This window comes from Oreochromis niloticus, linkage group LG15 (genome assembly GCF_001858045.2).
Source record: "Oreochromis niloticus isolate F11D_XX linkage group LG15, O_niloticus_UMD_NMBU, whole genome shotgun sequence".
NCBI lineage: Eukaryota > Metazoa > Chordata > Actinopteri > Cichliformes > Cichlidae > Oreochromis > Oreochromis niloticus.
Window position 1 is genome coordinate 8,120,276 of NC_031980.2, and position 72,089 is coordinate 8,192,364.

Genomic DNA, 72,089 nt, shown 5'->3' on the forward strand with positions numbered 1-72,089 from the left:
GGTTGTTTTTGTTGTAATTATGTATTTTCCCATGCAAGAACTTGTCGTTTCCAAAATCTCCGTTTTTGATAAAGGCATACTGCTGTAGTAAATCAAAGAAATCTGCTAGTATGAATCTTTAGGTTTGAATTATAAGAATAAAATATGTAAATGTGTAATTGCCTTTACTGTCTTGCAGTCTTAAAACAGAAAGTATCTGTTAATTCACTGAAAAAACATACAATTCTATAGTCAATAGTGAAAAAACAGGAACCTCTCTGTCATTTAATTGTTTATCTGTTAGTAAATTACTTTAATGTAATGGTACGGTGGCCCTGAGAGGTCAAAAGGACTGCACCAGCAACTAGAAAAAAATGTGGAAAAGCAGGGAGGCCCAAAATGCCACCAAAGCTAAAGAAAAATAATAATGACAAAATAAAACAGAAGAGAGACATTAAACATGAAGTAACAGCTGCGGAAATGGCAGCCTAACATTAAACAGCTACTAGCAAACATGTATTTGCAGTATTATATGAATCCTGTGATTAAAAAACACATTCCTTGTTTTTTCTTTTGTCCCTGATAACATCCTAGTTCTTACAAGCATGCCACAGTCCTTTTGACCTCACAGGGCCACCCTAGAATGGCAGTCTTTAGGTGTGAATAAGTCACGAGCCAGAAATTCCAAGTTTTTATGTGGAATGTCTCTCGACTCTTTCGAAGCAGACAGACATACCTCAAGTTACCAATACAAGAGGACAGTACAGAACACAAACAACAGCAAACCTGTAAACTTTTACTCTGTAATGCCACTGTTGTGCATTCTTGACTCCCTAAAATAAGGCATACACAGAAACACTGATCAGGCTCTATCCTTGAATCTGTCTAAAGTGCAAAAAAAAGGGGGGGGGACGTATTATGCGTATTATACCTTTCCAAGAACCAAAACAGATCCTGTTTTTTCTTGTTCATTTCTGGAAAGCACTAAGTGGGGAGTGACAATTCTGAGGTATCTGGAATGTAGCATGTAAAAGTACAAAAACATATGCTGTCCATCATATTTTCCAAAGCCACCCCTTGGGCCGGATTGCAGTCTTCGCAAGGCTGCTTCTGGTTCCCGGGCCATATATTTGACATTCCGGGGTTACATGATCAGATAACTGGTTAAATTACGCACCTCGGGAAATGAGACGGTACATTCTTTTCTATCTATTTATAAGAAATATTCCCCTTTTCAATAGACGTTATGACAAGTCCAGTATTTGCTGACTCAAATATTGTCATGGGTTATGAGCGCAGGCATGTGTGCACACCTTTGGCAAACTTCTAAGAGGATCAGATGACGGTGTTTTAAACAAGGTCAAACTGGATCATATAGGTCGGAACATCTAAATACATATCAGTGAAAGTAGGCCAAGCACAAACAGAGCTCCCCAGGCATGTTAGGCCACATTCTGTCATCTGTGAAGTAAGAGCGGCAGGTGTGACTGAAGCAGTCGAAGAAAAAGGGCATGGGAAACTCAGTAAACAGCAGGTGGCCGGGCTGCTTGTTGTCACATGCGTCCAGTGCCTTTATGAGTGACTGAGCATTATTGATACAGGTGCATTTTTTTTATAGCCTGCTTTATAGTAGAAATCACAGCTGAAATCACTACATCATATTTATCTGTGATTACAGCTGGAAGTCATATCAAAGAAAGATCAGAAACTCGGGTGTGCATTATTCATTAGGAGGGGCACATGGAGATACACTTTGGCCCAATAAGAGGTCACGATAGGAGGTCCAAGGCTAAGGAGACTTTTCTATTGGTAGTGCCGGGAATATGTGGGCGGGGTTAAGCAAATACTTGAACAAAAACATGCCGAGTGTGTGCAGTAACACGAGCGAAAGAGGAGTCGGGGCACACTGGAAGTGTGAGCGGCGAAGCTGTGGACACGAGAACGAATGGACTGACAGACTCGGGCATAGGCCAACAGCAGAAACAAAGCCTGTGGCGCCAGGTAGGAAGAATGTCACTGCACTCGGCTGTCATTACAACCTAAATGTGTGCTCAAAGAAACTTTTAGGTAGCAAAAACGGTTTGTTTGCACGTAAACACGCCCGTATTTGAGCGCCGTGGGCTTTTGCACTAAAGACGTCTGTGATTCCTGGTGCTCAGTGCTGTCTAGCCTCTACAGAAGTGCACTGCAAGGGTTTAGCTCAACTCTTATATATGAAAGAAGCAGAAAAACACGCGGTCGTGGACTTTGTCTGTAGTGTCACTAATTATAACAGTGATCTGTTGCAACGTTGAAGTAGCATTGATCACATTGCAGTATCTGGTCACAGGTAAAGGAGAGAGCACAGTTTCTATAGCCATTTCCAGAGCTTTTGAAAAAACACGTGCAACACTTGCAGCTTTAAACAAATATATGCCACACAGTCGTCAGCCCTTTTCTTACAGATCCAGCTGCAGCTGTCCGTGGTGAGCTTCACACAGCTGGTATGTATGACAGGGCTTTCATATGGAAACCTGCGTGTGCCCAGCCAGAGCCACAAAGAGGCATCAGCTGATTCGGGACTCGGGATGCTGTTTGATGATTAGTTATGTTTCGTTTTCTGTCTGGATCAGTTCATGTTACTATATAATAGATATTTTATAATGATGCCTGGGATGTTGATGTCAATTAGAGTATCATGTATCTGTCCTTGTGCAACGTGAGTAATATCTGCTGTATTTTTTCTTGCCTTTGCACAATGATTTGTTTGTTTAAATACGCTGGTTTGTACTTGTTTTTAGGTCTATTGTTAGTGGCGGTTAATGATGGAGTCCAGCAGCGAAACCAAGAGGATGACCTCTTACCTCCCAAGCAACCCCTCAGCTGAGAACCAAAAACTGACCTCACCCAGAGAACCAGGTATGAACAGCCACCGATGTTGTCTTTTGTGAGGTTTAAAAGTGTGCATGTGCGTGTTCCGTTTAGAGCTGATATGTTGCGTCATTTAAAAGTCTAAATAGGGTTTTAAAAAAAGGGATTCTCTGCTGAACATTGCTAAACATTTAAATCCCTAAGAATGCATATAGTGAAAGTGTTGGCTGTCCCTTAGATAAAGAAGATGTAGATGATTGCTCAAGGAATCATGTCTAGTTGTGGAACTGAGATGTAATAATTTGGCTCAATATCTGGAAAACTCTGCAAACCTGCTTCTTAGAATGGATACATGAATCTTATGATTATTAAGCTGAAGCAAAACAAAGGCATTTGCTGCATGAGCAACTTCTTCACATTAGCTGTTTCTCAAACACTCATTTATGATTAAGCCAAAACATGTTTATGACAGCTTTTTATGCTTGAGTCCTCGTCATGCTGACCTTGGTTGCACAATAGCAAAAACGTTGCACAGACTCTTCAAAAGTATCCATCCATGATGTTAAAAACATAACCCAGTCAGCTTCATATGTGACTAAACTACATGTTAGAAATATTAGTGACTAAACTGAGATATATTGATTCTACAAGTAATAATTAGCATCGATCAGGAGCTAGGTTTAGCTCAGCATCCAGATAACTCAACAAACCCGCTTCTTAGAATAGTTTAATGAATTGCAGGAATGAGGAGCTGAGCTTTTCGAACAGTGATTTGTGGTTAAGCCAAAAGGTGCTGATGTCTGATTTCTTGTGTCTCAGTCACGATGTACTTATGTGCCAAAAATGTGACACAGATTCTTCACATAATGCCCACCCACTGTTTGGAAAAACATCAGTCACCTTGCTATTTGCCTTAACTACATGTTGGAAAGAGTACATTTTATGATAATCAGATACTTATCGTGCTGAATACAGAAGTCAGGCTAACTGGCTGTGTAAATAGTGGGGTTGTTTTCTCTGAGGTAAATAGTGTACATTACATCCATGTGTGTCTTAAAATCTGCTTGTGTGTACTATTTTAATCCTCCAGTTTTTAATCAGCAAAACTGTGCAAAATAGTACCGCAGATACTGAAGTGTGGTACTGCCAGGCTTGCACTTGACCTGGATGCAGAAACAAACACTTTGCTTTCACTGCACTGGCTCTGCTGTACATGGACTTCATTGGTAGTCAGATAAGGACAGCTAACAGGTCACGGTAGGCCAAAAAACATTTCCCAGTGGTGGACCCTCCAGCCACAGTAAACGTCTGTTTGTGTGTCTAAGGTAGGCCAGCACATGGTTGGAAATAAATGTTTCAAACAGTGTGTGAGAATGTCACAGCTTACAAATTAAAAAAAAGTGGGGCTGTTTTCCAGAACAGTACAGCAAGTGCGCCACTGTGAATTTTGAGTTAAGGTATCACAGGCTGTGACATGCTAACAAATGACATAAAATCCTATTATTAGACAGCCATTTAATGGAAATGACTGATATGGGGCTGAGTGCTGGGGTTATGGGGGGTTGCAGCTGAACTGTCAAAGCAAACTTAAGCATTAAATAGTTTGCAGCTGTGTCAGATTTCCTTGAATCGTGTGTAATAAAATCATATGTAATCATAATAAAAGCTCTCACTAACGTGGTTCTTAGATACACATTTATGTTTATAGCTTTAGAAGGTACAGTTAATAACAGGTGCAGGGATATTATCACCTAATGTGTTATAACTAATGATGCATTATGTAAGATAATGCTAAGGTCATCTTCTTCCCCTTTCATCTGTAACAATAATCTATTAGTCAACGTGAAGCACTCCTAGCACATGTTCACAAACACACAGGCTTACCAGATTGCTTCATTCTTCTTCTGATCCTTGACCACTAATTCCACACAGTCAGCACTAATAAAGTGACTTCATGGTCGGGTGAACCTTCTGAGGACTCTTCGTAAACCCTGACTTGATTGAATATTTGTTACTTAAGAGTTTTTTTTGTTGTGGAAGGTGAACGGACACAGTACCGCATTAGCTTACGCAATATCATCTACTGCCCCTCCACACTCTGTTTACCAAGTGCTTAATCCTGCATATGAGCTTGACAAGTCATAAACAAGAACATATTACAACACTCTGATTCTGATCCATACAAGTTTTTTGTATTGCTGTTTAAACGTGAGGCACAACAAAGCAGTATTAAGAACATGGTATCCATTCTCGAATAAAGTTATTTTTTACATTTAAAATGTTTAACTATTTATTAGTTTGCAAGTAAACCTTTTTCAAATCAAACATGTCTAGGACATACTAGTTCAAGATGTTAATATTTCCTAGTAGTCTTTGTAATTGGACATAACCACCAAATAAAAAGGACAAGCGGTAGCTGCTTAAGGAATAGTACCAAGTATACATAAAATTCTCATGAGGTTTTGTTAAAGATAGTCTTTTTTTAATCTGTTTAATAGAAAAAAAGAATATTGTACTCACTAACATACATAGGTAAGTGTATAATCATGTCTCCTAATTATGTATAAATTATAAATTGATACATTCGCAAAAACTTAGAATTAATACATTAAAAATACAAAGAAACAGATGTCGGTTTGTGGAAGCAGCCATGTCATTCCACCACACTAAATACAGTGGTCGTCCCTTCTAATTGTGCTTAGGCAGGACAGCCTAACACGATTACACCTCCGTCTCTAACAACAACTGATGGATATAAGCTAGCATTAGTATCTCACATTCCCTCTGACAAACAGTTTGATTACATTCACACATTGTATGAGAGTTTATTTGCTAAGTGTCCGAATCCAACAATGTTACATTCACACTCACTACAACTGAAGTCAGTCAGAGACATTTTTCCTGTTGTGGCCACCATAGCAAGGATCGTGGACTTGAATTGGGAGGGATAGGAAAACATTTCAGTTGATTGCAGTCTACAGTCTACAGACATCTAGTGATAAAATTTTACACACTGTAACTTTAATAAATTAAGCCACAGCACTGTGTGCTTACATAAGAAAACAGTAGATGTTATCAGATCACCTTAAGTGAGTTTTTAATCCTTTGAGTTACTTAATTGTAGTCAATAGCTATTTAAAAACTTTTAATCTTATCCGGTCTACAGGCAGATACGCGTTTTCTGGAAGCTGTTTTAGGAATTGGGTAACATGTTGTAAAAGCATTTTACCTGGGGCAGAGTCCGTTTTGTGGCCAATCAAATAAGGTTCAACCTGTTCCTCCATTCTAAACTAAATGGCTGTTTCTGGCGATGACATGGGGGTGCAGTGATTAGCACCTGTACAGGAAACATCTGGCTTTGTATGTTGAAACTCCAAAGTGATGTGTGTCTGACTGTAGGTGTGAGTGTAAATGACTGTTTGTTAGCCTTGTGATGGATCCCACCTACCCTGAACAGGGATGATGTTGGGACACGTTACCAAGGCCAAAAAAGGCATTGTGACTTCATTCTTACATGCCATTTTCCCTGTTGAGCAGCATTGACTTGAGCCAGTCCAAATGTGGAACTTTCTCACAGAATGTGGGACAGGGGGACCTGGATACTCTAGACGCACCTCTTTCCTTATTAGCCCACAACCCTTTCTCTGTATTTGTCTGTATTACTGATAATGTTCGAAAAACACAATGCAGTAAAACTAGGCCCACTTGCTGGGTTAACCTACAATCTTGGTCTTGTTTTTTTGGGACAAAAAGTGAAGCTAGGAGATTGGAAACTTGCACTTGGAGTTTAATTCAGTATAGCTGTCATCTTAAGATACATTCTCTCACTGTGTTCTCTGTATTTCTGTCCTTTTCTGCAGGCTGCAGCTGGCTGGTGGTGGTTGCAGCCATAGCGGCCTCTCTGAGCGGCCTGATGTTGGGCTACGAAATGGGCCTGACCTCTGGTGTCCTGCTGCAGCTGCGGGGCCTCCTCTCTCTCTCCTGCAGGGAACAGGAACTGCTGGTCAGCTCCCACCTGCTCGGTGCACTCCTCGTCTGCCTGGCCGGAGGAACATTTTTAGATCGCTACGGCCGACGCTGCTCTTTGCTCCTGAGTGCTGTTCTAGTAGTTGGCGGCACCGTTGTGCTCATCGCTGTGGCTTCTTTTGTTGCACTGACACTTGGCCGTGTAATTGTGGGCATGGGAACATCTCTTTCAGGGACAGCAGCTTGTTTGTACATTGCAGAGATCTCACCGAGGGAGAGGAGGGGTCTGCTGGTGACGCTGTACGAGTTGATGTTGGTTGTCGGTGTAATGCTGGGATTCGGTTGTAGTTACGCCTTTGCTACCGTACCTCATGGCTGGGTCTATACATTTGGACTAGTAATTCCTCCAGCACTCCTGCAAATAGGTGCGCTCATATTCCTCCCACCCAGTCCACGCTTCCTCGTTGCTCAGGGCAAAGTGGAGCGGGCGAAAAAAGTGCTGGCCAGAATGAGAGGCGCAAGTAAGGAGCGTGTGGAAGTGGAGCTCAGGGATATCCAGGTTGGACTGAAAGAAGAATCAGAGCATAGCTTCTTGGAGCTCTTCAGTGCCAAAGCTAACCTGCGTTCACGGCTCCTAATAGGTGTGGCCTTAGTCTTCCTCCAGCAGGCTACTGGACAGCCCAACATTCTTTCCTATGCTTCACCACTTCTCCGCAGCGTTGGCTTCAACAGTGATGCTGCAGCAACCCTGGCCTCCACGGGGTTCGGAGTCGTAAAAGTAGTCGGTACCATCCCTGCCGTGTTGCTGGTCGACCGTTTGGGACCCAAGAGCTTTTTGTGTGTGGGTGCTGTCGCTATGGGATTGTCGCTGGCTGCCCTCGGTACATTGACTCTACAAAGTCACACTCACCTCACAAGCCTGTGCAATAGCCAAAGCCCTCTAAACAATACTTATATGCCATGGGATTTAAACGAAACCTTCACAGACTTTGAGAATAGTGGCACTTTGTCTACCCACCTCGAAAACCAGTGGAACAGTGAACAGGTGGAGGGGCTCAAAACAGAGAATGATGCAGTGTGGGAATCAGTAGGAGGAAGGACTCATGTTGAAGTTTCTTCCTCACTGAAGTGGGCGTCATTGATCAGCCTGCTGATGTATGTGGCAGCCTTCTCAATTAGTCTTGGACCAAGTAAGTACCCGTACATTATGGTTCACATACACATGCAGTGTCTCTGTATTTATCTAGAGACTGGACATATAAGATGGACATTGCGTCTGAGTCTGAAAAGTGAAGCTAACTCATTTGCCTCAAGCATGCATTTTTTCTAACGGCCAGCAGGGGAGGACTTCTGTGGTTGCAAAAACCACTTCCTGTTATGTAGAAGTGTATGGAAAGTTAATCCAATGTTTTCGGCATTAGTAAAAACACATTCCTGGGCTCAAGTCAAGTTTTTACTCTTATTACAGTTTGAATTAATGAATGATCATGACATCTGGTTTCAAAAATCTGAGATGGAAAGCAAATATAGTCAGTTTATGGTAAGACAGTGAGAGTTCATTAACTCTCATTAACCTTAAATGGTTAAGGGAATGGTTATATACAGTCTTCCATGTGTGAGCATTTTGCTACACTTATATTTTTTGGCATCCAGCAGCAGGTCATTCCTTCTCAGTGTTAATCCTTGTAGTGCTATATAAATAAAACGAGTTAGACTGAATTTCTTATACCCCTCTTTTTTTTGTCTTTTATCTCTTTTTAGTGGTGTACGTCGTTCTCAGTGAGATCTTTCCGATGGGAGTCAGAGGTAGAGCTGTATCGGTGGTGTCAGCTGTAAACTGGGCCACAAATCTGCTGATCTCCATGACCTTCCTCACCATCACGGGTGAGTACTCTATTACTTATAATTTACAAGTCTCTGCCACCTACAATGCCGCATTGAGATCCTTTCCCTGGTGCCTCAACCCCCACTCACATCTTACATCAGGTGATCTCATTGGGTCTCACAATGGTTTCACCTAAAACCTCTGGTGATAATGAGCCACACCTTTTTTCATACCTTGCCTCATGTGGTGAGACACATGATCAATCAACAAACCCAACAGAAATTTCTAGCTGGGTTTAAATACCTGGGACTCTCAACCATTTGGTTTTAGAACTGAACAGGTTTCTTGGATGAGAAGTGAAACATCTTTAAGAAACTTAAAGACTTGAACTTAAAGTCTAATGGCTTTCCTTTCCAAGCTCCTTAGACTACCATGGCCTGAACGACTGAGAGCCTACACTAACATGTATTTGCATCAGACATGTTTAAACTAGTGCAAGAATTCACAGAAACTCTGTGTAGATTAACGCAGAGTTTCTGTTTGACAAGTGATAATCATATTAATTTTAATAATTAATTAATTTTACTATCCTCCAACAGAACTGCCAAGGTCAAGCCCAAGACCACACCTAATCCAATTAGTCAGTGTTCACATTTTGGCATCTCTTTATTTTAGCACCTGGTTGGCATTGTTTGCCAAACATTTGCCTATATAGTGGACCTAAACTAGGTTATGTAGCTATATTTTAAATATTCCTGTATTAGTAACATGTAAAAATAAAAATACATAGTCATCATACAGAAAGAGGCAGGGTAAACTCTAGACAAATTCTCATTATATCAGAAAACAGACAAACCCACACTTTTATATTCATACTTGTGACTTTAAATCGTTAATCTTGTGGAAAGAGACAGAAGCATCCAGAAGTTTTTAAATGAGAAAACTTACTATGAGCGTAACCAGTGCATTGCTGTGTTGCCCAAATGTAAAAAATGAGAAAAGTTCAAAGCAATTGCAGACTTGTTGCTCTAGTTTCCTAATATGCCAAATGTTTGTGTGGTTTTTTTTTTTATGATTGACAAGTCTGCACTGCAGGAAGCTAGTTTAGCTCCTGTTTTTTTTTTTTACTTTTTAGTCATACTGTTGTAACAATGCGGTATGTGTATTGGTTGACCTTATCTTTTCGAAATAAGCATAGCATAATTGAAATACTGCTCCCTGTCATGTCATGTAGGGTAGCTACACAAACAAAGCTCAAACCAGTCCTACCATTCATGCTAAAGGGCAAGTTCCAAACTCTAATTACTGCTGCAACTTGCAAATTATGACCCTTTTGTCTCCTTAAGTAAGTCAGTCTGTAAGTCTGGCAGGTAAATATTTAATTAAAAAAAGGGAAAACTCAGAGGTGTAGTAGCACTATTTAGTGTGTGAGAAGTAGTGTTGGTATGGTAACACAAACAGTCAAACATTTGTGTTTTATCAGCTTACTTACTGCGCTATACTGTTTGAGGATTTTTGTTTACATGTGGTTTGGCAATGGCAATATATTGTAATGCACTCGTATGACCTTACAGATTCCTGAACTCAAGGAGCAAATTTCAGTTTTTGCTTTTAATATGCTGCTGCCTGAACGTCATGGGCAATCATGCAACTTAATTGCTATCCCAGCTTTCATAGCAAGATGGTGGTGTATAGCTTGATGTGTTGTTGGTCTATTGAAGGAAAATGAACATACGTATAAAATTCATCAGTATCAACATTTGGCCTTTTTAAATTAAATTTGGAAGATTTGCAAATCATTTCTTATTTATTTTATATTTTTTTTACATAATGTCTCAATTTTTTGGGAAACAGGGTTGCTTATGCAGCAAGTATTGGATTATATTAACTGTTTCTTTTTTTTTTTTTTAAAGAAAACATTGGTGTGCCCAATGTTATGTTCCTGTACTCCACCATGAGCTTTGTTCTGCTGGTATTCGTCATCCTCTTTGTCCCTGACACCAAAGGTCGCACACTGGAGGAGATATCAAAAGAGCTGGCTAAGAAGTGAGTGGTAACATTCGACGTCTACGCCATCAACATCTAGTAAACTGGTTCGTGAAGCTGATTTTTACCTTCTGTTTCTCCACTCCCTGTTTAACAGGAAGACTTTTAAGGTGAGACTTTCCAGGCCGGTTCAACCTCAAGAGAGTCTGATCAGGGACAGCAAACCTACAGAGTCCAGCAAACATCTGACTACTTAAACACACCTCAACACAACAGCTGACCTGAGAGTCAAGAGCAACGATCAAGACAATATACAATCAAAAATATCCATATATCTCATCTACGTTGCTATATTGGCTGTAGTTACAGCTGGTTCTTGACGATGATGATGATGATGATGATGCACACATGTGACTCCATCATGGAGCCTTTGATTTTTTTAAATGAGCATAGCTAGTATTAGGTTCTAGTATTGTTATATTCAAGAAAAAGAAAATCTTTTTCTCAGATTTCCATCAGTTTTTACATTTTTTTTCTCAGTTTTGAGTAAAAAAAAATTAATCTAGTAAATCGGGCATTATACTCACTAAAATCAAACACTAATAGCCCAAACTGGTACTTGTTCTTTGTAGGAGGGCAAGCTCATTCCTAAGCACAGTTTCATTTTATTGGTGCCCTCTGTCATATTTAACGTGGTACACAAGGGTCAAACCAGTCATACCAGTTATGTTAGTGGATGTGTTCCAACCCACATGAAATATGGAAGGAACCCTTTGTCTCTTCATTTGCATTTTATGGGAACACACAGCTAGCTGCTGGCTGGCTACTGAATGTCTAAAAAGAATCAGAGAAGAAAAGCAACTCATGAGGTTCAGGAGCCATGTTTGGTATGAATTGTGATAAAGACTGTGATTTCTTCTTTTATTTTCTATTAGTATGATGCTGTAATGAGTTTAAGAATACAAATTCTATAGCGGATGCCCTATGCACGAGTAAAACATTTACATTTTATAACCTGTACTTTGACTTGCATCACCTTTTAAATGTTGCAACGTGTGTTTGCAAAGCCTGACATGGAAATCTCAGTCGTCAATGACAGTATAGAAGACATTCTAGGGGAAAAAAACAAATCAACTGGGAAGTGCCTTCTCCACATGTACTCGGGATATGGTCACACGCACAAAAACAATGTCGTGCAAAGGGGAGCAAACACACCACACAGTAGGCCAGTGGTAGCCTGTTCACTTTTATTTTTTTTTATACAAAATACAAAAATTCAAGTGCCACAAATTTTCAGTTGACACTAGTTCAAAAAGTACTCCATCATACACACATTTAAACAGCATGTCTAAGCTTTTAATCAACGTTTTTCCTATCAGATGCATTTATATACATACATACATACATGTTGCATTTATGCCTGTCCGAACACTCATGGTTGCCGCAAGAATTCACATGAATGTATTACGAAACCTTTTCGACAAGTGTTAGTGCTGCCATACAACTTTGTACGACTCCACAGAGTGGCTGCTTTTGTAATTATGAGTCAGTTACTTTTTCATGTTATGTTTTTGCTACTTTGTTTGTGTGTATACTGGCAATTGTGGACAGTGTTTTAACGATTGCTTAATCCTCTGCTAATAAAAATCTCCTCAATATTGTCTAACAAGTAGCTGTGTTCAATGAACAGCTTAACTCGTCACTTGAAGACTGAAAATATTCTTAACCTTTGAGAATTGTTCAACATGTCAAAACATTAAAATACATCAAGCATATTTGCAAAATGTTCTTAAAACTATTAAGAAACAACAAGAAATGAAATGTGCCTTATTGTGAACAAAAGGAAGTAAATCTGAGGTGTGTTTAAGTTGTAAGTGGATGTGTTTCTGCATATCGGCCTGCTCTTACATTGTGTACACTCATAATATTCCACTTCTCTGTCTGCTGTTTTTCTCCTTTAGCAATAACACGGGTAATACAGAGTACCTGTGCAAGACTTTTACAAACCTTGGACGGCGGTTTTTCCAAAGGAAGTGGAAAATGGGACGACTTCATATATATATATTTATAGATATATGTATAGTTTTAGAGTTGAGGCGTGTTGGTCTTAACATACATATTAGCAGTGGTTACCGCTAAATCTTAAATAGTTTTAAAATGGTCTTTAAGTGTCCATGCAGAGACATCCAAAAGCAAATAAGCTAGAGCAAATAATTTCCTGCCTCTTCACTGTCAGGTGAGGAGGATGAGTGTCTGCTGAAGGATATTAAGTTTGGAAGACATTTGCAGGTTTAGGCTGTTAAAATCACAAGATCCCAACAACTCCACAACAACGTTAAAATTTTGTAAAAAATAACGAGGACATTTTAGGACGTTACAAGTGTGATATCCCAAGCCCAGCCTATGAATGAGTTCAGACGCTTGTAGCTGTTGCCACATAGTGATGAAACCAAAGCAAGCAATTCCAAGGATAAGGTGCTTCTTCATCCGTTTTGAGTACTCAATTGCTCGAGTCCTTCATCTTGTATCGTTTCATTTGCAGAGGGGTTTCTGACACTCAAACAGTAGCGGGTAGACTTGCTCCACTGCTGTGGCCACGTTCTGGACATTTGGTCCTAAGCCATGCAGTGATGGTGTGAAAGCAGAAAAAGATCAGCAAAAATATATCAGGACAAAGAAAAACAACAGAACTGGAGTAGAAGCTTTACAAAAAAAAAAAAAAAAAAAAAAAAAAAAAAAAAAAAAAAAAAGAGCCCGCCTTGGGTTTCAACTTTAGCCTGATAAACAGCGCACCACACGAAAGGAAGCACAAAAAACAATTTCGCTCGAGTAAAATTCTTGAAGGAATTGGGTTATTTACAAACCGCTTTCCTCATTGAAACAAGCTATAAAATGCTTTCATTTTACATGACCTCAATCCCTTAAGCCAATGTGCCTTCTTAGCTGTACATAAAAATGGGTAAGATACTTAATGTGTCTGTGTGTGTTAAGCCTCGTAAGGAGTGAGATACCTGTAACTGTAAGGCTGCCAGTTGAGAACACTTGTATAGTCGCCTTTAGATTTTTGATCCTGTACGTAGCAGCTGGGTGGAGCTCAGGTTCATAACTGTAAATGGTAAAAGGTTTTTAGTACATGTGTACACATCGGAAAAAGTTATACCTACAGCTTTGTGAGTAACGGACACGATGCATGTTTAGATGCCAGCCTATATTCTGTCAGATAGCATGTACAACAATAATCCAAATCCAACAACTACAGTACACACACACACAGACTTCTTCAGCCTGCTTGCTCCACTGTAGTGTCAGATACTGCACTCAATGCGGTGAGGCTTGCTCTAACCACTAGAGGTCATCCTCCACTAGCAAACATTAAACTTTTATTCCCCGTTCACCTTGCACATTATCGCTGCTCATGTCAGGACTTAAAATCACAGTTGTCACTATTTTCTTTCAATATGGTATCACACCATGAAGCTAATGAACCAAAGAAAACAGCATAAAGCATAAGACTGTGGATAAACGTATGCTACAGCTTGATCAGGATAGTTATAATGATGATGACAATGATAGCTTTGATTTTAATTAATGTTGCAACAGTTGTGACTTAGCAGCATTGCACTGCATTACCTGGCAATGGGTCGGTTATTCTTCGTGAAGTCTATAAGATGGACTGCAAATGGCATGGAGCACACTGCCAGCACATTCACAACTTTGAAGGCTGAAAACCTCACCTGAACAGACAGCATAAACATACGAGACACAAAATACACATATTTATGAGTTTACACTTCTTTTTTTTTAGGTCCAATAATTAATGGAGAAATCCAGTTTAGGTTTTATGGCCTTAATGTAGATAACTGCAGTTTCAGGTAGTTAGAGCTTTGTGACATGATGCGTTATCCTGCTAGTAACAACCATCAGAAGATGGGGACACTGTGGTCTTAATAGCTGGGACAATACTCAGGTAGGTTATGGTGTTTAAACAAATAACAGATTGACTGTGTATTTCCATGCAAAACCAGCTGCTGTGATTATTCTTACCTTGAAGCCTAGTTTCTGCAGACAGCGTGCTAACCTGCGAGCACCGAGCTTCGCCTCATCCTCACTTAAAAAAAAAAGAGAAAAAGAATGGATAAATGGCAGCATAACTCAGTGAAATGAATGGCTTGGTATGCAAACCACAATCAGAAACTAGCATCTTTTTGATTAATTGAGTAATACTTACAATCAAAACCTCTCAACTGGGCAAATACAGATGAGGACAGAATTATTATTCCTGCACATTCTAGTTTTACTTGGGCTGCTTATATTATTTGACTTTGCACAGAGAAATAAAATTCTATCACGTGACGCACACTGCTCCGACGTGCTACGGTTATGAGCCGAGTTACGCCATGTCGCAAGTTTTTTGAGGTGCTTTTTTGATATTTAATGAATCGGATTACATTTTTTATTTCCCTCCGATATCCAATCCAGTAATTTATGTCGGATCGGTCCATCTCTAGTTTTAAGTATGTATAATCCTTCTCCAGGTTGTCCTTAGCATGCTTCAGTTTGCCCTAAGATGTCTCTCCTGCAGAAGTAGAGCTTTTCTTGGTCTGCATCCTAGCGAGCGTCTTCTTTGTTACCACAATTCTTGACTTGGCTAAGTCAGTCACTAGTGTCTTTGGAGTTGGTCTTTAGACACATCTCTCACGACTTTTCTTTCCAGAGTGTTTGCAATCTTTTGCTTCCTACCTTTGCCACACTTGTATAAGTACTCTGTGGCTCTCTTTGAATTTCTTGATGATGTCCCATGTGATAACTTTGTATATTCATTTCCTGCTTTGTGAGCATAAACAATTCTTTTGCTCAAGTCCAAACCGATTTCTTTTGAGTTTGGCGTGATGCTTTCTCAAGTGACAGCTCAAACCTTGTTGAAATTTCTAGACTGCTGATACATTGAAACATAGTTACACCAATTTAGTATTTAGTTTTCTCAGTACTTTTAAATTAAATCAAAACTTTTAAATTTCATTCGGGGGACTAGTAATTCAGTTCTCATATCTGTGAGAGAAATGCTAAGTGCATTAGTTGCACATGATGGGGGACGTAGCAGTACAGCCCCACAAATAAAGTAGCAAGACTTCTGAGGCCAAAAGAAGGAAATAATTTGACATTTCGTTAGGTATAGGTGTGTGTATGCATGTTGCATTATGAGTGTCAGTCTACCTTGTTGCTCCAGTGCAGATGATTTTCCCTGAAGACCAGATTGAAGCAGTTATCATAGGCTTACGAAGTTTCATCAGGACTTTCTGAGGACAAAAAAGAGAAGTCACAATTTCATGTCCTGGTTCTAACTGTTAACATGAACGCAGCATTCTCTAGTTTCACTAATAACAATACACTTACCCCTACTTCTGGCTTATAGATGACATTTGTTCCTTCTAAGGCGATGGTGCGGAGGTTGAGGTGACACCGGGTCCGAAAGGTTGCCACCACATTGGTGATAATAATATCAAGTGCCTCATCATTGCTTGAATCCATGGGGAAGTGTGTGGTGCAGCAAGAGGACCACAGAGGTTTTTCTTCTCACTTATTCATCAAAAATGTCACCCCTCACCATTATTGCACCGATGGGAAAGGAGACAAGATGAGCTAAAAACAAAACAAAACAAAAGAAAAACAAATGAAACCATTTTTCAAATATTTCTGATTTGATATTTTTACAAATTTCAAATCAGAAATATTTCAAGGGGCATTGCTCTACATCATGAATAAAAACATGTATTGCGGTGCCCGCTCTATATCAGAATTTTGCATATTTATTTTGTGTTTGCTGCATTCATGAGTCCACTTAGTATGTTAGTGTGAGTAAAAATGCTGTTAAAAAGCTAGGAAGATGGGTTATCACCTCAGTTGCACACCACCATCTGATTATCTCCTCTCCCGCAAGGTGTTCTCTTCCACTTGAAAGACTTTACTGTGTCTCAAAGCACGAATCACTCAGATATCTGCAAGAAAATATGAATTTGTCAAATATTATTCTTTTAGCTGAGCGTCCAGCTAATTTCCCGATGCACTGATACAGCCTAACACGTTAGCTACTTTCTACTGCTACTAATAACCAACAAAGTAACAGGAAAATATGACCCTCGACGTCAATAATTCGTTACTTATAGACACGTTTAATGTATAGACCGTTGCTTTGTATTATAAATTGCGTTATAGCTCATGCAACTGATAAGCTTGTTTGAGGAAATGTTGCTAGCTAATCGGCAACTAATTCAACATAACTACATGCACTGAGTCGGTGTTTGCGCTAATAACTGCACTAATATGGGATTGTAAGCAAAACAAAGAGGTAACGACATTTCGCGACTGCTCAGCTAGCTAATGTTGTGAAGAGGTCTGTCCGTTAGCTAGCAACAAAGAAGAGTACACAGGCAGCAATGAATGAAAAGTTGTCAGCTATGCTAACTAGCAGACTAGCTGTCTAAAGCAAGTTAATGGCTGGTGTTTGTATCGTAAGAATCCAGCTACCGCTTTCGCTTTTTCTGTGATGTTATTCCAAAACACAAATAAGGCGGACAATAGTAAAATTTGTGGACAAACCCTTTCCTCCGCACACAAACGAGCAGTAACAAACACGACACCTTCCGCTTCTGTCTTACAAAATAAAGCCGCTCCTAGTGGGCGCTAAATTAACGTCAACTTCCGGATAGAAATTTCAAAATAAGATAAGATAAGATAACCTTTATTAGTCCCACACGTGGGAAATTTGTTTTGTCACAGCAGGAAGTGGACAGTGCAAAAGTTATGAAGCAAAAATTAGAATAAAATAAAATAAGAATAAATACAGTACACACCTAATACAAAGCTTTGTGTGTTTGTGTGTGTGTGGGGGGGGCGGGGGGATAAGTCACACATCAATAAACTCTTTGTTCCTTAGAACTGAACAGAGACAAGGCAAAAATATTTGCTGTTGATCCAAACAGTCAGAGACAGAAACTTTTTCATGTTTATCATGAGCAAGTCAGGAACCTTGGCATGATTTTGGATGGCGATCTCAGCTTTGATGGTCATAATAATAAGGTCACCAGAACTGCATTCTGCCACTTAAAAATATATGAAAAATTAGAAAATTCTTACCTCAAACTGACTCTGAGAAAGTAGCCGATGCATTTATATCAAGCAGCTTAGACTACTGTAATGCTCTATGTGCAGTATTATCCAAATTATCAGTAGGATGACGTAAACTCATCTAGAATGTAGCAGCCAGTCCTGACATGCACATGGAAAGATTACACCAGTACTGGAGTCATTTTATTGGCTTCCAGTTTAATCCAGATTTACCACCAAAATCCTGCTATTAGTTCTTTAACCACTCAGTGACTTTAGCCCCCAGTACAAGTCTGACTTTCTCAGTGTCTATAACTCGATTAGACATCTCAGGTCACCATGGATGGAGGTCTTTTAAATTCCCAGAATTAGATCCAAGTGTGTTGAGGAGGCTTTTAGTTAGCGTGTTTGTTCTTTGATTTTGTGTCAGTTTGTTTGTTTGTTTTTACCTTGTATTCTATTTCTTTGTAAAGTTTTGTTTTGTTGTTTTTATTGCCTTATGATATTGTAGACCTACATGGGTTTTGTTATCAAAATCATGATCGTTACATGACCTTTTTCCCCTCTTTGAAAAGTTAAAGACAAGGTTGTTAGTACATCTACTGCTCCAGGTGACATGAATGTACTGAACCACTGAAAAAGCTTTAACAAAGCGCACTTTAACAGCACATGGAATCACAATCACCTACGAGTAATAAAGCATATCACAAATATTTAATATTTCATGACTGCCTACCCACCCTGCAATAAGCTGGTTATAAATGCATACTAGTGTACTGCCTATCCAGGCAGACTAACAATAAGATGTATGTTGGTTTAAAGCTGTTTTGCACCACCTTGTGGAAGGTTGGCTTTCATAAGAAGGAAAATGAGGCAAATTTAATCTTCTGCTGCTGTCATTACTCCTTGTAGTGTCATACGCCTGAGCTCAAAGCTTAATGCATTTTAGCTTATTGCTTTTCTGAAAGAAATCTGAGTATTCAAAAGTGTAAGAAAGGGTTAGTTGCTTATTCCATCAAGCCACATTCTGTGTTCACAAATTTGTCTTCCTAATCACACTCCTCTGCCAACATTACACTTAACAGGCTTATGTTGATCACCATTTCCAGACAACAGTGTGCAACCTTTGTCAGTTTTTATAATGTGTCGACATTTAAGACGTGCGGATTAGTGGCATCTCCGAGGATTGTGAGCAAATGTGGTCAGTAAACACTCCCCAGGGAATTCTGAACGGGATTACAAAAGCGGACTGAAGTTTGGAAAGTTTATGTTATCAATGAGAGCGTTTGCAGTCGCTCCTGTGACTCATGAATGAATGTAGTCAATGGATGCTTAGGTGCCTGCATGCTGTCGCATTCTGTGGGGACTTTGACCTTCAAGCAGACTGATAGCAGACTCTTTTTAATTTTTTTTTTTAATATTTTATAAACTTTGCACAATACTGCATAAATGTTAAACTGATAAGAACAACATATCATCTTTATGAGATAATGTTGCCTAAAGCAATCGCAGATTTCAAAGTTTCTGTGTGTACGTGTGTGCATGTGTGTTTGTTTGTGTGCTTTAATACCCATTGACTTATGACTTGCTTATGAACACGTGTGCATTGTGAGCCGTGGCCCAGCTTCTTCATCTTTGCTCGCTACAAACACTTCTCCTTCCTGGCTTGCTCCCAAACAAAACAGCAAAATATCTTCTTTATGATTCAGCCTTGTTGTTATTGTTCTTCCTCCCTAGTTACCAAATTGTGTCTTCCCCTCCTCTCATTTAATCATCCAAGTCTTCTCTCGGTGAAATATAGCCTTGTAATTCACATCCATCCCCGTATAAGAGGCTTGTTCAGATGTCCCAAGATGTTTACTATAAAGGTTCAGATTTAGAGCAGGTTAGGAAAGTCAGACCACTCGCATTGTTGTCGTGCATTCGCTTGTGTGTGTTGTGAGACAGCTGACGCAGGGCGCAGGAGTATGTTTACAATTTGTTGGGCTGCATATCACTGGGGCAGCCTCTTCCCAGGGGAACAATGCTCTTACTCTCATTAGGTCAGATGATACGGCATGTAAACGCACAGATGCAAGCACTTACGGTTTAAGAGATGCAAATATGTCTAAGAATAAATAGACGGTCCATCACTGAAACTGCTTTGTGTGTGCATGTCAAGGAGATAGTTACAAAGGGAAAGTGAAAGATAAATCTCTCTTTTTGTCTCTTTTTATTCCTGGGAATACATATGTTTGTATATATATATCTATATATCTATATCTATATCTATATCTATATCTATATATATATATATGTATATATATGCATAACCCTCCAAAAGCAAAAAGTAGTATAGCAGGGAAATAATTGTGGTCAAGCATTTATTATTTGGTGGAAAATATATTTCAGCTAACAAGGGTGAAGGTTGTTTGCGTATCCATAAATTCCCAAGCCCCAAGAGGTCTGTTTTCATCAGAATGCCCAGATGAGCTGGACAGTTTGGTATTCTTTCGACTCAGTCACAAAAATCTCCTGGAAACATCCCACCAAAAAGTCTCTTCCTGCCTTCTAACGTCTAACAAATTTCTTTGAAAAACTTGACTTCCTTACATTAGTGTCTTTTGCAGAGCGGGGGGGAGACCTCACTTTTCCCTGTAAACTGGGAGTGTTTGTTAGGACCCCGGAGTTCTGTTTATGTTGGGTGTGCATCACAGGCCCATTTCAAAAGGACTTAGAGAGCTTTTAAGAGTGTTTGCAGGAGTGTTGCACAACTGAGATCAGCATTGGTTTGATGGCTTTGTGTGGAATGTTTACAGTAAGAAAAAGGTCTAAGTGATAAGCGCAAGGGGAAGGAGATGCAACAACAGCAGCGCTTAAGTAACATGTGCGTAGGTGAATTTCCACTTTGACGCACGTATACTGTACCTCCGTGCCCGTGTACTGTATGTGTATGCTTGTGAGTAATTGTTTCTGTATGAGACAGAGATGAATAGTGTGCGAGTTCGCTCTGAAGAGGGAATCCAGTACTCTGGTAGTGCTGCTCTGGGGTCTCCCAGTGTAAACAGAGACGTGGGAACAACCAGGCCTGTTTATATCAGCTCCACTCTTTACTGGGACCAGTCAGCCAGGCATCAGGGGCACAGCCAACACACTGGTCTCAAGCGCATACACACTCACACAATTTATAGACGCCCTTATGTGAAATATTTGTATACAGGCTTGCGCGGAGAGAGATGTACACAATCCCTGACAAGCCCTAAATGCAGCAGGTGTTGTTGGAATCCATCATGTTTGATAAGTTTTGCATGATTTGAGGAAAATCCTTCCTAACTTAACTAACAACAGGAATGCAACAGTCGTTTTATTTGCTTTAAGGCTGATGTTTTCTACAGACACAATACTGCATCTTTTTATACTCTTCTATAGAGTTCATATAAGGAGGAGCTGATTTTAACACTAAACAGTTGCAAATGTGTCAGCGGACCCCAATTCTGCTCTCTGCTCAATAATTGAGGAGAACTGTAGAGCAGAACAGTCAGACAGAGCAAACTTTTACTGTCCATCAGACAGCAAAATAAATAAATAAATAAAAAGGTGGTGGGGGGGGGGAAAGATAAAAAGGGTATATATAAAGAAGTAAAAATCTTCTCTCCTCACAACTCCAGAGGACAGACAATCAGCCCAACACTCATCATGTCAGATTTACAGCTGTAACATTAACACACCTGCAAAAATGTTACAGAGTCAGCCATGTTTAGACTAGTTTGGGAAAGGATGACATTGCCATGAGCATTATCTGATGCAAGCCCACTCCTCAGAGAAAGCACCTGCTATTTTTGGATTAGAAGGGGAATAATGCTGCAGCTGGTTGGGGATGAAATCCAAGTTTCTCGAGTAAAAGAAGAAGTCAGGCACAGCAGTTTGACAGTTCTTGCCTTGCCCTTGTTTTCTAATCATTACCATGCAAATTGTGGTAATGATTTTTTTTCTTAACTGTTTATCCAACTTAGGTTTGCAGGAGGCCAAAGCCTGTACGGAAGCTGATTTATAGTAGAGCGAGATACGGAGAACACTTCAGACAGGTCATCCGCCCATCACAGCCTGCCTTCAGTGGTGCAACATGAGAAATCAAGCGTAGCGTTAGCTGGAAACCTAAGCTCAGCAGCAAATTGCAGCAGATCAGCTGATCTCAGCCCCAGCACGCATGAGCTGATGGCTCAGCTGGCACACATGTAAGTAACCAAGTAACACGTAAGTGACACTGTTTAAGCTGCCTGGAGTTGCTGTGCATCAACGACCTGTGCTCGCCTGTCTCTTCCTTTCATTTTGATGTCATTGATGTCTCTGTTCCCTGCTAGGGTCGTCCACTCTCCAGCTTTCAATAGATACTATTAGATGGGTACAGAAGCATGCTATTCTGGCATTATGTTTCCAAGTGAAATGCCAAAGGTTCTCCCCAGACAGACTGATACCTCCAAATGTCGATAACTTTAGATATAAACACCAACTTTCTTTTCATCTGCACATAAAATATTTTAAACATGTGTATAAGGGTTGAGTAATTAATTATGTGCAAAGTATGCCTAGCATTTTTTACAACAAACATCATGGACACTAATATGTTTACTAATTTCAGCTGCTCCTTATTCTCCTGACTCAATCTTTGAGGGATTTGTGTTTCCTCCCAGAATCAAACCAGGGATCTTTCACTTGTTAGGCATCAAACTGTGGAACCAGGCCTGTGTCATACATTTATATTTATGTGTAAAAGTGTGATACGTGTAGGAAATGTCAGTTTAAACAGATCCAAGCTGAAGATCATTGACGGCAAGACCTTTTATTTAAAGAAAAAGGGATTGGCTCACCTGTAAAAAAAAAAATGCTTTGGAATGATAATTTGACAAAAAGAAAGGCAGGTTGCACAAACTCTTTTAAGGGCTTACCACTGACAAATTTAAAAAGAAAGAAGTGGAGAACTAGGGTCCGCTGGCCATTTTGTCAACACCTCAGACAGACAGCCAATGTTTGGATAGGGAATTGGTTGCTATAAGCTTCGAAGAGTGGCTTCTTCCTCTTTTTCTACAAAACAGAGCACTCTGAAAACAAACTGTTGTAAGAACATGAAGAAGTGTGCCTAAAATGCACCGAACAGTCACAGCTGGAAACCACGTGGGCTGGTCACAGAACGGGGGGGACAATCACCCACGTGTGTGGTGTTACCCTTTATATACTGTGCATGTTAATCTATGTAAAAGCAGAGCACAGATGCAATATTCATAGTCAAGATTTTGGCCTTTCTTGCATGCGTGTTTTCAAGTGTGTGTGAGTTTAGGATCCTCCTAAACTTTCTGCTGGTAGAAGCCTACATTTGAACGTAATGGAGGGGAGGGGTGGGGAGGTGTTGACACAGAAGGATGTTTTGGGGTGGCATTTGGGGAGCGAGTTGGGGTGAAGGTGTAGAATGATGTCAGGGGAAGGAGGGCTATGTGATAAGGGGGGGTGTTGTGTTTTAGTGGCAAAGATTCTGGGGGGATTGTTTGCACCGTGTGTGGTATTGTTGAGTTTTTTGCAGATCTGCCCTTTTCTACTTGATCTGCTTTTGCACAGACTTGTATATGCGACTGATAAAACAAAGCAGCAAAAAATAAATAAAAAATAAAAATCTCCCACTCATTTATGAGCAACACACAAAAGGCATGCCCACGCACAGACACACAGAAATACACACACACACACACACACACACACACACTGATATCTAAATTAATGGTCTCCTTGGGGAGTCATCCAAAGGCCACGGGCGTTTGGGAGAAAAGATTCTTGGAAAAAGGCTTCATCATCAGAACATTCGCTCATTAGTATCCCCATCTCAGCTGTCCAGAGAGAGACAGAGGTACACTGAGGAATACACGGACAAGGTCATATACTTATCATGTTGAACAGGCATTTACTTTACAGTCTCTCGCAATGACATTAAGCAGCGAGTGACGAATCGCTACGGCACATGTGTAGCATACGAGCAGCGAAAGGGTTCGAGCAGCAGACGTAGTTAAAGGGTATATTTAGTTCAAAGAGAGTCCAAAAACAGAAAGAAAGAATAGAAAGAATTCTCCCTGTGAGTTAGACTCCCTTTGTCTCCTCAAGCCTCGCTCTGTGCAGGAAGTCATTAAAGAGTAAGCCAATAAAGCTGTGTCAGATATATTGTGTTCCCAGTCCTCCACAGAGATATAAAATATTGGCGTCCCATTCTCATCAGACATGAAGATCAGCATTTTACAGGCCCACAATGTCCTCCTTTGGAGTTCAGAAGGTTTACTGAAGTTATCAACTGCCTTTTTGTCGAGTTTCAACCTAATTGTTTCCGTTTTTTATTGAATGTGACTCATAAGAAAAGGGCGTCCTGGGTAATGAAAAGGTTCGCAGTGTGGGAAGGTTTATCTTCCCACGCAAATATTCAGATTGGAGAATGATCAGATGTAAATTCTCAAAGAAAAAAAGTATTTTTGGTAGGCATAATGATTGTAAAGACTTAAAGTGGCACTAATTAATGTGCAGCCACTAGTGGTCAGGGCATAGTATGAAGGTAGGGAAGATGCATATGGCCCTCTATCCCAGCTTTTAAAGTCATTATGGATATTTCACACATTTGGCAACAGTAATGAGCAGAGATGCATGTGCACTGATGTTAGGTGATGGCAGATGAAGGAGGAGGAGAAATTTCAGGGATTTTTTTTAAGTTTATGAAAGCTGAAGGTGGGAAAAAAAAGTAGAAAGCAGCTCTGTGGGGGTCTAGACAGGGGTCATTATAGCAATCCATTAAAATCTGGCTTACATCCATCAAGCTCTTTAAAGTCAGTTCAGTGATTTATTGGTCAAAAACTGACAAAAAGCCTCATAACTTAGAAGAAATTATGATTCTTACAGAGTGTGGCATCAACTTGTAGAAATTATTCTATAAGTTTTAAAATATCATTTCACACCTCTGACCTCTCCTTCAAGGCCAATAGATTAATCTGAAGTGACAATATATACAGAGCTATTTACAGCTAGTGCTTCCTCTTAAAGCTTCATGTTATTCATGTTGCTATTTTTACTGTTAAAAAACTTCTTTGATCAATATTTTGCTCATGTATCTAAATGTAACCAGGCTACTTGTATCTAACTGGAACTGGTACATCCCTTCTACTTACATATTCTGGATGTTCTGGATCCAAACCAGTATTTAGTGCTGTTTTACTGTATTTTTGATAAATGTATTCATTGTTTCATTGCCAAAAATATCATGGGCTTCAGCTAGCCAGCAACCATTCATCTGCTGGATTTAAGGTCCTAGAAAGGTAGCATTCAGTGGTCTTATCAGAGATGTTTTTTTGTTTATACTGGAAATGTCTGCACAGAGTTTAGGACCAGTACAATAAAATAAAAAAGGCCAGGTTAAGATAATATAGAAGTTTTAAATCAGGTTTTATATTACAATGATATCTTAATAAAATTCTTCATAAAACCTTAAAACATGTCAGTTATTCAGATATACTGTTTACAGCAATTCTCCTTTGCTGTCAAAAGTCTAAAAATCACACATTAGAGGTTTTAATTGCACTTTTTCCCACCAAGTCGTGCATGTTCACTTCATTTAATGTCACGGTACCGGCAAGAGAAAGAGTGAGTTTAATAAACGTTAACATGTTATTCTCAGGGTTCCGTCTACATGTGTGGGTGCTCGTCTGGAAGTTCAAATTGGCCATGGGGGAAGTGCTTGTGGTGATATACGGCATTTCTTTGTTCTCTGTTTGTCTCCCTTTTCCCCCTCATGCTCAGTTTTTAACATATTTGGACAAGTATTTTATATGTTACGCAAACAAAAAGGCTAGTTTGTAGGGAAAATAAGCAGCCCCTGTTGCTTTTTCAGTTGATAAGGATGTCCACGCTGCTCCAAAATAAATATACAGCAGATTAAAATTAGAATAAGAGAAGAATGTGTTATCCATGTTTCCTTTTCATATTTCATAGATAGATAGATAGATAGATAGATAGATAGATAGATAGATAGATAGATAGAGTGGGAAAAGAAGTGGACAATGAGCAATAAAACATGATGGAGGGATAGAGAAGGAGGGGGGGGTAAGGAGGAGAGGCTTATCCAAACAGACCTGTGCCAGGTTATTTTTACGACTGTCCCATCAGCCATTATCTGCCTGCTTTGTTATGGTTAGAAATAAATACAGACATGGGCAATACCAAGGAGCGGTATATTTGTGTGTGGGTGTGTGCTGGATTTTGTGTGAATGATTTTGAGTCTGTGTAGTATTGTGTAGCTTCGTGAACTTACGTTGGTCTAGCTTTCTCTGGCTCTTCTCCACGGCGGCAGCCAGGGAAGAGGGAAGATAACCACAACTGTTTACTCCATTTCATCAGACGCTCTTCTGGCCATTTTGGCCTTAATGGACACAGAGCAGAACTCGCCTTTTTATCTTCTTGCTCAATAAAAATCGTAGGAGCATGAGACTCTGTTTCTAAGCTAAATAAATATCTGCGTATTGACTGAGCTGGTGAGAAGAGAGTCTGTGTGTTTGTGAGAAGTGACAGAGAGGGGAATGTTCTGTGGGAAATGATTGCGAGTGACTTGTGGGAGAGAGAGGACTTCAACATAGATACATGATATCATGATATTTGGCATCAGAGTCTCATCTGTAAGCGTTCCAAACACCTGTGTTTAAGGCGTGGAATCAAGATAAACGAGGGGTTTAAACTTAGACATACAGAAAAATGTGTGTGTGTGTGTCTGCTTTTATGCACTGTGTTTGAAAGATCTAGCGTTATGTGTATTTAAAAGCCACTTATTATTCGCTGCTTATTTAAACACGCATTTCACTTTTGTGCAAATGTGAAATCTGCATGCACAGAGACACTGCGTTTACACACACCTGCCGCCTTAGGGGAAGCCAGTGACCGTGTGTTTTCAGCGGGTGTGTGTGATTTCTCACCCCATCTGGCCATGTGTGTGTGAGTGTGAGAGGAGCAGAGGTGACGGTGAGTTTGGAGCAGCAGAGAAATGATCTGCGGGGTTTATTATCTTTAATTAGCATCCAGGAGGAAAGAAATAGATAAGGGCCACCATTTAGCTGATGGATCTGCTCTTTGTTTATTCCCAAACCAAGAAAAAACACTGCTGTAAAAAAGCCCAGAAAATGGATTGAGGTGTCATCAGTACTGGAAAAGCCCAGATGCTTCAACTTATGTCTTTATTTAGGGTATTGTGGATGCATTGTCTTCAGTTATGATCACAGGAAGATAAACCAGAGCGAAAATAATAATAATTAAAGACTGAAAAGCAATTTTTTTTTTTTAATGGGAAGGTTGTATTGACTTGACTGAATGGACAGTAACTTACTAAAAACACCAACTTTAGCAAGTGAAGAAGATGGCAACTGTGTTGATGGCAACATTGCCAAAGTGCCCATAAGTAATACAGAAAGTACATCTCTGTCAATTCTTAGTTTTTACATATCAAAACATAATTTAATAAAATGATCTTGACCTTGGCAGGTCTCAATATACAACCTCAGTTTAATAACAACACATGCTATATTACACTATGTCATCATTTATTTAATAAAAACTCAGCCAAATACAGAAGAGGTGTGTCAAAAACTAAGTACGCCACTTCTTCAGTCATTCTGTTGTAGAGCTGCTGCTGTGCCTGAGATCATTGCCCTGTTGCATTACCCAGTTTGGGTCCAGCTTCAGCTGTCAGAAAGGCGACCTCACAGTTGAGTCTAGAATACTTTGGTATACAGAGGAGTTCATGGTCAAGTCAATGACTGTAAAGTGTCCAGGTCCTGTGCTTGCAAAACAAGCCCAAATAATCACCCCTCCACCAGCGTGTTTGACAGTTTGTATGTTTGTGCTGATATTCTGGGTTTGGTTTTTGCAATGCGTAGTGCTGTGCATAAAAAAAAAATCTCTACTTTTATCTTTCATCTGTGCAAACGACAAAGTTTTAGAAGTCTTGTGGTTTTTTTCAAATGCAACTTAGCAAACATAAGCAGTGCCAGTTTTTTTTTCTTCTTTTTTTTTGGAAAGGAGGCTTTCTCTTGGAAACCCATCCAAACAAACCATATTTTTTTTCTTGTACTGTCATGAACTTTAACATGCTAACTGAGGCATGTAGAGTCTGAGATGTAGCTCTTGGGTTTTTTGCTATTTTTCTCTGAGCAATCTGACCTTTGCTGGGACGTTCACTTCTGGGAAGATTGGCATGAAAAATCTTTCTCACAGTAAAATAACAAATTGTTTGGAAATGCCCTTATTGACATGGTTTTGTTCTGGCTTGAGGTTCCTCTGTTACCTGCCCACAGGTGGCCATGGGTGGGCCCTCCTCCGAGCTCCACCTGGTGGTGGAGCCTTCTCAGGTCCTGATCCTTGTCTGACACACCTGCTTTCCATCCTATCAGTGAGCGGCTTTTAAGGACCAGCTAGAGCCGCAATCCTCCACCAGATTGTTGTTGGTTAGTGAGCTTTGTTTTACCTTCTGTGAAAAGCTCTCCCCTGATTCCTAAGCTCGTCTTCATTTTCTGAGAGGGGAACTTAGGAAAGTCACCTGCCTGCACCGGTGTTTCCATGGAACCTTGGTCAGCCCATTCCCCTCCTGCTGCTGCCTCCCAGGAAAACATCAAGTAAAGACCAAATACAACAAGGACATTTCAACCTCACAGTAGCTCTGGCTCCCACTGACCACTCTCTCTTCTCCCAACACACACACAGTCACCTGAACCCAGCCCTAAGAAAAATCCCAGTCATTCCCCCAACCTCAAGTCGTTACTGCTTACTGTGACACCATTGTGTAAATTAACTTATTTGATTACACACTGTTAGTTCTTGGGTTGTGCTTTAGATTCCAAAACTTTGGCTTTTGACACTTACCGTTTTATATTCCCCAGATTGAAGGGCATCTTCATTAAGATCATTTCCGTACCTTGGCGCTATGGTTGTGCCAGCTGGTGCCTTTCCTGGGCTTTGGTTCTGTTAGCTGTCCCTTAGCTCTTGTGGTCCTCTGGGCTCCTCTTCCTGGCTGTCAGTGCTGTTTGGCCTTTGTTGGGTATTGTGGGCTCTGGTGGAGGCCTTTCTGCATGTTTCTAGCTCAAAACGTTAGTATCTGGTTTCGTATTGGCTTCCCTCACCACCACTGTATCTGTTGGTGTTTGGGCTCTGGTGATTCACGTGGTCTTGGTGGGAGTCGGGGTTTCCTCACCGCATGAACCAACATACTGCCTTTACATACTTCCCTTTTTTTAGTTGCTCGAGTACTGTATTTGGCTTCTGTATTTCAATGTGGTGGATTTTGCCCTCTTGCATAGTAGATGGTGCTTGGGCGGTGTTGGTGAGGACTTTGAGCACATGTTTACAAAGGTTCATCGCACACATGACTGGACGGGGACTTTCCTGAAGCACCCTGAAGAAAAAAAAAGGATCATTGCTGATGTCTTTCCTCCTTGAAATTGTGTTAACACACACCTGACTGCTGCAGACCAGCAAACTGCCAAATCTTCAGTGTTAATCGAGATGCTCACACTTACTGATGATCAGCTGATGAATTTCATTTGACTATCAGCACCTGGCTGCTACTTACCGTCTTTATTTCCATGGTAAGGGTGTATTTAGATTTTGTTAAACTAATATTAACACAGTGTCATATGCCGTGTTTCATTGTTCATCCGAGATAGTATTAACCTCATTTCAAGGAATGCTTCCTTGTCCACTGATTCATGTGAAGCCTCTGACCCACACAGACTCACCCACACACTTCTCACCTCTTAAGATGCAGACTTCTGCTATCAAATAAATAAGCTAGAAAGTAAATATGCATTAAACAGCTGGACTACAGCTGACACACCACAGTGACGGAGACCATTTGCCTATACTTGTGTGTCTGCATTTGAAAAAGAGTGCTTCATAAGCAATAACACTTCTCTGGAATATTAGCAGCAGGAGAGAAAATTAAGATTTGTTTAACATTTCAATAGTTTTTCACAGAAGGGGAAAGCATGAAATCATCGCAATAGTTAATAAATCACACACAAAGAAAGGTTACAATCCTGAACATAACATCTTATCAACGGGGGAAAAAGGAGAAAAGGGAGTATAACTAAAATCCCAGCTTTCTCCACTTCCAGGCAGCAAGTCAAAATGTTAAGAAAGAAAAATGAAACAGCAACTTAACGTACTAAGAGAATAAACAGCAAAGTCACTGCTTTAACATGATAACATGCATGACAAGCTAAAAGGTCTAGAAGGGCAGTATCTCACCCTTTGTATTCAGATGGCCTGTGATTGGCTGGTCAAGAGGTCACATATAGCAGAAGAAGCCAGTCACAGGCACGAACTGAAATGGGAGCAATTACAAATGCTTTATCTCTCCAGTTTATCAAATTATAGCACCACGGGTAATAAAATATGTCATGGCAAAGAATTCAAACCCGAAATGATTAAAATGATGTTTTTTGTATTTGTTCTTTGAACAGCATAATCTTTACCCGACTCTCCTGATCGCACAAGCATGACAAAATCTCAAAATCAGTGATCACTTAGAAGCGATTGGCTTCTAGGGAGTCGTAGTTAATGTTTCCCTCCAACACATTTCATCTACAGAAGCTTGGACGTTTAGCTTTTTATAAAGAAACCAGATATTTTGCAACACAGTTGTTAATCCCTTGGACTGATTTAAATAGGAGAACTGCTTCAACTCTGAGTCACCTAACATTTTCCATGGGAAAAAAGATCCTCACAGTTTACAAATCTATAGCACGAGGGATCTGAAATCCCTGACTCAGTTTCTGTTTATTCTTTATCTCCAACATTCCTGCCACTCAAGAGGTGTCATATGTGATGTAGATATGTAAAACATTTCTTTTTTTCAAACACATTCCCATAACCCCATTCATTTCCTGTAATTTTTCAACACTGACTGTTCTGTCAGTTTCCCAGAAAGTGGCTATAAATCTCATTTTTGGTTACATTTACACTTTCGTTCATGAATGTGACTTGCCAGCATCTTTATTTTTTTTTTATTTATCTTCATTTTTATGTAAATAAAACCTGTCATAATTTTGGATGGAAAACAGAAGGCATACATTATCCAGCGTTACACCTTGCTAGGTTGTCGGAGCCTCTGTTGTGTTTACAAATGCAATAATTATTCATAGCACAGATTCAACAAGGTGCTCGGAGATTTTGTTCCACATTGACATGATAGCATCACACAGCTGCTGTGGAATTGTCAGCTGCACATCCATTATGGGAATCTCTTGTTCGGCGACATCCCAAAGGTGCTCTATTGGGAACTGTCGAGGGCACTTGAGTACAATGAACTCATTATCATGTTCAAGAAACCAGTTAGAGATAATCTCTGCTTTGTTACTAAGGGGCCCAAAGTATGCCAGGAAATTGTCCCCCCGCAGCATTACAGCACCGGCAGCAGACTGAAGTGTTGATACAAGGCAGGATGGATCCATGTTTCATGTTCTTTACGCCAATTTCTGACCCTACCATCTAAATGCTGCAGCAGAAACTGAGACTCATCGGACCAGCCAACACTTTTTTTTTCAGTCCTCTGTTGGTTAGCCTGCGCAAACGTAAGCTTCAGTTTCCTGTTCTTAGCTCACAGGAGTGGCACGCGGTGTGGTCTACTGCTGCTGTAGCCCATCTGCCTCAAGGTTTAAAGCGTTGTGCATTTCAGAGATGCTCTTCTGCATATCTTAGTTGCACCAAGTGGTTATTTGTCTTACTGTTGCCTTCCTATCAGCTTGAAGCAGTCTGGCTATTCTCCTCTGGCCTTTAGAATCAGTAAAGGCATTTTTCACCCAGAGAACTGCCACTCACTGGATATTTTCTCTTTTTCAAACCATTCTTTATAAACCCCAGAGATGATTGTGTATGAAAATACCAGTAGATCAGCAGTTTCTGAAATATTCAGAGCAGCCTATCTGGCACCAAACCTTTCTTCCCCATTCTGACACTCAGTTTGAACTTCAGCAGGTTGTCTTGACCATGTTTACATGACTAAATGCACTCATTTGCTGTCATATGATTAGCTGTTTAGATAATTAAATTAATCAGCAGTCGAAATTCTTTATCTGAATTTCAGGAGCGGGACACGGCTCACACATTTCCCTTCCGGTTTTCGTGACTACATGTCGTCTTCCTGTACTTTTCACTGTTTGCTCTCATTTTTGTGTCCCACCTGCCCTTCCATTTTTCTCAGTTCTCACACCTCTCATTAGTACTTGGGGATCTGATCAACCAAGGAGATTCCCTTCCTCAAACTGCAGACTGAGGCCTAAGTCTATGCTTTTTTTCTGTGCTTTTTCAACATAGATTGTCAAGTCTAACTGCTAGTGAACAAGGCAGAACGTGTATTATATTTATCATATTTATTACAGTTAAAGTTATGAAGTGCTAACAGCCCAATGCTTTAGTCCGTTTAACAACTTTTTTTTAGATTTATTTTCATGCTGAACTTTTACACAACATGCTGCGGCAGTTTCATCAGAGAAATATGCAGGAACACACTGAGCATTAGGTGTGATCATCCAATAATTCGAAACCACAGAGATCAGCACACATCTGTTTGTGATTAAAGGTACCGAGCTGTTGTGTCTGTCCTCTGCTTCTAAGTGGGATTGTCTGTGAGCTGCACCGGAGCTTGGGTCACATTCACAAGTACACAAACAAACACGTGCGTGCACTAATGAGCTTACACACACTCTTGTCTGCTTCCTGCCCGGGGACTTGGGGTTCAGAGGTTGTCACGGGTCTCTCGAGATTTGATCTGAGCTCTGTGTGTGTGTGTGTGTGTGTGGATGTGTGTCAGGGCCATGCTTATCACATCTCACATTTCGCCTCTTAATCATCTCCAGTTAGCCTCCGGTAGCATTATGCCTGTGTCCCTTGGGACAATTAATAGACACACTCGCACAAAAACTAATTAGGGTGAAATGAAGTGTGAGAAGGTGCTGTGAAGGTTTGTTCATTTTAACACAAATACACAGACAGATGCCATCCAGACTGTGATATTACAAATGACTGGATAAAACACAGACCGGCAGATTTTGTAATATTTTTTGCTTTTCTTTCCATTTTCCCCCTTTTCGAATCCAATTTTTCTGTCATGAGCGCAACTGATGGCTTTTCGTGTTTATATTACAAGAGTGCATGAGATTTGTTGATGTTAATTTAATGCCTTGCTTCATGCTGGTGTACGAGAGTTTGTACGAGAGTTTGTGCGAGAGGGTGCGCGTCAGAGATTCTTCATATAAGTCAAATGTGCAATGTTTGTACAAGTTCCCTCGTTGTCCATCTGATTCACCCCTGAAGGGATGTATCAGCAGCACAGCCAGGGAGGAGCCTCGATGTGGATACGGTGGGGGTGACAGTTCCTCATGGGTTCTGGAGGGAGATTAGGCTGGAAGGAAGCAGTCAGGGAGGATAGGGATATGTGTAATGTCTTCGCCCAGGAAGCCAGAAGTTTTCCTGCAACTGGGGCAGTCAACACATCCCTGGCTATCAGCAGCTCTGGACGGTTTATCCGGCGATATCGGCAGGTTATGTGGGTGTATCTCACTCAAGCCTGGAGTTTGTTCATGCAGACAAGAGTGGGCTGACATCCCCTCACCCTGCCCTCCACCGAGTGCAGAGAAATACATATATACGAAAAAACACACACAGTATTCATGAAGAAGTTTGGGCATGTTTTGCCTGATTGTGTGGCCTCTTAAGGGACTGCTCCTATCTCTCTTCCTGGGGTCTGATAGTACTCAGTCTCCCTTTGCACCACGAGCTCCAGCAATCGACACTGAATGCCACAAAAAGTGTGTCTGTGTGTGTGTGAATCAGTGGTCTGTGCAACTATGATCTAACCAGGCTGCCTAGACAGAAGAGATATGATGGTGAGATCATTTGAAAGAGTAAGAAAAAAAAGAGATGAAGTTAATTTTCAGAATAAAGACCAATAAGATAAAGATGCATCTGCATCTGCAGCATCCGCAAGGAGCGATGTTGATAATAAATAAAACACACATACTCAGTGAAAAGATTTTTTCCCCCTTTGTAACAACCCAGGAATTTGTTCACATTATTTAAAAATGCTACAAAAACTTCTACAGATACACACCTGTCGCTTCCCCCTGAGTAATGAGGAGGAAGGAGATCAAAGCACAAAAATCTGATCCAGCCAATAAGAGTGCACCACTGTTTATCATCCCTCTCCTTCATCACCCTTTGTGTTAACAACAGCCTGACTAATCAGGTGTGAATAATACCAGTGACGGCCCAGCTTTGCACTTAATTAGGTGTGTGTAATGATATTTCTGACGTTACATCTCTTTTTATTCAGAGATCAGTGGGAGATTAGAGTGGCACGGCTCTATACAAAGAGTTTGTTTTGAATAACCTGCACTTTTGGAACACACGAACGCCGATCATCACAAAATTCTTCCATTGAATCTCAGATATCACTGCTTTGATTTAAACTTTGTAGTACCAGACACATTTTATATAGATAAAGAATAAAAAGTTAGTTTCATGCCTTTAAGTATTGGTATTATTGGACCAGTTGTGAATTTTTTTTTTTGCCTCACACAAATCTAGTAGAATTTCTTCTTTATTAATTAAAGAAAAATAAACTTACTCTTAATTTGCTCTTATGAAGAACACAGGGAACATGAAATCATGAGGACATATATAATTAGTCGTAGAATGTAGAATGAGAAGATACACAAAAGGAACATCATAAAAAAAAACAAAGCATGTAATTATACAAAAAACCAACAGCAACATATAAACATATCTAAAAACAAACAAAAAACCCACAGAAATACCAAAAGAGTGTCAAAGTGCTAATTAAAATCCAAGTATGTGTCTGCACATTGCTCTGTTCTACTAGTCTAAAAACACTGGAACTGAGCACTGGAGGCTGGAGCAAATACTGGCATAAGACTGTTGTCACACTCCAGCTCTCCTGAGTCTTCTTTCTGTTAGCAAAGACTTGCTTATGGTATTTGTTTGTTTAGACTTTCTTTCTGAACTCATACCTGCTCTATATGAGCTCAAATTCTTTCATTTTCATGACCTTCATAGCTGGCAAACCTGCTTTTCTGTTACACTGTTTGGTAATGAACACCCAGAATTTACAGTCCATGGTCGAATGGGTTTGTTTGTAAACTATCAATATGATATGATTGCTTTCTGATGATGCTTTGCCTTATACCTTCAGTCATCTAAAAAAAATTCCCATTAATTATAATTATTAGCGTGGCTTATGAGGTAACGAACCACAACATCCTTTATATATAAAGGACATATATACAGTTATGTGTAAAAGAAAGTTTTCATAGTCCTGTGATAAACTAAACACTTCCCATGATTTAATATCTTGGTCATCAACCTTTAGCTGTAATAAATTAAAGGGTATTTTTCTTTTTAATTTATCAGTCTCTCACATTGTTGTGGAAGACTTTTTGCCAATTCTTCTTTAGAACTTGCTTCAGTTTCTCAAGGCTTGTTGGCATTAATTTATGGAACATTAACAAACGCCTGAAAGCTCCAGACCAGCAAACTACCAAAGATTCTGATTTTAAAACATTACTCACACTTGCTGATCAGATATTGGCTCTTTTCCACAGCTTGTCTTTTATCCTGTCTTCCTCGCATCACTCCAACCAGCTGCTGGAGGTTTCTTCCCTTTAAAAAGGGAGTTTTTCCTTCCCACTGTCACCAGGTTTTTGCTCATTTGATTGTTGGGGTTTTCTCTGTACTATTGTAACAATATAAAGCTCTGAGATGACTAATCAAATTAATCAAGCGCATTTGATTAGCAGCAGCTGGCCATTATGTGCCCTCTTTATTCCTATGGAAGCAGTCATGGTGTACTTAGTCCTGTGAAATCTTTCTTTTTCCCACTGTACTTGTCGGCTTTACTTGTGTTATCCATATTCAAGCTGCGCTATAGAATTAAAGCTGAGGACCACTTTGAGGAAAAAAAAGGGTATTGTTGTTTGATCTAGTTCAAGTGTGTGGCTGCATCTTGACTTGATTTGTTTTGGCTAAACTGAACTCACCAGACCTGAAACAGCAGCAGTGAGTGGACAGACAGAGACGGAGGACAAATCTTGGTAAAAGAGATGAAGAAGTAGGAAGGGGAACAAATGGCTTCTGTGGTGCATCGGGGTCTGGGATCTCTGCCCTGTTAGAAGATCAAACCACACAGCCTTTCACCCTAACTCATCTAAACTGTACCACTGTGTGAGACAGAAAACCGAACAGGACTTCTCTCCTTCTCTGTGTTTATAAACTGTAACCTCAATCACAGTGACAGAGACCAGACCTCTGAAGCCCAGCACGGTCCCATTTTGTAATATACTGCCCAGTGCACAGTCAGAGCGTGCATACATACACACACAGACAGACTGGGACCCAAGTCATAGTCATAGGTTTCAGCTGAGGTTAGAAAGTGTAAGCCTTAGTAGAAAACATGCAAACACACTCGAACTGCAGCTGCATCACGTCTCACTTACTTCCGGCACGCTGCTCTTGGCACCCAGGCTAGCTGAACTTAAAGACATTTTTATTAACTATGTGTAGATGTTTCCAGGGTAGAGCCATCACTGCGTTTCCCATTTCACTTACAGCCTGTGAAATAGTCCCTATGCAAATATGTGATTTTCTTTGAACTCTGCAGCTTTTTACTCACATCTGTTTGTGCCTCTATCAAAAGTTTTTTTTGTTATCGACCTCCGTCTGTCCAACTCTAACATGACTTGTTCTTTCATCCTTAACCTGCTGCACGCAACGCACCTTTCAAGACAGGAACACGATATTGTCCAAAATCACCAGATTGAATTAAATTCTGCTTTAAATCCACAAGTTTATTTCATGTACTTTTGTTTTTTAAACTCACCTATTTCAGCTATCTCAAGGCTAAGAGGTTTTATTACTTTATATATAATATGTTAACAAATGGTGCTGTACTCACACTGGATATGTCCATTATCATCATCAGTCACAAGATTCAGGTGCTATCCTTAACCTTTAAGCATCCAGCAGGTCTCACATGACCTCTGTCTAGGGATAGGACTACAGTTAGAGTTAGGGTTGGGTTTCATTTTAACCACATACTCAACTTTTCAGAAACTAGAAGATCTTTCCTTTGAAGTAAAGTCTCATACATTAATTTCGGGAGGTAAACGAATTTCCATTTGCAGTTTCAGTGAGTTAAAATTTCTATTACAGTGAGTGGACATAACTCTAATCTTACCCCTAACAGCAAACAGGTAGCCAGTAACCTGATGGATGTTAAAAGGTAAATTAGAACTGCTTTTTTTCAGATAACTGCAATCATACAACTAACACTAAATGATTCAAACAATTTAAATGTTGCATATAGCACGTATGACTGTGCAAATGCCTTCTATATGTGCACAACATTATTTTCACATCAGGCCTGATTATTTCCAGACCTTTTGAATTAAGAAATCGGGTAAATAGAACCTGTTTGAGGTAAAAGATCTCAAAAAGCGACACGTCATGACGCGATCTTAAGAAATTCAAACACCTCTGAGAAACAAAGTCATTTACAATGATCAGTCTGAAAAGGGGTCAAAGCCATTTCTAAGGCTTTTTGACTCCAGTGAACCACACTGAAAGCCATTATCTACAATTGGAGTAAACCAGAAAACCAAACACTTTCTAGAGTAGCTGGCTTTTCAAAACTAGTCCAAGAATGCATTGATGACTTTACAAGATGACACAACAGAACCCAGAACAAGATGTAAATAGCTGCAGACCTCACCTGCCTCAGTTAAGGTCAGAGTTCATAACTCAACAATAAGAAAGAGACTGGGCAAAAATGGCATTCATGGGAGAATTTCAAGGTAAAGACCACTGCTGACCAAAAAGAACTCAAAGACTCACATTTGCCAAAAAAGAAAAGACAAAAAACCATCTTGATCATCACCCAAGACTATTTGGAAAAATATTCTGTGGATTGACAAGAAAAAAGTTGAACTTTTTGGAAGGTTTGAGTCCAGTCACATCTGCATAAAACTAACACAGGATTTCATAACAAGAACATCATACCAACAGTCAAACATGGTGGTGGTAGTGAGATGATCTGGGGCTGCTTTGCAGCTGCAGGACCTGGATGACTTGCTGTTATTGATGGAACCATGAATTCTACTCTGTCAGAAAATGCTGTCTGACCATCAGTCTATGCCTTAAAGCTCAAGCACACTTGGGTTATGCAGCAGAACGATAGTTTAAAATACCAGCAAATCCAGTCTGAATGGTTAAAATAAGACAATGGAATGGCCTAGTCAATGCCAGACTTAAATCTTATTGAGATGCTTTGTAATGACTTTACAGCAATTCATGCTCAAAACCCTCTGAATTAAAACAAAATTCAAAATTCCTGCACAGTGATGCTAAAGACTCATTGGCAGTTATCCCAAATGCTTGATTGCAGTTCTTGCTGCCAAAGGGTGGCACAACAGTTATTAGGTTTAGGGGAAAATCACTTTTTCAAATAGGGCCAGGTAGGTTTGTACGGGGTTTTTTTTTTCTTAGTGAATGAAATCTTCATTTAAAAAACTGCATTGTGTATTTATTCAAGTTATCCTATATCCCATATTAAAATTTGTTTGATGATCTGAAACATTTAAGTGTGACAAATATGCAAAAAAAAAAAAAAAACCCCACAGAAATCTGGATGGGGACAAATACTTTTTCAGTGCACTGTAACACTGATAAAGTGGACAATGATTTATTTTTAACTTCACTAATTCCACGATTCTCCAAGATATCGCTCATTTTCTTCATATCCATTTCCATTTGTTTGTGAAACCATTTACCACAGATGCACACACTTGTACAGATAAGTGTACTTGCATTCCAGAGACCATTACAGTCCAGCTCCCTCACACTATAAGGACAAGACTTCCAGGTCATTAACCTACACTGTGACAGAATATCAGTCTTATTCTAGAAAATCACTGTTTGCCTTCCCCCGGATGTTCCTGTCACTGAATATCAAAGGATTGCAGTCTTGTCTTGTTGAAATAATATATTTCCACTCCCATAAGCATGTTCATAATTCTCTCTTATTGCTCAGTTTGTCCACAACATCCTTTTGCCCTGCTTTCTCCTCTCCTCGCTGTAACTTTGCACTCTCTGCAACCTCTCATTTAATTATTTTTCTTTGATTTTCTTTTTTTAGGAACGCTTGAACTGAGGTGCATATGCGTGTGTGTGTGTGTGTGTGTGTGTGTGTGTGTGTGTGTGTGTGTGTGTGTGTGTGTGTGTGTGTGTGTGTGTGTGTGTGTGTGTGTGTTTTGTGGGAGTATAGCTGTGATAAGGGACAGGGAACTGGAGTGCTAAGACTTAGATGGATGATGTTTTTCTCGCCCTAAGCCTCACTCCAGAGTTAGAGTTTCTCCCCTCCAGCTATATCAACCAGCTAGTTTCATTTTTTTGTTGTTTTTCATTCAACCCCTTTGAGTCACAAAAACATGAGCATGGACTGTAAACACAACAGTGTTTTTGCTTTTTTCCACGATTCCTTTCGATTTCATTTGTCAATTGTTTCGCCGCAACATACCGTCCCTTGAGGTTTTTCGCCTTTTTAAGCAAACACGCACAATGTTTGAAACCTGAGTAAAGAAATCAAAAGAGAAACATGTTTTAGTGAAACTAAAGCCACACTTATTCATCTTTGCTCTGTAAAAAAAACTGAAATGAGGTGAAAAAAATAATCTCTATTGTCATTGCTCACTGATAACTTCATGTCACTGTATAGACGTTAACTCTAGGCAATAATGACATCAGACTCTTTTTCAGTAACACGATAAATTCGTCTGATGCTGTGAAATACTGATAACATCAGGTTAATGCTATAGCTTGAAGTGTATTTTCCTCTAAACCATCTGTCTTGACTTTGTGCCAGACAAAATGATCATGTTTGATTAACACTTGCAGCAGTGTTAGATAAACTGCTGCCTCAAGGGGTGGGGGGGGGCACAATGTCATAGCGCATGAACATATCTTTACATGCACACTGTGAATAAAACTTGTGCTTTCCAGAAGCAACTTCTATGACAAAAAGTCCAGACATCATAATATATGAACATGATGGCTTGTGTAGTCTCTCAATGAGGGTTCAGTTACACCTCTACATTTGTATGGGTGGGGTAGCACAGTGGTGTGGAAGGCTCTGAGACTCTGACACAGCTTCTTCTTCACTCACCTCCATGTGTTTATAAACCACTTTGAATTCAGTCATTAGCTATTATTAATCTCTGGCTCTCTTCCACAGTGTGTCTTGTCCTGTCTTTCTTCCCTCACCCCCATCTGGTGACAGCAGATGGCTGCACCTTCCTGTTTGCATATAATGCATATAATGCAATGAACACATGGAACATTTTAAAATTTAGTTTAAGTTTCACCTCATTAGTATCCGTTTGGACAACAGTATCTATCTGATCCAATTCATGTTACAAGTCAAAACACTCATTGTCTTGGACATTGCATTCTTTTCTGTTTCTTTTCTATGATTTTCAAATAACAGATTTAGCATTTGCTGTTTTTTTTAACACACTGTTGTCTTAAACATGTAACAGAGGTGTTCCTGTGCATGTGTCTGTGAGAGGAGAGAGAGAGACAGATGATAATGACACACAGGATCAGGTGTCCCCCTCGGTGGCCCTGCGAACAACATCTGGAACCCGTCCCTGCCTGGTGACATCACACAACCAGCCTAACCTTTGGCCCCAAACCGGCTAATTAGCAGCATGTCCCTCCATAAGTGCCAGGGTCCCCACTTTTTTTCTCTCTCTCCATCTTTCTCACTGCCCCCTCTCCACCTGTTGCCTCATGTCACTGTGAGTATGAGTGAGGCTCTGAGAGGGCAAAATGCTCACTGAAAGACTCTCCTAAACACTTACAGGACCTTTTTTTTTGTTATTATTATTGAGAAGAAGGGAATGCCCACTCACCACATAGGGTTTCTCTGCTTTATAGGCCACATGTGAATTTAAGTAAGTGTACAAGTTATATTTATGACAGTGTTACATCAGGGCCTGTGTTTTATCGACACACAGGACAGAGAAAAAAAGGTTTTCGTGAGCTATTTTTGTTCGACTCCCTTTCCCTCTCTGTTTCTCTCTGGTGGATCCATGTATCTCAGAGGTGATCATCAATCTAACAGACTCTATTATTACTTTTCAACTAAGTGCTTTGATTTCCAGCCCACCCAGAAGATTAAACCCCCTTCTTCCTCTCTTCCCTCTCCCTCCTTTCCCCCCCACTTATCTTTTTTTTCTCTTTGCTCTGCTTTCTTACTCAGGTCCTTACATCTGTCCTGTATTTCTTTCCAAAGAGCTTTGTTCTTCCTCTATCTTTTTTAAGGCTTTTCCACTTGAAGAAGTGCAGCCCAGCCAAAATGGAAGGATTTCACTGTGTGTTTCTTATCGATAAATTAGATAATACCCGTTTGGATGCACTGTGACACCGGAAGCTACGGGGCTAAAGGTCAGCTCTCAGGAGACACACCTCTTATCCTGCACACTTCAGCTGTGTAGCCAACGGCTCTGCTCGCACAAACACAAACCCACAAACACAATCCCGCATCCCAGGAGGAAAGACCTGGAGCTTCATGCAAACTCGTCAGATTTCAGTGTAATGACGAACAGTTTAAACAAAAAAAGCAAGTGAACAGGAAGCATGGGATTATCAGTAATGTACCCCAAAGGTTTCTCACCGGAGCTCCAGAGACCTCTGTTGTTTGGACTTGGGCCTGAGTGGGCTGGTGCATGGAGCATCAGTGTGGAATGATGTGGAAGGCCAAACAGGGGATTGTGGGTGCCAGGTATCTATTACATCAGAGGGGACTGAGGCGCCAGTTTGCCATTTGAGACGTGACACCACTCCAAAATCCCCACACCCACTGTCCTTGCACTTTATTCTGTTAACTGGCAAGATGTGCTGAAAGTTATGCGGACACTGTGAGCGGAACTGGCTAAACTGTGATCCTTTTGGAGTTGGATTGCAATTATTTTGCACAAATCTAATTTCCTAATTCATTATTCAATGAAATAAAAAATAAAAAGACTACTTTTTCTTGTAATTAAGAAACAGCATATCAATACACAGATTAAATTTGTATTTTGCTAATGGTTAGTTCATTTCCAGTTTCTAAGAATGCACGTCTTTATTCGTGTTAATGCATTAAAAAAAGATTTTATTTATTAATCACTTTATTGTGAACCCTACTTCAGTTTGCATAGTTTAAGGAGTGCAGTTGTGTGCTGTGACCACTGTAACTACATAATTTGAAGGTCTCAATCAAGACAAAGGTTAACTTAAAACACAGTAGATGTATAGAACTGTTGGATGGACCATGCATGTAGTTGCCAATGTAATTTTTCAGTAATTATGACAAAAGGTTCAAGAAAGAAAGAAAGAAATTCTATGTATAAATGCACCTGTCTCTCTTTTTTTATGAGGAAATCACATGTTCCGGGTTGAACAGTGATTAAAATAAAACACGTCCTACATCTCGGGCTCATCCAGGGTCCCTTGGGATCCTCGAAACCTTTGGGGAGCCAACAAGAAAGATCAGCACCGCTGTCTCCTCCCAGCATGTGGTAACGCCCTCTCTGGTCACAAAGATAAAAAAGTCTGTTCCTTTCTGCACAGTTAGTTTTTCATGAACATCCAGCGCACACCCTGTTCGATCGTGTCCAGCCGAAGAATTCTGCTCCCATGTTTTGAGCCCGCTTCAGTGGGAAGACGGTACAAATATGTCCACCGGGTCTCTCAGCGATGTCGACGACGAGCTCCTGGACGGCATCCTGAAGTTTGGTTCCTCCGGTAAAGATTCCAACGAGAGCACGGAGGAGAGCTCAAACGGCGAGGGTTCATGCGCAAACGAGGAACGGAGAGAAACGCCCGGCAAAAAACGGAAGACAACGTCCAGGAAAACGGCGCCCAAGGGTGTGGCACAACAGGAGGGCAAGCAGGTGCAGAGGAACGCGGCCAACGCCCGGGAAAGAGCCAGGATGAGAGTCCTCTCCAAAGCCTTCTCCCGGCTTAAGACCTCCTTACCCTGGGTACCACCGGATACCAAGCTCTCCAAACTGGACACACTGCGCCTGGCGTCTAGCTACATAGCGCACCTCCGACAGATACTGGCCAACGACAAATACGAAAATGGATATATCCACCCTGTTAACCTGGTGAGAATGGGCTTATACTTTTTTGCTCCCCCAATTTCCACACTTCCAATTTGGAGTTTTAATATAATAATGTTGTCAAATACCTGAATCATTTTTAATAAAAATCCAATGTTGTTTCGTTATTTTAACGTGGTCTGCAAAGGCCAAATTATAGGCCTCAATTACTCAAGCAAGGTGACAAACGAGAGCGATCGCTCAGCCAGGCAGGTGCATGAGGGAGGTAAAAACAAACAAACAGCCAGCCTCATGCAAGCGTTATAAATACCCGACAGTTTACAATCACTGTAGGCTGCAGACCAAGAAGTGCAATTGGAAATAATTTCATCGTTAGGCCATCAGTGCCGGCAGTGATTTGTTGGGGAGACAGGTGAAATTAATGTTGCAGTGATGTACTTTTTAAAAATAACTCTTTGGAGTAATTTGAAAAAAAAAAAAAACTGATTGCAATTCAAAATTATTTATTAAACGCTAGAACTGAACTTCATTAAATATGAATATTGCAGCCAGAAAACGTTAAATAAATGTTCCACGTTATAGCTTTATATTGTGGCCTTTGTGACTAAAATGTTTGTTTTAATGACACCCAAGATTACTAAGAGAGTGTTTGCTCCATATGAATTATGTTTTTATTATGTTTACCTAATGGGTTAAGGTGATTCCACGCATACTGGCTTTGAATTTAGGTTTGATTTAGTCTAAACTCTTTGACGGTGCACGCTCTAACTGGTTGCGTTTTCCTCCGCAGACGTGGCCTTTCATGGTTGCAGGTAAACCGGAGAACGATTTGAAGGAGATGCTGAACTCAACGAGGTTGTGCGGAACTACGGCGTCTTGATGCAGCCCAGTGGCAGCAGCTCTTTGCCTTTTTAAAGGAACAATGGAAAAAAAAAATCCTATAGTGACTGAAATGCAAGTCTCATCTCTGCAGACTTTGAGTGGGAATAACGGGAGGGTATCCCACTCTCCTTCGTTCCCGTAAAGAAAAAAAATCGTTTATTTAAATACATTGTGATCTTTTATCTTTGCTGGTTCAAAGATAAACTTTGTACTTTAAATTGCTTTTTTTGTTTTCTTTTTTTTCTTTTTCTTTCTTTTCTTTCTTTCTTTTTTCAAAAAATAATAATCTGCAGATGCGTTTTTACTGATGCAGGCCTGTGTTTTGCGATTGTCTTATGATGGATGGATGATTTGATGGATGGCTGGATAAGGCACATGAAAACTGCTCAAATTGTTGTACAGATTACATGAAGTATATGAAATATATTTGTACCACTTTTACACTCTGTGTAATTAGTCCTTATTATTTTTTTTCTTGTGTGGGCCAATAGTTTGACCTGGCAACCCGCCTTATCGCTCCATTCCTTCAGTATAGCAGACCCTGCGCCCCAACAAAGCGTAGGTACAGATAGCCCGAGTCTCCCTCTGTTGTGTCTGAAAGATAACAGTGGACAAAGCTGTCGTTACATAAACAAACGTTTGCCTTGGTAGATTATGTGGGCGTTATAAAGGAGTTACTCTTCTTGTGGCGTAAACAGGCCAAACAGGCCAAATCACGTTTATCTCGTTGCTAACTTTGCTGATAGGGTAAATGCAGGAAAGGTAAATAAACCGGGTGCCAGTGTGAGAAGTATCATTGTTGTTACTGACTTTTACTTTTTAAAAATTATTTTAACCTAACTGTCAGGGCTGTTTAATAACAGTTTATTATTTTATTTATGAAGCTACACCGCTAAAATATGAGCAGCCATCGTCGTTTTTCGTTAGCTTAATTGCATTTAGCCTTATAAACTCTCGCCGTGCGGTGATTGGATTGACTAATTAGCATTCGGCCAATCAGAAGGGAGTCGCTGGAGGTCAGCGGACGCTGGAGGTTTTTTTTTTTTTTTTTTTAGACGTAGAAAACCTGCTTTAATCCCGCCCAGACCAGTTGTTTTAATTTGCTCGGGTTATGACCGCTGTGTTTACATCACGTCGACAGTTATTTATGCGCTCTGACACAAGGCCTCTCCCCCTCTGTCTCTCTCACTTTTCTCACTGCGGTTTATTGGGAATGAAAAAAAAAGAGAGCGCAAAAAAAGAGAGAAAGCGGGGTCACTAGTTTTCACTTATTCCTTAAAAACAACAGCCTAAACACCTAGGCTATAACCTAAATGACCTCTGGAGGTCAAGTACTCTTGAGTCATTTTCTATATCATAAGAAAAAATAACACATAGTTTTCATATTTGTAGAAATGTAGAGAATTTTTAGGCAATTTTCAGACATTATCATCCGAGTGATATATATATATGTACATATATATATATATATACATATATATATATATATATATATATATATATATATATATACACATCAGCCTGTTTTCCAAGTTGTTTGGCTATAGCTAAAATAATTATAGGCCAATTTTACATCCATATCTTTTGATCTGTTTATGATATATTAGCTACATAGATTCAGTCATTCAATAGAAGAAGATTGATCAGTAATGCAAGAACATCCTATGACAAAAATGAGAAATGCTGGGAACATAGCTGCTTTTCTTTTACTTATTTATTTATGTCTCCAGAGCGCTGTGAGAATCAGCCAGTGAGCTCATAATGTCTCATCAGAGCCTTTCAGTGAAATGCTCTGAGCTCTTCTGTTTTTAAATGGACATTTCCATTTAAAAACTCTCAGTCTGAGTCAGTTTGAGAGTTTTCATTTAGGCTATTGTGAGTTCATTTAAGAAAAAACAAAGATCTGAGAAGGATCTGAATACTACATCAGGGAGCAAAAGAGCAAGGCAAAAACATGAAGTCAATCCAGTCAGTCATTTTTTTAGTATTTTTGATCATCTTTTTTATGAGTGAATCTGGAAAATAATAATTTTATAAAATATTGCCAACTGAAGCTTCCATTAACCCCTGGGTGTATTCTCAATTTCCTTGATTTTTACACTATCGTCTTTAATGATTAGGACTTCCCATTTTAAACTAGCACCAGGGATGTAGGTGACTTTAATCACACACACTTATTACTTAAGTAAAAGAAGAGGAAGAAGAAAAATAAGAACAGTAACAAGTATCCTTTAACAGGAACAATAAGATTAAGTGCAGCAGTAATAAAAGAGTCCCACCGACATCTCTTAAAGGACCCTCACCTAATACATCAGCAGGAGCGCGGCGGGGGCCTCGCCACCACCCCAAAGGGACCACCAAGGAGAAAATAAACTTGGCTGCCTCTCTCCTGGCTCCAGCTGCAGGGAGAGAGCGGGAGAGGAGGAGAGATAGAGCAGGGAGAGAGGGAGGGAACTGTATGAGAGCAGGGCTGGGATTCCCATACTTGCTAATTGTTTTGTTGGATGGCTGCCCAAAATTGTGGTGTGGAAAAGGTCCACACACTGAGGGGAGGAAACGAAAAAATCACATTTTGTTCCAGCTGATCCCATCATGTTTCACATCTGCATGACCCTTGTTTTTCTTTGAAAACTTGATCTTGGCTTTGCTGTACGTCACTACTGTACGACAGCATAAGCTGATGTTGTATTTTACTTCCTAGAACCTCTGTAAGGACTGCTGCACTGACCAGCCCATCTACAAACCACATACTCTCACAGAAAACAACAGCATTTAACCCAATGACTCACATAACTTTGTGCTTTCTATTCTTACTGTCCAGGCCTATCCATAATGCCATCTTTGGATACTGCATGTGTCATGCATGAAGTATCTACAGACTGCCATCTCCTGGACAAAATTTAAGTGAGGCCAAAATCTGCAAGCTCGTTTATTATAGTGACTTAAAAAATTCATTTCAAAACATTGTTTTGAAGTGAATTTACTTTTCTACAATGACATTTACTTGTTGGATAATCCACAGTTAAAATATCTGCACATATGCACAGATATGATAAATACTCGCATTATTGAGGAAACTATCAGGTTTAGAACATAGCAAACATGTGATACAAATTTTATAAATGGAAGAAAATATTTCAGGAAAACTATGATTTAAAATAAGTACGTATCTTAGTTTTGAATTAACTTGATATTTTATTGGATTTTAAAAAATTGCATTTGATTGACATGATATATTAAAAATGTAATATTTACCACAGATTAGATGATCCTTGATGCTGAACCAAATATGACACATCCCAAACCTTTATCATTAGATTATTATTATTATTATTATTATGTTATTCATTTCTTATTCTGCCTGACCAGATGAGGTCATGCAGGAGTCACCATTGCACACAAGAGAGGGCTGATATGATGTAATCCCATCCCCACCTTGAACCCATCTGTCACTCCTGCCGCACACGCTTCCCCTTCAGCTCACCTAATACGTCTCTCAGCATGTTGCTTATGAATCAGGGAGTTGTCAGGCTCTCTCTTATAAATTTCCATATAAGGTGGATTGTGGGGTTTGTGATTTGCTTATTTCTTACTGATTGTCTATTTCTGATTACTATTCTGTCATAAGATAAGATAAGATTTAAATTGAACTATTCTACTACTACTATTACTATGTAAGTAATAGATATCTATAAGTATCTATAAGTATAGATATGTACATGCATACACACATGTACACACTAAACATACATATATATATATATATACATATACATACACATATACATGCACAGGTCCATACATATATAAGGTACATTATGCATGAAGTGGTGACCGTGGATGTCCACTGGATGTCCACAGTGTCCAAGTGACTCATGACATCATGGTTGAGGAGTTATAGAGTCTACCTGCTAGAGTGCTCCTTCCTGCAGCGAGGGTGTCTCAGTCGCTGACTAAAGGAGCTGCTCAGCGCACTCACAGATTCATGCAGAGGGTGATGTGGGTTGTTCATGATGGATGTCAGCTTTACTAACATCGTCCTTTTGCCCAACACCTCCACAGACTCCAGAGGACATTCCAGCACAGAGCTAGACCTCCGCACCAGTTTGCCAATCCTGCTCCTGTGCCTGTCTGTGCATCCGGTCCCCCCGGCAGGCCACTGCATAGAAAAAAGGTGGATGAATGTCCCTAACAGAGTCCTGCAGACTCCAAAGGACCTCAGTCTCCTCAGCAGGTGGAGCCAACTCTGGCCCTTCTTATACAGGACGTATGTATTTGTATTGTATTCTTAGCTCTGGATCTTTAAGTCAGTGGCATCACTGATGGAAGAATGTTGGTTCCAAGCAAACAGCCTTTGTCATTCTGTTCATATCTTTTACCCAGGAAGTCAAAACACTTCCCGCGGTTACTTTGTTTTTTTTTTTAAATGCAGATTCTTCAGAAGTCTAACCATCAAAAAATAAATCTTACTTAATTAAAGGCACAGAATAATTATCATAAAGTAGCAAGATAAATTAAGAGCTTTACATTCTTTATACAACATCGGCAGGTCCCTCCAAACGGTCAGATGATAATTATATGACCACTTGGGAAGAAATGAGGTAAATGTTAAATTGAATTAGTGTAGAAAAGCTGCTGTAGCTCAAATTGTTTAAACCTTGTGTGAAGAGAGCAGCCAAAAGTGTCTTTTTGGTGAAATATTACATAATTCTACATATTGGTGCAGTGAATAGCTCTTTAAATGAAAAAAAGGCACAGGTTTTTGATACAAGATTAACAGAGGAATGAATGAATGAATATATGTCATTACTATAAACCCCATTCACTGTTAAATTCTTTTAAAGATCACTTGTGCTGCAGTTGTTTTAAAAGGAGAAAATGTGGCCTGCAGCATCTTTTTTATGCCAGCAGATGGCAGCAGAGGAGTCTACTTAACATAAAGTTAGTACTATTAAGAAAGGCACTGAGGGGACAATTAGAGGACAGCATTTACAATAACTATAAAGATGGTAACATAGAGCAGTAACTAAATGGAGCACAGTAAGCCGGACAAAGCTAAAGCTAAGGTAGTTATTGAGCTTTATTTATGAGGACCCTCTCATTGGGATCTAAACAGATACCTCAGAAGTTAACATACAGGTCTGCTAATGTCCTGTAGGTGCCACTGATGGCCATCCATTTCCATACAACAGACAGTAGTGACTGTGCTAGCTGTCTGTAGTAACTGCAGCAGTTACCTGAATAGTACTGTAGTAGACAGCATCTAGTAGTTCATGGCAGCGATATCGCACAATGTCTTGTTTTCAAATAAGAAACAAGTTCTCATTGAGCATTGAATCTAATTTGAATTTAATTATTCAAAATTGGAAATTAAGAGAAAGAAGAAGAAGTTTGGTAGGACAATCTGCTTTTCAGTTCTGTATCAATTAGATGTCAGTTTAGCACACAAGCACATTCATTTGTTAATGTTCATGACGTGTAAGGCAATATTTGAGTAAATGTTTTAGTGAAAGATTTGCTGTCTGCTTCTTCGTATTAGATCGGTTACAGTAAGTGCAAACGAGCTGCTTTAAATTATGCACATAAAGCTCAATACTCAACTTGCATTGTAAAAAAATATTGCCACATATCCTAACATGATTAAGGCAGGGCAACAGCTGGTAGTGGTGTCAATTTGTATCAGCTGACATCACTGCCTGAGCAGACTGGCACAGCAACCACCAGAATAGAGGAGATGCCAAAGATAGCTGGGGCCTGCCCAGATCAGACTCATGCTCATGTTTATTGGTGTGTGTGTGTGTGTGTGTGTGTGTGTGTGTGTGTGTGTGTGTGTGTGTGTCACTGTTGGCATCACTTTGTGATTATTAAAAAGGGCACAGCAGGTGCCTGCCATCAGACTTCTGTCCTTTACGTCAGTGGTGTCATCTATGGAGTCAACAGCACGTCTTCATCCCTGAAATTGTTGATATCATGGAAAACTTTTTTAGATTGACAGAACTTCTTAAATAGTAAATGCATTCAAATCAAAGCAGGTATTTATTACGTATCACCTTTGCCATTATGTGCTTTGGGTTCTATATCGTATTTGTTTTGAGATATATGTGACATTTCTGCACAGAAAAAGAAGAAACAACAGTGATTTCAATGAGATGTGAAAAGCTGAAACAGCCAGTTGATTTCACAGTTAGTCAGTTGACCAAAAATTGGCAACTACACTCACCGGCCACTTCACTGGTTACACTTTACTCTTACCCAGTTGGACAACTCTTCACTGTATAGATGGAAGTAACCCTCAGAAGATGGGTGCACTGTAGTCATAAAGGGGTGGATATGGCCAGCAACAAATGAATTACATTTTCATTTAATTTTTTTTTTATAGCACCACATCACAACAATAGTTGCTTAGACTGTGTTAGTTAGTTAACACCTTTCACACTATTAACACCAGCCTAAACTGTTGACACAAGGCAGGATGGATCCATACTTTCATGTTGTTTTTGCCAAATTCTGAATCTACCATTTTGAATGTTACATCAGAAATCGAGACTCCTCAGACCAGGCAATATTTTTCAGTCCTCTATTGCACAATTTTGGTGTGCTTGTGTGAATTGTAGCCACAGTTGCCTGTTCTTAGCTGTGGTCTTCTGCTGCTGTAGTCCATTTGCTAGAGATTCTATTCTATATCTCTTAACACACAACATGTTGAATATTGAAGAAGATGAGCTATATCGGAATAGGAAACTGAGGCTGTCATACGGTCTCACCAAAACTGGACTATAGAAGATTGGAAAAAACCTTGCCTTGTCTGATGAGACTCAGTTTCTCTTGCAACATTCAGAGGGTATGGTCAGAATTCACAGATTTTTCAGTAAGGTCACTTAAGCGTGACTTTCCTCAGACACCTTCAGAGATGGATAGAACAAGATTCATCCAGCCTGGGTGCTTTCAACCATTCCCATCCTCCAACAGAGCACGGTTTTAAAATAACAAATTTCCTGGTGAAACCAAAACATAAGCTCGAGTAGATGCTTGCGTCTTCATCCTTGAGATACTCGCTGAAGGCACGGATTTATGTAGCCTCACATTCAGCAGACTGTGAAGGAATTCGAGCTAAACATGGTGGTGTCAGCTCGCACTTTGGTGATTATATTACAGCAATTAAAAATTGCTTTTATATATGCACCAGCCTGCAATTGGAGGCCTTAGTTTTACAGTGTAGAAGACAAATAAATGATTATTATTACTATTATTTAATTTTCACCTTTGCTGCAACCTCCTTGAAATTTAAAGAACATAAGTTTGACTTCACTTCGATGTAGCTGGCTGCTGGGCATGGGCCGACAAGCATTTTGATCATTTCAAACGTTGAAATGCAAAGTTTGTGAAGTGTTGCATTGTAATTGGATTTTTTAGGGCTTAGGGAGTTTTGATAGTCAAATGCATTCTGGGATCAAAGAGCAAGAAAAGGGTAAAAAAGGTCACTCTAACACACACACACACATACACACAGGAACACATATCCGTGCCGTTAGAGCAGTGTTAGTAGAAGGAAGGGGCGCCTGACTAAATGATGTTTTCCCAGGTGGGCACAATTACCTGTGTGTGGAGTGTGTGCGTGTGTGTGCATACACGCAGTCCTCTGTATGTGGGTGTCTGTGTGTGCATAAGAGTTATCCACATGTTGTTTTTAGAGGATTCAGGTCTATTACAATTAGGAAGACATGAATCAAAGCCTGACTCACGCAGTTCTCCGCAGCACACTTGCAGGTATGGATCAGACTTTTTAACAGCAACGAATCGGGTGGATGCTTTTCTTATTATTAGCACTTAGAATAATATCGTGCAGACAACTGTGGTACCTAAGCAATGTCCTGAGTTTATTTAACAAGCGCCCATTCATTCTCTGTCAGAGCAGAGCACTCACAAAGCCGGAGTGAGGATAATGATGGGTCACCGCATAGGGGAGCACAACACAAGCTCTCAGTGTTGAGTCACGGAGTTTATGAGAAGCTGTGGCTAATCCTCACTGAGCGTGCATGTGTATGCCAGTATGTTGGTGCGGCGGCATACGGCATGTGCAGGATATCAGTGACACAAACACCTGCTTTCGTGCTTATCAAATTGGCTGTGATTGCATACGAGTACATGTGTACTATGCGTGGCCTCGTGCGCGCGTGAGTATGTATGTTTGTGTGTGGGTGCACATTTGAACAGGCAAACTTGTGCCTCATTAGAAGCTGAAATCACTCACAGGTGACTTTGTTTATTTGATCTCATCTACACCTAGGCCTCTTCCCACATGGACGTCTGACCAAGTTTCTCAGAAAGAGGAAAATCTCCTTCTCCTATTAATTCCAAACAACATTCCTAAAATTGTAGCAAAAACCCAGAAGAAGAGGAAAGAGGAAGAACAGATTTATCAAGTCTGTGACCGGCCCCGATGGCTTTAACAACGAGCCGTTTTTATCCACACTCCGCCAAAAAAGGGAACACCCCGCAATGCTGAGCACACATGGGCTCAATTACCGTCCCGTGAAAAGTGAAAGTCGGCAATAAGGAAAATATTCCTCTAATCTGGGGTCTTCCTCAAGCTGGGTGTGAAGGAAATTTAGAGGGTCCCCTGTTTTAATTGGGTCCAGATTCGACCACCCTATTGAAACAGGCCCAGGACAGTTTTTTTAGTGGGTTTATTTTGTTGGAAGTGGGGGGGGACTATTTTGGTTGTACGTGAATAAATGTCTGATTTTGTCGAAGGCATTTTTGGAAAGCCAGGTTGGACTGCCCGAGTGTTATAGGAAGCAGATGGACAGGACTAAGGAAAGAAAACAGAGAGTCCCTTAAGAGAGGCACAGTAAGGCTCACAGTAAGATATAGAAAGAGTTAGCATGACAGATGACAGCAAGCAATGTGAACATGAGAAAATGGCCTTACCGTACTCCTCAAAATGTGTGCATGTATGACTTATACCAGAGTACACAGAACATTCAAATCTGATTGCTTACTGTCTTAATGAGTTTAGCACACCAGGCCACAAGTTTGGGGAAAAAATCCAAATCCATAGACTCACTGATTCACACACATAGTCACGTACACACTGACAGCTTAGTGACGCAACTCACACCTGAACGTCATCAGCACTGACAGCTGAGAGACACCCCTGAGGGAAGAAAAGTAAAACAAAAGACAAAAAAAACCCACAATTGTTCACATAAGCAGGAAAGAGGACATTTAATTCACTCTCATCTTTATTTTCATCTTAACAAACAACATATTCTAAAGAACCCCAAAGTGATGTCATGTATGGCAGGTAGAAAGCCTTACTTTCTTATCTTGGTAAAATTTAAAGATAAAATAATAACACCCCTGTGAAATACTCAAAGATTCTGCCAGAAAGATGATGAAGATGTCCTTAGTTCTTCTCACTACTCTCCAGACTCAGAACGCATTCACTTTTCCTGCACTTCCTTTACATTGGTCTCTTTCTCTCTTGTTTAACCAAATGCTGTCACCATTTAAAATTGGGACCCTTGGCATTGAAATAAATCACTTTCAAATATATTGCCATGCTGAATAAGACCTGTAAAGTAGCAATAATCTTTCCACTTTCATGAGCTTGTACAGGCAAATTTGCATAAAGTAAGCTACCTATACAGCCTGGCCTTTAATTTAAAAATGAGTGAGAGATAAAAGAAGCTACGTTAGCTGTACTGCACCGTCCACTTCAACATTGTCTCCTCAGCTGGGCCTGCACAAAAGCAGAGCAGTTTGCACACATTATAGTCAAAAAGAGGGTTATTTGACCTCACTTATAGCAACTTATAGTAGTTAACAAACTTTTTAGTTTGCTCTGTATCTTCAGGGGTTTCCCAACATTCAGTGCATGTTTTCAGCTTGTTTGTGTGTTAACACGGTGCAATTAGCCCCAATCTCACCAGGCCTCAAAGAGCCCATGAGGAGGGTTAGATACATTTTGCTGTCATGCGTTGTGTGTTTTGGCCTTAAATCAGACTCTCATTACAGAGACACTTGCGATAAGGGAAAAGAAATCAACTCTAATTTACTGTAGAGCTCTTGACTTGGTATTTGTTTTGAAATCCAGAAGAGCTTCTGTACTAGTCTAATAAAAAAAAACATCTGCAAGGACCTTTGCCTATTCATGATATAATACAACAGACAGTGTAATGGATTGCTGTAGTGTGATATTTCTAAACCTACAAGAAAAGCAAAGGACCCCAAAAGTCGTTACTTCTGCCCATTAGCAGTGAGCTGTTCAGGAGAAGAACACAATGCCCACCTACTTACCCCTTCACTTCACCCTTCTCTCCCTCACTTCTCTCCCTCTCCATCCCATTCTTTCTCTCTAGATGCCATTTGTCCACCGTGGTACTCTGATGCCCTTCCGGAGAGTCGAGTATCACGTTTCTTCCCCAGTGTCCCCCAGTTCCCTCCACCATGCATTTTTAATGGACACACTCGTGCAACGGACAAATGATTTTTATTTTTGACAGGGGAGGGTGGGCTCCAGTTACATAGGGATGGAGAGCGAGCGAGCAACACACACCCACAAGAACGTGGTGAAGAATGTGCGCACGCACACACATCATGGAAACAACAAGGAAAGAAAATCAGAAATGCTTTGCACTAAAGTCGAAAAAGATGAAACATTTTCACAAATTTATACAAACTTAGCAGAGATTCTTTCCTTACATGTTTCCCAAAACACAGACCACACATACACACACACACACCCATCCTCCGCTTACCAAAAAGTGGCTGATTAATTCACCACTTGGACTGCAGTGGTCCAATGTCTAGGATGATGAAAGGGGCGAGCAGCACACTAAACCGGCGTTCATTAAACCAGGATTAGAGTCCGTCTAAATCCATTAACTCTGGCTTAAAACCACTTTAATTCCAATTAAATCAGAATTAAAATTCACTTTGTGAGATTATGTACATCCTACACTCTGTGATAGCAGTCTGCTGTGTGCTAAATTGTCAAATTATGTGTGTGTGTGTGTGTGTGTGTGTGTGTGTGTGTGTGTGTTTAACATTCACTGAGATAGGAGATCTATAACCGGGTCTACTTAACAGAAACCACAGCACTATTATTAAAAGGATATTCCATTTAATTGTTGTGGTCAGAGGGAAAGGTCAAGAACAAGACATTTGTTAATATTTAAGCTTAACGTAACTAAAGATAACACAGGAGGAAATAATTTTAAGTTATTTCTTATAGTTACAGGGGACCTGTTATTCTTATTTCCAGCTCCAGATCTTTATTCCTGAATACTACTACAGTTAGTTTCCATGCTTTCCAGATTAAAATAATGCTTATGTATCATATACTGAGCACTGGTGCAGCTCATCAGCTCATCCTGGGTATGAAACCAGCTGCTTTAGCTCCTCTTTTAAGCCAAATTTGTTGTGATTGGCTGTTCCTTGAACAAGGAGGTTTGAATAGGAGGTGGGTGGGGCTTCTATGCTCACAGCAAGAGCTGTGCCTCGTAGTTAACCTAAATAAAGATGTTCACTCTTACTGACATCCAGTGTCCCAATCTTTTGACCCTATTTGACTATTTGAAACTTTGTCCATGTTTAATATGAACATTCACCATTGTAACAATATGTGTGGGTCATACAGTTATGGTCTGAAGTTTACGTACACTCATTATGGGCATGAGTGTTTTGGTAATCTGGGGTATTTAATGTTTTTCAACAGTTTCTTTTTCTTTCCCCAGGGCACACAAGTTTGAATTGAGGGTAAAAAGTACATATATGGGGTCAAATATACACATACACCTCCACTAATATTTGTTTAAATGTTCCTAAGACCGTTGCATCTCGACCAGACATTTCTGGTAACCATCAACAAGCTTTTGGCATAATTCTGCCTGGATATTCGACCATATCTAAACTGTGTCCAAATTTCAATCATCTAGCTGTTGATTTGAGGTAAAGTTAAAGAATAGGAAGGCAGTCCTCCTCCTTCATCATTAAATCCATTTTGTGCAATGTTCCAGAACCACTGGCAGCAAAAAATGCCACCACCATGCTTGATGGTAGAGTTTTCTTAGGTTTGAAAGCCTCACCTTTACTCCTCCAAAAATACGTCTTTTCATTTTGTCAATTTTTGGCCTCATCTGATCATAAAACTTAAAAAGCAGCTGCAAATTTTAGTCAAGCCTAAAGATGTAGATTTTGGAGCAAGGACTTATTTCCTGGTCAGCAGCCTCTCCATCAGTGGCAATGTAAAACTCACTTCACTGTGGATAGTATCACTGGTTCTGTTCATGATAGGCTCCTGAACCACCAAGGATCAGTTTGGGCTTTCTTCCAAAGTGGTGACACATTTGAATGTACTTACATACAATAATTTTGTTGTAGTTTATATTTCTTCTTCTTAGATCTTCTTTGATTCTTGGACTTTCCCATTGTTCTGAGTATTTCTCAATCCAATGAGTCAATCAAGTCTCTTTTATGCTGGCCAAGAGAAACTTCCGGTTGTAGTCAGTCATGATCAATAATCAGAGGTTAATAGTCCTTTTCGAACTAAACGGCAGTGTAGACCTTCAGCACCACATGTTAAAGGATTTAAATGAGTGTATGTATATATTTGAGCCTGTATATATACTTTTGATTGTGTGTGGGTTAGCAAAATTAAATTTAAAAAAAAAATCTAATTTTTGCACCCAATTATAGTTTTTTAAGTTAATTAAAGATGTATGCTATATAATCATTCCACCTTTGAAAAAGGACAATTTGCAGAAATCGTTCAAAGCCCCAAGTTATAATAAGATTTATGATGAGTGTGTGTGAACGTCTGACCACAACAGTACACAACATAATGAAGGGAACTCCCACTGATGATCAGTACTGCTCCTATAGGTTTAATTTCAGTGTAAACCTCAGTGTCAAGTGATTTCCTTACAGCAGAACAAAGAAAATATTAGAAAGTCTGTCTCCAGTCCACATGATGGGAGGTAACAATCTCCTGGCTTTAATGTAATATTTACTTCAGTTATAGTTGTGACAGTCTCCTCACGGAGGTTAATAATTTTCACAGAACTAAGAAATAAAAGCACGAAACAAACAAACAAAAAACTAAGAGCATTATTTAAGCAAATATTTCTATTAAACAGCACAAACTGAAAAACAACTGTCGCATTTCAGTGTAGAAAATATGTGCTCTATAATATATATTATAGCATGCATGATGGATGCTTTTTTAGATGTGTTAGTGCATATTCATTAGACAGAATCAGAATGCCCATGAACTGATTTTCTCTCCACACAAACAAAAGGTTCCTTTTTTACACTTCTTCCTACATCTAAAGCTCTGCTTTAAAGTAGAAGTAAACATAAGTAAAGTCAGTTTGATTTGGTACTTTCCCCCGCAAAAGAGAGGAAATGATGGGGAGAGAGAAAATGTTCGGCAGGTTAGCTGAAAGAGCATTCCCAGGTGTGACCACAGCATTCCCTCTGTACATTTTAGCAGACCAATGTGTGTGTGTGTGTGTGTGTGTGTGTGTGTGTGTGTGTGTGTGTATATGTGTTTGAGGTTTGTAGCTTGCAGCCAAACTTGAGCTGAACTTCATTCCTCCAGCCAATAACAACAATTTTAAACTCCAACGCACACACACTGACACACAAACACAGACTTTGTTAAACACATTTGCACGTTGTGAGGTGACAAGTGATGGTGAAAATGATTTTCATTTGAACACGCAGCTTTCCAAAAAGACGTTTAATTATGGGTAACTTGTCCTTGAAATAACTTTCTCAGTGTGCACTGGTAAAAAAGCAAATGGGTGGTTTGTGTTGTTGTGTGAGCGAGTGTGCAGCGATGAGTGTGTACAATGCCTTAAAGCGTTCCTGACAGCGTGTTAGGACATTAGCTCCGTTTCACTTTTTTCTTCTCTTAATCCTCGCTCTTTTGGCTTCAGGTTCGAATGAAAGAAATTTGGCTGATTATGTGTTTGAAATGTGTTTGCGTCATGACAACCAGAGCTAAAATATGGAGTATGTGCTTGTACAAATGCATGAGCTTGTGTGGTTAATTGTGTGTGTGTGTAATGCGAGCCTCTTTGTGACACAGCAGTTGGCAGATAGAGGGGACTGAGTTACCCATGCTCCCTTGGGGCATCCACATTGTGGAGTGCTGTCTGGGGCACTGCAGCGGTGTCCATAGGTGTGTGTATGGGTGTGGGTGTCCATACTCATCTCCTGGTAAGGCAGCAGTGTGGTTCATGCACAGGGAAAGAAAGATGGCAGCCTGTGGTAGAAAAAGAGGTAAACATGTGAGTCTATCATACGAAAGATAGTAACCCACAGTAAGAGCAAACAAAGAAAAATGCACTGAAATAAAAACACAAAAAAATAGCGCAGAAACACGGGGAATAATACTATATATTATTTCTTTTTGCAAGTAAATTTGCTTTTATTCTGGATGCTTAAAATCCTTATTTGTAAGATTTGCTGTTATAAACAGAGCGGCAATAATACTAAACCCTGACTGGCCTGTGCACGACTTTCACTAATGCCATCTTAATCATACTGTTTCATTATAGTTTCATTATATGGAAATCCAAGTAAAACAGTTGACAACATTGCAGAAAGAGAAACTTGTTACTGAATTGTGGAAAAGCATCAATAAAGTTAATTCTGATTTATTATGTTTACATTGGCAGTACATCAGATAACTAATGTTTAATGTGGAATGCATTTGCTAATTGCTAATTTGGCTTCATAGCCTGTAACATTAATATTTTGTAATCATTCTCATCACATTCATCCAGCATCTAGGGTGCCGGGGGGTTAAAGGTATCATATGTTATCGGTCTACCACCAGAAATGAAAGACATGATGAGATCTAAACAGCTGCTGCTCAGGAAGTAAAGCTGAGAGTTCATTAATAGCAAGGTTAGTGTTTGGTCTCTGCAAACTGAAGTGATTTTAGGCAGGACTCATTTTTCTTTCAGATACAGTGAAAATGCTTTTAACAAGAATCCTGCTTTATTATTAAAGCAAGTCATGCATTACTTGTTTACACTCTGCTCTGATCAGTCGGTTGTTTAGTTCACGGTATTCCAAACAGATCTATTGTACACAGGGAAGTTGGGAAGTTTACCTCTGATGAGCAAGGTGTTTCTTATCTCTCTCAATCGCCTTTTAAATACCGATACCAATATACTGACAAATAGCTAATATTGACCGATATATTGGCAAAGCTCTAAATATATCCATCTGTTTGAGTGTGAAAAGAGACGTGTGAATGGATAAGTGTGGCTTGAAATGTGAAGCACTAGATATTAGTACTCTAATGAAAAATGTTACTGAATACATGAAATAAGTACGTTTTGTTACAGTGCGAGTGTAAATAAAGATAAGGTCGATTTTAATGGAATACTTTTTTGGGAAAATACTAGGCTTCCCTCGAAGGGTTGAAAACAGCAGCAGCTGCTGGATGGGATCTAACAGATGGCACAGGTACATTGCTAAGACACACACACTCTGCTTGCATGATGCAATGCATCACACTGAACACTCTATTCACACCCTACCTGTAGCAAAATCTGCGAATGAACACAAATGAGATATAATGGCAGTTTTACCTACCCGTCATCTAACTTTTTCCCCATTCTCTCTTTGAGTCTTGTTCTCTCACTGTCCCTCCTCTGTTCACCAACTCCATTCAGCCTGACCTTGTTATTTGAATGAGAGGAGTGGACCACCCTGGGGAGGAATAGGGGAGATCACATTACCCCCAAAAATGTAGAGGGCCTACAAAAGAGCCATGAGACATCAGGGTGAGGGAAAGAGGGCAGCAGTGAGAGAGAGAGAAATAGGAGAGCACATGAAAGAGTGCATTAGTGAGAGGGAGAGAGAGAGAGAGATTGATTGGGATGAAGAGATGAGGGGACGGATAAAGAGAGGTGGAGGTGAGATCAGAGAATGGCCGAATGTGGAAAAACACTTCTTTTTATTATAACGGTCAAAGCTTGTATATAGCATTGCATGTACAGGACTTCCACCTGCCTTCTGAATTTGATAGAAAGGATTCAGTCTTTTTCATTCACCCTGGCCTTATTTTTGCCATTATTTACAACCAATTTCCTGAAATCTAGAAAAAAAAAGTCAGACCACTAGGTTTTGATCAGTCTCAGACAACCTAATTTAAATCCATTTTTATCCAAGTTGTCCATTTCTGTCAATTCTTCTAAACATTTGACTTTACAGTGATCTCTCTTAAAACAACCAAGGCATTTTTATTGCTTTATGTCTACTTCCTGGACTGGAAATACTGTTAAAGTAATATTTGTAAAAGGCAAAAAAAAAAAAAAAAAGATGCAACCTTTAGGACACAGGATAACTAACTTACCAAGCTTACTGCTCTGTGGCTTTCCACTGCAATGTAAAATTATTCCCGATATTTAAGAATGCATATTGTGCTTTCTCTGCCCGTTAGATAGATCGATCCTTTATTAATCTGTTGCAGGAAATTGCATTGCCACGGCAACTACAACACGGATATAACACTACATATCCCAAACAGCAAAATAAAGTTTGTAGCATATAAATAAATAAAACAGTCAATAACTAACATTTGCATACATGCAAATATGCAGATAAAACAATATAATTAATTTTCTATAAATAGTCTTATCACAGTGGGTATGAAGGACCTCTTGGGATGCTCAGAGTTGCACTCTTTGACTGAAAATGCTACTGTAGACAACCTGCAGGGTATGGAGTGGGTGTGCCGGGTAAGTCATAACTGATTTCAGCTTCTAGAGCATTTATCTCTCCATAAACTGCTGGACTCTCTCTATCTTCTCTTCAGACCTGACCACATAGCCAGGCTTCTTAATAAGTTTGTCTATTCTGTTCCTGTGTGATGTGCAGACACCTACTCAGACAGAGAATCCTTTTATTTAAAATCCTGCAAACCACACTATATTGGGTTTTGGAGGTAATGTATACTTGTTGATTCAGGACAGATATTGCTAGAGTATTCTTCTGTATGACCCTGTAATTTATAGGTATGAATGTAGGCTAATTATGGAAGAGATAAAGGTATTCTCAAATATAAGTCAACCATTGAATTTCTAATAAGTTAACTGAGCTTCTTTCCTCTCACAGATGTAAATCAATCTTTCGGGGAAGCTGCAGCTTCCAATACTTGTCCTTAGGGGGCGCTGTGGGTCAGGATTTTGGGAATTTTTTGGAGAGTCTAACTCTTCCTTTCACTTTCATTGACATGTAATGATAATTATAACTTGGGTCACATCAGGGGCGCACACACACACACACACACACAGACATAGGTTCACTAACCACACGCACACACTGCCTGGTTAAAAACATGAAGACATTAGCAGTAACTTGACGCTGAGTGAGTATTGATCTAGTCTCAGGGGGCTTAGAGAGTGAGAGAACACCAGACAGCACTTTATCAGAGCACTTGAGTATCGCAACTCAACGAGCGTTAAGTGTGTGTATTAGTGTGCGCCTTTATGTTACAGATAGGAAGAAGCAACATTTGCAAAACAGTTTGTTAATCATTTATTACGGGGTGAAAGTCCAGTCTCTTAAAGTCTAGCATCCTTTTAGTCAGAAAAAGATTTTATTTGGCTCTAACTTTCTTTCATTGCTAAATTTCACTCAGATTTTCTAATAATTATTACTTTTCTCTCTTGCATCACTTTTCCTCCCAGTGTCCTCCTGTGAGGTCCTGACTGGCATGTTCAATCTGCATCTATAACATTATACAGACCAGACTGAGGAGCAATCAGGCCTGTGTGTGTGTGTGTGTGTGTGTGTGTGTGTGTGTGTGTGTGTGTGTGTGTGTGTGTATCAGACCAGTAGGGAGTTCATGATTATGATTGCTGAGGACACGTACTGCTCAGATTCTTCTCGGTGATTGCCTCCAAACGAAACATAACGCAAGAGAGAGAGAGAGAGAGAGAGATGACAACATCTTATACTCGGAGTCTTGTTTCTTGAAGATATCCAGACCACAATAACAAGAGTAAAAAGTGACCAAGAAGGACCTGAAAACAAGGAGCAGATGGAAAAACAACCGCATAAGAATGCACATGTGTGTTTCCATGCTCGTGCTCATTTATCTATATATTACTTTATGTACACTGACTGCTGTGGTGTTTTCAGTAACTGTAGCGTGTGCATACAGATTGTTGTGCGTATAGCTGTTTTTCTTATTCCACCACTTATTTTAACTGATTTGTATGTCCATCATCTATCCATTTGTGCACACTGTGCAAAGGTTTGCAGGCTCTTAATGAAATAAAAATTGTCAGGTTATAATAATTCTGTGAGCAAATTAGAAAAACAGATATTTGCTGCCTTTTATAGTGCATATAATTGAGTTCTGTGGATTCCGGCTTTCTATGTGTCTTAGTTCTCTTTGTGTAGTTTGAGCCTGACTCAGTGAGTCTGGGACTACACACAGCTCTGTGGAGACCATACTGTCTGTTGCTGAACTTCTCCTTGTCACTCAAGCTACACTACATGAGCAAAAGTACTGGACCACTTACATTACACTTATAGGAACTGCCTAGCCATGGAAACCCATGCCATGAAGCTCCCAGTGCACAGTTTTTATGCTGATGATAATGTAACTTTCTGTAACTTTGTAGCTGATTTGCTGTGCTCCATAAACACTTCCACTCAACTTACACTTGATAATGGATTATCTACAGGAGAAGAAATTTCATAAACAGACTTTTTGCAATGTTAGCATCATATCACAATATCACTCTTGTGTTTGCTGAGCTCTTTAGAATGACCAATTCTTTTGCAAATATTTGTAAAGGCACAGTGTATGGTTAGGTGCTTGATGTTGTGGCAATGGGACCGGGATTTAAAGATCAAGAGGTGTGGCCTGGTACTTTTCAATAATTTTATAAGGCATTTTATTCATATAGTGTATTCAGGACCGACCTGCATGTTTGGGGTCATTTCCATGTTGCAGACTGAATCTGAGGTCACTCGAATGATACCTGATGGTATTACATGATAAATAATCTAAATCTCCACAAAGGGCTCTTTAGAAAATTGGCACAGTATTGCACATTTGCAACTCTTTCATCACCAACTGAGCACATACACTGAGACACACTGTCATCTCCTCAGAAGCCAAGCCAAGTCTGACTACAGAGGCGCTGGTCCGAAGTACTATAGATCTTATGTCTCCAACCTCAGGGCAGTTGGCACATCGCTCCCCTCCCTTTGCTCATCTCGTTTGTTTTCTTTCCATTTCTATCTAAACTTGTGACCTGCTTACTGTTACCACTCCTGCTCGGAGCCGTGTTGTCAATCTCATAAACATCATCGCTCCACTTTTGATATCTTTGTCCTGCTTCGTTAGTTTAGTGCTTCTTTACCTCTGACCTGTGCGCAGTGATTTATGAACATCGCACTCACATAAAGTACGTACATGTTTGAATCCCATGTACAATATACACACAAAGATTATATTTATGTCCCTCTTAATTTATTTAAGGAAATTAACTGGTGCTAAAAAAAAAAAAAGTTATTGATTTTCTCTGTAATGTTTTGGGACAACACTAATGTCCACACACTTAAAAAACAAAAAAAACAATGGAGCTTTGAAAATTCTCAGATTTGATTTAAAGAGAAATTCCTTTAAAATAACATTTGACATATTCTGCTCAGTGGCTTCGGGTGTTCTCTGTTCAAATATCAAATGATTGATTATTTAAAGGGGATTTTGAGAAAGAAAAACAGTTGGTACACTTTTAAAGAAATTGACTGTGTAGGGAAAACAGTGTGCGTAAAAAACAACAACAACAAACCATAGAGGAAACACATTTTTATTCCAGAATTTGAAATTTGTCACAATTGAGTTTGCAGTAGGGTTTGTACATTTACAAATCAATTTTAACTCAGTAAATATGAACAATATACTGATGATTAAAACAACTGCAACTTTTAAAATAGCAAAAGCAAAATTCCCTTCATATAAATCTGAAAAATACACATTTCTCAAATTAAAGTAATTCAAACATAATTCCCTCACAACCACAGTTAAGCAGGCTTGTCAGTCATTCTCCATCTGAACCTTCATTAGCTCTGACAAAAGCAGACTCAGACTTGTGTAAAACATGCAGAGGAGTCCAGACTAAATGAAGCCCGTATGCCCCGTTCTTCCATTCTTTCCTTTTTCTCCCTCAGTGTTTTCTTCTCTCGATCCCTTTTCTCTTTTAATTTGGCCCCTCTGTTTGTTTTTCTTCATTCTTTCATTAGTTGAAAAAACATAGCAGGCATTCCAGCTGTAATACCACCGAGATTCAGTATCAGTGCACGGCTTTGGATTCGTACATGTGAGTGTTTTAGTGGTGAAAAGACTGAAAAAGAGAGCGAGATGGTCGTACACTATTGTCATGTTGTATTCCCTCTTAACCATTCATTTATATACTATGCATACATGTAGACAGATATTAGCCACAATATGGGACATTGTGGAAATACTGTATATCTATTACATTCAATCACTGAAAATTTTGGTTACATTGTAAATTTCCACAACATTACAAAAAATAGAGTTTCAAATGAGTCCTTATTTTATGAAGACTTTGTAGTTTTGCACTATGTCTATTTTACTTGTGTTATCCCTACTGACAATTCAGGTGGAAGAACTTTTGTCTCACCACGAAAGTATGGAAAAAGTTTTTCAGTACAAGTGTATTTGACAGTATGTACAGGCACTTTCCGCCCAAGGTCAAAAAATGATAGTATTCCTTTGTCATAGTCTAAGTTCACTCTGACCTTCTGAAGAAATGAATCTTCCATTACTTTGGCATCGCCTTCTGGTGTACATTCAAACAGAATGTCAGCGCACATACACACATAGATGCCCCAGATCTTTTTAGAATCAGAAACTCTGGTTCGAGCAGCCACACCAACAGCCCAGTAACCATCAACCTCTACATCCCAGCTGTGCTTTCCAGAACTAAAGCCTTCATATCCAAGAATATCTGAATCATACAGCCTTTCAGGGTTTTGAGGAAATAATGTAGAATCGCATGATGTTAAACAAGTCAAATGTTCTGATACAGTCATTCTCTGGGAGCAAGTGTTGGGATCCATAACTACAGGAGCTTTTGGGGACAGAAATAGAAATAAAAGGTTTTAGTACAACACACTGTTCTTTTATTTAATGAAAACATTTAACAGGTACTTGCAAAAGTCCCAGGTACTTCAGATATAAGGTCAAAAAGGTGAGTCAGAAACAATATTTTGCTTACTGTATTGGATTAGAGTCTTCATTTTTATCCAGACTGAGAAAAGCAGTTTCCCAAGGTGTTTGGCCTCATCGATCAGAGCTCCTGATGGAGTGACTGGATCTGAGAGTGTGCACTGAGATCTGAAAGAATAGATAAAGGTTAAAACAAAACAAAACAAATGCACTGCCAGTGATTTTCATTTGATTTATTTATTTATTTTGCCGTTTTGTTCACATCTAGTCACCCAAAGAGAAGTGAGTGGTTATGATGGATTTTCATACTTGAACACACCATTAACCAGCATTTTCTTGTACTTACCGCTCCATAGTGGATTTGATGTTCTATCATATAAAGAGGAAAGAAATTTTTTTTAAATAATCAGTACTTCAGATTTTGTTAGATGAAAAAATCTAAATCAAAAGTATTGATTACACACATACCATCATAAATGCCATGTCTCCTGCTTTCATCTCCTCCTCTAAGGTTTTGATTTTGTCTTTAAGTGAGGAGATCTCAGCATTCATTATTAAGATCTCCATGTTCATTATCTCACTCTGGAATACTGCCTCCTCCCTAACTGCATCTATCCTCCCAGCTTCCTCTGCTCTCAGGAACTGGTAAAGCTTCTGAAACTCTCCTTTGATGATCTTCTCTGTATCCTGGGCCTGGAGCTGAGCAGAAACACAATTTTGATGTAAGACAAGACACAATGTTTGTTTTGCCTTCAATGGCGTCGTAAGTTACCTTAATGTGGTTAGCCATTTCATCATATCTGAGTTTTTCCCTTTCAAATGTCCCCAGTTTGCTCTTCAAGTGCATCACCTCAATTTTGATTTTAGTCTACAAATAAAGTGAATAACTATTACACAGTATACAGGAGATCACTTACTTACTTACTTAGAAACTCTGCCTAATATGGGCATGTTGATTTTTTACAAAACGTTTGATAACTTTTGTTAACTACCAAATTTAAAACAAATATCCATGCACTGCTTACTCTGTGCTCTTCTGCTGCTTCATTGATGGGGACACAGTTGTGGTTCTTGTGTTGTTTTGCATCCCTGCAAACCACACAGATGAGCTGCTGATCATCCTGACAGAAGAGTCTGAGTTTCTCGTCGTGCAGACTGCAGAGCTCCTTAGATGCTGATGCAGCCTGACTCCTCTCTCTTCTCAGGTTGTCAGAGAGATTTCTCAGTGCCAGGTTACGTGGTGCCCGAGACATTGGAAATATTTCTTTACAGACCGGGCATGCCTCCACCACTCCTCAAGACAATACTTACAGAAGCTGTGACCACACAGCAAGACAACGGGATCCTTAAATATATCACAACAAACAGGGCAGGTGCAGTCCAGTTCAGACTGTGATACATTAGAAGCCATTTTGTTGTTTTGTCCTCTGGTTGTCTCTTTCTGTTTCTCTTAAGCAGCCTTACTTTCACTTTTGAAAAGTCACTTCTGTTTCCTCAATTTAAGTACTCACAGTTCAAGTAGCTTCAAAACCTCTCATAAACTGACAGCTACCTTAATAAATGTTCTATTTACTATATTGTCTTCCTGATATTCATTTGAAAATCCAAGTATGTAGGACAGCTGTGGTTGTGGACCTTCTTCCTGTCCACTAAGGAAAAAACTAGGGGAGGAGCTTTGTTTGACCCTGTGAAACACAATCACATGGTCTGCTCTGGCCAAAGAAGGAGGAAATATACTTTTCTTCCCCAGTTGATTTCTATTAAGCAAAAAAGGGGAAAAAAAAGACTGGACTTAAGAAATATTGTATTATTATAAGTTTCCCCTAGGTTTCTTTAAAAAAAAAAAAACTCTTAAAGAAAAAAACTGTTTGTGCATTAGAATGTATGATGTATGATACTGTGTTGATTAAATAAAAGCCACGATGTAGATGAAAAGGTAGAATACTGTACAATTGTTGTACCAAAATGGTGCTGTTGTAGTATTTTGAGAATTCTGATTACATTTTCATTATGGCTATTAAATACTGGTATTTGTGGATTTACAGCAGCAACGTCCCTATTTTACAGGCGACGGAGTTACAGGTGCACTTTGGAATTAAAGGTAGCTAACATACTACAAACCAGAGGGAAGCTGAAGCTTGGGAATGAGCAAAGAAATTCCAAACATCCCGGAGATAATTCTCTGCATTATCAGTTTAATATGATGTGCACTGTAATATATGTACTATTATTATGTGATAACCTTACTCATGTTTTCTTTCAAATGAAGGAGTTTCGGTATATTGAAGTTAGGCTATATTTTGTATCCCTTTATACTTTTATTTTATTGGCTCAAGAAAACCTAAAACCGGGTTTGTAAAACCGGGAGATAACCGACGTCACAATGGTGGTTATCAACTTCTTTATTAAGTGGGTCTTTCTGCATCAGTTTCTGTGCATACTCACATAAAAATGTGAGTATGATGCTTCTTACACATAAAATGATCTCTGAGTATGAGTGCCACCTACTTACACCTACCTGTAATCAGAGATTTTATCTGATGATGATGAACTGGTGATTAAAAATGTGTAAATAACATTAAAAAACAGTAAAATGCAAGGCTGTTAAAATTAACCAGGTTTATGTAAATAGCAAATAACATCAGAGTCAATATTCACAGTGTGTAACATATTTGTGTTGTAGTGAATTGTTTAATTTGCAAACTTTCATGTCTGGAAACGACCCGTGTCTTCCGCCTTAGTGCTTTCTTATAGCGTTAATGTGTTATTTAAATAAGGCAATACTCTTACACTTTTTTCGCACTGAGTACTTGAAAGGATATATTTTATAAATCAAGTTCATAATTGCAGGTTTATCCAACTTACGGTAATTATAGCATTTACATTTGGCTGGGTTTGGTCATTATGATCAACAAACACCTGCTGCATAGCTATGCTAAAAACAATTAAGGAAAAAATTAAGATATTTTTCCTGGAAAATGGGACTGAATTTGGGAAGTTACTGGAGTTGGATTTACTGTCTTGTATGACACAATAGCCTTTTCAATGAAGCTCATTAGGACTGCATCAGATGACACTGAACCATCCCTTAGTTATGCTACATTAGATTTAGGGAGTCATGTGATCATTGGGCCTTTCAATGTAAAGTGCCTTGAGGTGATTCTTGTTCCAGTTTGGTGGTACATATATAAAAACTGAAGTTTCCAAATTGATGGCTAACTTAGATCAAGTCACTGTTACAAGCAAAAGCACATCACCAATCATTTTCTTACATTCTCTTCCCCCCACCAATCGTTTTTCTCATGGCCATGCATTTGCATGAAGGCACACACATAAGCTACATCCATCAGATTCTAGACAGTGAAAATTTCTAATGATTTGCCCCCTGACCACTGCAGCAGCTATCAAAGGCTAACTGTTTTAACATGACAGCACTCACCACCATGTGGCTACTACAGCTCCCGCTCTCCCCGCTCTACTTTAAAAAAAATGTGGAGTCTGTCTCTCCCCTCCCGCTTAATGTAACCAACTTGAGACATGGCATTGATTTGATTCAACTGTTGGGTTATCTACATCTCTCACACTACGCAGTGTGAGGTCAGTTACACAGCTTTTCCCACTTACCTACAGGCTGGCGTAATTATTAGAGCAGGGTGCTGTGGTGCGACTGTTTCTATACTTAAATATTATGTCCATAACCATAAAACATTCAATCCACATAAAGCCTAGTGTTCTGGATCTGGCCACAGTAGCATCCCAAGGGTGGTGCTGTAAAGCCGTCCAGAGCCACAATTAGATGGAGAGAGTTGGAAGAAATACTGGATGGTGGCCGGGACTGAACGAGAGCACAGCTGATGGTAAACTAATTTTGTTGGCCTGATACCCCTACCCAATACACACACATACACACACAAACCACATGCTTCTAAGTGAAACACAGACACTGCACTGTGCTTTCACACATGAGAGTAGCCTCTTGAGCCTCTGAATGTAGGACGAAATCACACACTTTCCTGCTCTTTCCATCTTCTTTCTCAGCTGCTCTAACACACACTTGATCTCCATCTCAGCGAGTAAGGCATATGCTCCATCATCTGCCTCCAGGGACAAAAGACTAAATTCTGGGAAGGAGTTCAATGAGACACCAAGTGTTGGAGAAAAGTGTTGTATGATATTTGAAATGTGTTTGGAGACCGTAGAACATTTTTGATATAGTATACATATTTAAATTTAAAAAATCTCATAGCATTTTTTAGACCTCTAAAGCTCATCTCAGCTCATTAAAATGACATAATTAGACATTAGACCTTCATGCATGAAAAAAGGTGTAACTGTAAATTGACCTCATTTAGAATCCGCAAATCTATAAACATGCAAATCACTCCTCGCCTCTGTAAACCCTACTCACAAGTTCTCTTGTGACAAAGGGGTGGGCTACACTGCTGAAGTGTGTGTGTTTTGTTAAGCGGGAGAGGGCCTTATTAGTAAGGCCTTATCAGTGCCTTATTAGTAAATCAGGAAGTCTGTAACCCAGCTAGGGCACCGTTCTGGTGGGTCAGAGGAGAGAAAAGACCTCATGTCCATCCCCTCCTGCCTGGCCATGCAAATCACACACATTTCTTTCAAGTGCAACTGTTCTCCTTGGATATGTCTTCTTCTGTTCAGTGCAGGATAAAAGTCACCTCAAGGTGCTTTATCATTGCAGGGTAGAGACTCAACAAAAATAAAGAGAAAACTTTTTAGATGACCAAAAATGAATAAACACTTGGCGACAGTGGGAAAGAAAAACTCCTTTTTAAGAGGAAGAAACATCAGATAAAACAAGACCAGGGAGGAACAACTTGCAATGACCAGTTGGGGAGGAGGGGGAAAAAAGAGCAGAAAAAGATGTGAGAAAAGACTTGACTCACATTAAGAAGGTGAATTTCATAGCCATAAATATTCTTAAGATAAATGTGTCAGATAAATGTTTCTCATACAATTCTTCTTAACAAATGATCAAAATTACTAAAATATGACCAGTAATACATTTCAAGCATTTGTGGCAGATGGCTGCCGCTCCCTGAGTCTGGTTTCTTCCTGTTTAAAGGAGGTTTTTCCTTCCCACTGTTGCCAATTGCTTGCTCATAGGAGGTGGTCTACTTGTTGGGGTTTCTCTCTATTATGGTAGGGTCTTTACCTTTACCTTACAATATAAAGCGCCTTGGCATGACTGTTTTTATGATTTGGCTAAATAAATAAAACTGAATTGAATTGAATAGTTTACGTCCTGCATCTGAGTGTAAATTGTGACTGCACAGTTTATGATGTATATAAAGGCTAGTGGGTAAGATGAAACACAATTTTATTTCTACATTGTGGCTCATTTTGGATAACATCTTTCAAAAACTAAAGGACTACACCTATGGTTGCAGCAACCAAACATCACCAAGTAGACCAATGTTATCCTTACTACGCCTGTGCCCCTCCTCTTCCTCTCTGCTCAGTGTGTGTTTTTGTCACTGTGACACACAAATTGGGGGCAGAGGATGAGCAGAGGACAGGCAGGTACACATGCATCAGCTCTGAAACAGAGCAGGAAAAAAAAGCTGCTCAGCCTCAGCTTGCAATGTGGCTCCTTAGGCCTGCTACATATGAAACTTTCACTATCTGAATGCAAATTGTTATTTTTTAATGATTAACTAAGTTAAAACAAAACAAAAAGAAATTTTGAGGAGCAATGTAACCAGAGGAGCAGCTCTGCAGCAGGGCATTACATGAATTTACGACGTGTGAAATGTTTCCTTTGTTCCTCCCTGTGGCAGCTTGCTCCGGGCAATTAGAGAAGGCAGTGACCTGAAGTGAGCTCGTTACCCCCACAACCTATCATCAGCCCACATAATTTTTGTTCAGTATGATATGATTGACTGGAAATCTTTTCATATGCTCTTTTTCAGCTCTTGCAGTAACACGGGGTTAGTGGTAACATGCAAGTAGCTTTTGCCTTCTGCATTTCCAGCTTAAATAGCTGTTAGAAGTGTAATTTATCATCATGTTTTCCCAGTATTGTGGTAAAATCTTACACCAAGCCGTGGCACCTTGCCAAAGTCTAAATTGCTCCACACTTCTTCTTTTTTTTCTGGGCACTCGGCCCCTGAAATAAACTCCATTTGCCATTCCATTTTGCAAACCAATTTGAGATGTAGGGTGGGGGCAGGAAAGGGAGAGGTATAGGTTAGCTGTAGTAATAACCATAAATCACCTCTGAAATGCGGCCATGTCACATGCCACACTGCACCACTAATGACCGGACCCATCTTTCACCGGGTATTTTTATCTGTGTGCCCTGACACTCGACTTCTGGAATCGTCCTCTCGTTTTACGTCGTCAGCACCTCGGCCAGGACTGAGCACAAGTTCCTCACATATCTATAAATACCAGCCAGCTAAATGGCATTTTCTCTCAACCCACCCCCTGCTTGGCAAGAACCGGGAGCTCTGTGACTTGGCACACAGGCTCACAGTCCTACGCCACGAAACATCTTGGGGCTTAGCCCCCCCGCACCCCACCCCAGCGTCACCCTCCAGAGAACAGCTGGCCAAAAAAATAGATCCATCTGCCACTGCCTTCAAATTCCAAAGTGGTCTCAGTTTAATTGAAAAAGCGTCAATCGGGCTTCACAAAATCGTGTAAAACATGACAAATATTGGCACACTGGGTCTGCTTTAGGCCGCCTGTTGGATTAACTCGTTAGACTGCTGATGTAGCTGAAGCATTAACATACTGTACGTCAGCGCATGTCGGCTCATACGCTCAGGCAGACTCACACACACCGAGAGGAACACACAAACACCTGTACATGCTTCCTTTGTGCAGAATGTTCTGCCAAGTTTTTTAAGCTTGCTGACATGCGGCACTAGAGACTGCAGTTCAGCAACAGCTTCTTGCTATTCTGGGATGTGTCACAGCACGAGGTTTTAATTCATTCTGCCAGAATGTGTCAATCACTTAGCAGCGGGGTCCAGGCCTGGGTTCTGCTGCTGGACTGAGAAGCAGGAAG

At 39.8% G+C, this 72,089-nt stretch overlaps 4 protein-coding genes across 6 annotated transcripts; 2 read left to right on the top strand and 2 right to left on the bottom strand.

The window, feature by feature from the left end:
• The first annotated feature begins 1,846 nt into the window (after positions 1-1,846).
• On the top strand, positions 1,847-12,267 carry slc2a12 (solute carrier family 2 member 12). The gene is made up of 6 exons (XM_003440723.3): positions 1,847-1,980; positions 2,760-2,877; positions 6,690-7,985; positions 8,557-8,679; positions 10,534-10,666; positions 10,764-12,267. Exons 2-6 carry the CDS (start codon positions 2,781-2,783, stop codon positions 10,861-10,863), a joined length of 1,749 nt encoding a protein of 582 aa, XP_003440771.2. The 5' UTR covers positions 1,847-1,980; positions 2,760-2,780; the 3' UTR covers positions 10,864-12,267.
• tbpl1 (TBP-like 1) lies at positions 11,973-17,300 on the bottom strand. 2 transcript variants are annotated; one of them, XM_003440722.5, is made up of 8 exons: positions 17,204-17,300; positions 16,503-16,602; positions 16,001-16,246; positions 15,821-15,903; positions 14,651-14,714; positions 14,237-14,340; positions 13,618-13,712; positions 11,973-13,221 (listed from the first exon to the last, which is right to left on the bottom strand). In XM_003440722.5, exons 3-8 carry the CDS (start codon positions 16,133-16,135, stop codon positions 13,139-13,141), a joined length of 564 nt encoding a protein of 187 aa, XP_003440770.1. In that variant the 5' UTR covers positions 16,136-16,246; positions 16,503-16,602; positions 17,204-17,300; the 3' UTR covers positions 11,973-13,138. The 2 variants fall into 2 exon arrangements, with proteins under 2 accessions (XP_003440770.1, XP_005449622.1); XM_005449565.4 differs by having other exon boundaries at positions 17,132-17,234.
• A 25,237-nt stretch (positions 17,301-42,537) lies between these two features.
• On the top strand, positions 42,538-43,807 carry tcf21 (transcription factor 21). The gene is given in 2 exon segments (NM_001279574.1): positions 42,538-42,972; positions 43,718-43,807. Coding segments are annotated over 2 exon segments (525 nt in total).
• Positions 43,808-63,649: 19,842 nt separating this feature from the next.
• On the bottom strand, positions 63,650-66,826 carry LOC100700078 (tripartite motif-containing protein 35). Of its 2 annotated transcripts, XM_005449563.4 has the most exons (6): positions 66,076-66,818; positions 65,823-65,918; positions 65,519-65,749; positions 65,397-65,419; positions 65,100-65,218; positions 63,650-64,952 (listed from the first exon to the last, which is right to left on the bottom strand). In XM_005449563.4, exons 1-6 carry the CDS (start codon positions 66,301-66,303, stop codon positions 64,447-64,449), a joined length of 1,203 nt encoding a protein of 400 aa, XP_005449620.1. In that variant the 5' UTR covers positions 66,304-66,818; the 3' UTR covers positions 63,650-64,446. The 2 variants fall into 2 exon arrangements, with proteins under 2 accessions (XP_005449620.1, XP_005449621.1); XM_005449564.4 differs by lacking the exon at positions 65,823-65,918 and having other exon boundaries at positions 66,076-66,826.
• Between the last annotated feature and the right edge of the window lie 5,263 nt (positions 66,827-72,089).

Excerpts from the sequence above, each read along its gene's own strand:
- tbpl1 (XM_003440722.5), bottom strand. The coding sequence starts at position 16,135 with ATGGATTCAAGCAATGATGAGGCACTTGATATTATTATCACCAATGTG. Across the intron at positions 14,341-14,650 it reads TGCAGAAACTAGGCTTCAAG|GTGAGGTTTTCAGCCTTCAA; the intron begins GTAAGAATAATC and ends CTGTCTGTTCAG. Across the intron at positions 13,222-13,617 it reads TGGCAGCCTTACAGTTACAG|GACCAAATGTCCAGAACGTG; the intron begins GTATCTCACTCC and ends TGCATGGCTTAG.
- LOC100700078 (XM_005449563.4), bottom strand. The coding sequence starts at position 66,303 with ATGTCTCGGGCACCACGTAACCTGGCACTGAGAAATCTCTCTGACAAC. Across the intron at positions 65,750-65,822 it reads AAATGGCTAACCACATTAAG|CTCCAGGCCCAGGATACAGA; the intron begins GTAACTTACGAC and ends GTTTCTGCTCAG. Across the intron at positions 65,219-65,396 it reads ATCAAATCCACTATGGAGCG|ATCTCAGTGCACACTCTCAG; the intron begins GTAAGTACAAGA and ends CTATTCTTTCAG.
- slc2a12 (XM_003440723.3), top strand. The coding sequence starts at position 2,781 with ATGATGGAGTCCAGCAGCGAAACCAAGAGGATGACCTCTTACCTCCCA. Across the intron at positions 8,680-10,533 it reads GACCTTCCTCACCATCACGG|AAAACATTGGTGTGCCCAAT; the intron begins GTGAGTACTCTA and ends TTTTTTTTAAAG. Across the intron at positions 10,667-10,763 it reads TCAAAAGAGCTGGCTAAGAA|GAAGACTTTTAAGGTGAGAC; the intron begins GTGAGTGGTAAC and ends CCTGTTTAACAG.